This window comes from Lissotriton helveticus, chromosome 12 (genome assembly GCF_964261635.1).
Source record: "Lissotriton helveticus chromosome 12, aLisHel1.1, whole genome shotgun sequence".
NCBI classification, from domain to species: domain Eukaryota; kingdom Metazoa; phylum Chordata; class Amphibia; order Caudata; family Salamandridae; genus Lissotriton; species Lissotriton helveticus.
Window position 1 is genome coordinate 298,936,321 of NC_136073.1, and position 72,089 is coordinate 299,008,409.

The window sequence follows — 72,089 nt, forward strand, 5'->3', positions numbered from 1 at the left end:
AGGACTTGGTTCAGAATGGGGGTGGGATTTTCGCAGATCTTATATGCTGCTTGATGCATAATGAAGAGGGGGCAGGGATCAGTAGGTGCACCAGATTTTATGAAAAGTAAAAGTTTTTTAACCTCTCCATTATTCATTGGCTGAAAACAAGTTAGCTTGGATTGTAGACTGGTTCTGGACACTGTCATGTCCTGATATCTAGAAGGGCTTGGGAAATTATTAATACATTTCTCGCCCCATCTCTTGAAAGTAACCTGCCAATTTATTACATAGATCTTGGTCTGGCTTGAACTCTCGGTCTTGCTGAGGCTTAGCCAGCAGATTGACGGGTTTGAACAATTCCCTGGTGGAATTGCCTGCCTCTTTTATTTTCATGGTAAAAAATTGTTTTTTGCAGCAATAATTGCTTCTTTGTATAATAAATTAGTGCAATTAAAGGTAGCTTTTTTTACAATTGTCATAGTTTAGCTGCCAGTGGCGCTCCCCTCTTCTGCAGTTAATTATTAGGGTTTTAAGTTCTGGGGTATACCATGGCGATGAAGTTTTAACTCTTTTTGCCGTCACTAACTTCTTGGGCTCGACTTTATCCGCTGCTGATATTAGCCTGTCATTGAGCTGCTGAGCTGCCTTGTTATCAGATTCTAGGATCGTCGGAAAATAGTTAAGTGCCGACTCAAAGTCACTGTCTTTGGTTTTGTCCCATCGCCTGATTAATGCCTTAGACACTTTGGCTTGTGCTCTGGATTGTATCTGGGTGGTTTTAAGTTTAAAATGAATGGCCTTATGGTCTGTCCATGGTAGAGCTTGTAGGTTGGAGACAGATGTCAGAATCACTAGCAAAAATCCCATCCAGCTTGTGGCCTGCTAGATGGGTAGGACCGATTACCAGTTGTCTGAGGTTAAAAGTCTCAAGATTGTCTAGCAACCTAGCAGTGTCTACATTGTTATTTGCTTCTAGGTGATAATTAAAATCTCCTAGAATAGCAAGGGAGAGCGGATCAGTGTAAGATTCCAGGAGCATCAGACGGGCTTGGGAAAAAACCCCTCTGGGTCCCGGTGTGTGATAAATCAGTATCCCTTGAAAGATCTGAAAGTTATTTAATTTAATGCGAAAGTGCAGTGCTTCCGCCGGGAGGGAAGAGATCATCTCTAGCTGTATTTTGAAATGATCACGATAAATGATCGCTATCCCTCCCCCTTTACCCGTCATTCTGTCTTTAGAGAGGTACACGTAGCCTTCTGGAATAGCAATGTTCCAGTCGGGCACTGAAGTGCTATCTGTCCAAGTTTCAGTTAAAAAGACTAAGGGGCCAATTATGATGGCGGACGGACCTGAGTCTGTCTGCCACCATAGAGTAGGAGGGACCGTCCGCAGGGGCAGCGACGGTCCCTCTGTGCAAATTAGGATGTGACCGCCACCAGGGCGGTCACATCCTGTATTTTTAACATTGCGGCGGGTGCTGCTTGAAGCAGCACCCGCCGCAATGTTAAAAATGAATGTTGTGCATTTGCATGCACAAAGCGGCAGGCACCGCGCGGTGCCTGCCACTTAGTGCACGCAAATTCAGGGGGGTACCATAGGTACCCCCCATGTGCACCCCCCACCCCCCTTCACCCCTGGGAGCCCGCAACAGGCCCCCAAAGAAAAATCCGTATGCCTTTGCACGGCGGAAATGCCGCTGTGTAAAGGCATGTTACTCCAGACATCCTAATATGGCTGGCGGTGTCTGATAGACACCGCCAGCCAAGTTAGTGCTTTTCCGCCACGGACCGGAGGCGACCGCTGTGGAAAAGCTGCGGACTGAAAAACGATCCCCCAGCCATCCTAATCTGGCTGGGGGGTCTTTTTCAGTCCGCAGCAATTTTCCCGCATCCGCCGGCCCGGAGGATGTGGGAAAACCGCCATCATAATCTGCCCCTAAGTCTGGTAGGGAGTGTTGGATAAGGTCTTCCAACTCATATTTGTGTTTAGCTAACGAGCGAACATTGATTAGCAGGCATTTAGGGTATTCTGTTGCTGTTACCTTAAGCCTGTTAATTTTCTACTCCGTATGCACCCTTAGCCTTTCTCTTTCCTTAGTGCCCCAGCTTCTATCATTAAAGGGCTCTTTTTCCTCCCCCCTTTCCCTGAATTACCTGTGGCCATGGAACCTACCCCAGTGTTAATAGAAAGTCTGAAAGCGCAGTTGGTGCAGTGAGCCCCTGTGGAAGCATATTTTGGGGAGCACATGTATTTACTCTCAAATCCAATAGAGATTGCCTACCATATGTTCCTGGTGCAATTTGGAAAGGGGTTCTGGCGCTGGTCGCGTTCCAGGCGCTGACGGGCACAGACGGGCTTGCCTTTGGTGCACCTTCGGTGTGCCAGCGGTGCGCCCGCTGCGCGGACGCTCCAGCGCGTGTAATACAGTGGTTGGGCCGGTGCAGTGAGGTCCCGACTAAATTCCGGGTACCGCAGGGACCGAATGCTGAAAGTGATTGTAAGCTCAGGTAAAGATTAAAGTTTGACAAACATGCCCCCAGTGCAGCATTAGAACATGGCGTGCCTAGTGCAGGTAGCGCCTAATAATTAAAACAGTTTTAAGATTAAAAACAGTTCCACAAAACTGCAATGCTAAAAATAGCAGCAATGGCTGTGCGAGCTATGCGAGCACACTGAAATGAACAGAATCTCCAGCAAGGGTAGCCCAGACTAAGGTCCTACCACCCACACGCTGCTGTAGTGTAGTTCCTATATTCCCAATAGGCCCTGCGCATTGGAATAACATAAACAATAGTTTAGACGTAGGACTTAAGTCGACTAGGTCTCTATTGAATATGTTAGACCTAATTATGAATGCCAGCTAGCTCAGAGGTCACTAGAAACGTTCTCGAATTCACAAGAAGGGATTAGTTTCTGACAACCGCATAAACATGACAACTTTGCTCCCCCAAGAATAAGGAGTATATCTCCAGAGTCGCTGAAACAATAGATAGCTATTTTACTCAGTCAATCGTGCATGCTTACTTTCACCAGAAGAGCAGAGAAATAAAGAGAGGGGCGTTTTCAATAAAAGTGGTTATTTATTGAGCAGTCTTCTTTCTCATGCAAGAGAAGTGAATTATTATAATTGCAATACTTGTCATAAAGTAAAGTGCGTACAGTAAAAAGAGTATTGTGAAATAATACTGTAAAAACATTTATAAGGTTTCTAATCCAGAAGATACTTAAAATGGATAAAATACTTACAATGATAAAATAATGATTAAACGTACTCAACTGGTGCTTCTAAGATACGCCTACCCCGGTGTACCTAACCTAAGCCTAGTACATGGGAAGGAGTAAGTGAGATGTAGTTCGAGTTAAGATAGTTTCTGCCAAGAATCTAAATCAAGAATTCTCTAAGGGTCTAATCAGCTCCGTACCTTGGTTATAGAATGAAGGAGGTCTTGTATCTCTCTCTCAGGACTCGATCTCCCAGCAACCCGCAAGGGTGACAGGGAAACACTGGAGCTGGATTTCTCGGCAGGAGAAAAGACAGCGTCTCTCCCAGTGCGTCAGCAGGACGGTCGGTTTCCTTCGGCACTTGCTACAGCAGGGCGTCGGGCAAGTAGATAGCTCCAAACCACTGTGTGTTTTGCTAGGGCAGATGCTGGTATATTTATACCTGGAAGATGCCGAGTTTGACGTAAGGTTGGACATAAGACGTCACTAAGAACTCGCAGTTCTTCCAGGACTCCAGGAGTTCTAGGACAAATCAATACAGAAGCAGGGGGAATTCCCAGGCTGCTAGAGGCTTGGTTTATCTAAGAACACGTTGTGCTTTCTAGGAGTCTATGGGAGTAGCCTTGCCGTATTTGGACTGCATTGGCTATGTCTTAAGATGGGTATGATTCTTATGCCTATATAAGGATATGATTTGATATAACCACATAGGGGCATAAATCGGGTATATTTAACTAGAGTCCTAGATTCGTCTACAACACTGCGTGGTCGCTCCAGCGCGTGTAATATAGTGGTGGGGCCGGAAGACTAGAGCGTCAACCCCGGTGCAGTGCGGTTTCGACTAACTTCCGGGTACCGCAGGGGTCGAATGCTAAAAGTGATCGTAAGCTCAGGTAAAGATTAAAGTTTTACTAACATGCCCCCAGTGCAGCATAAGAACATAGTGCGCCTAGTGCTGGTAGCATGTAATAATTAAAACAGTTTTAAGATTAAAAACAGTTCCTGATGCAATTTGGCCTGGGGTTCTGGCGCTGGTCGTGTTCCAGGAGCTGATGGGCGCAGACAGGCTTGCCTTTGGTGCACCTTCGGTGTGCCAGCGGTGCGCCCGCTGTGCGGATGCTCCAGCTCGTGTAATACTGTGCAATGCCTGTGCGAGCTATGCGAGCACACTGAAATTAACAGAATCTCCAGCAAGGGTAGCCCAGACTAAGGTCCTACCACTCACACGCTGCGTGGTCTCTCCAGCACGTGTAATATAGTGGTGGGGCCTGAAGACTAGAGCATCAGCCCCAGTGCAGTGCGGTCCCGACTAACTTCCGGGTACCGCAGGGGCCGAATGTTGAAAGTGATCGTAAGCTCAGGTAAAGATTAAAGTTTTGCAAACATGCCTCAAGTGCAGCATTAGAACATAGCGCGCCTAGTGCAGGTAGAGCGTAATAATTAAAACAGTTTTAAGATTAAAAACAGTTCCACAAAAGTGTAATACTAAAAATAGCAGCAATGGTTGTGCGAGCTATGCGAGCACACTGAAATGAACAGAATCTCCAGCAAGGGTAGCCCAGACTAAGGTCCTACGACCCACACGCTGCGCGGTCACTCCAGTGCGTGTAATATAGTGGTGGGGCCGGAATACTAGAGACTCAACCGCGGTGAAGTGCGGTCCCGACTAACCTCCGGGTACCGCAGGGGCCGAATGCTGAAAGTGATCATAAGCTCAGGTAAAGATTAAAGTTTTTACAAACATGCCCCCAGTGCAGCATTAGAACATAGCGTGCCTAGTTCAGGTAGCGTGTAATCATTAAAACAGACTTAAGATTAAAAACAATTCCACAAAAGTGCAATACTAAAAATGGCAGCAATGGCTGTGTGAGCTATGCGAGCACACTAAAATGAACGGAATCTCCAGCAAGGGTAGCCCAGACTAAGGTCCTACAATATATATATATATATATATATATATTACGCTCCATGGGGTTGTCCAAGTAGCGGGTAGCACCCGAGCCTGCGTGCGCCTTCCCCAAAGCGTTAGTTGGTATGGGCAGTTGCGTGTTTGAAATAGGCCCGACGCGTTTCGGAAATTTATTTTCCTCATCAGGGGCCAGCAGTAAAGTGCATGACGTCTACCATCTCCCTGTATGAAAACACATATTGTGCTTGTGGGAGATGTAGTCCATATATCCTGGATGGATGCACTCTCAAATTACTGCTCGTTCCAAGGCTCTACCATGAGCCCCAAACATCACTCCTGTCCTCATCCATCACGCAGCTCCACATACGAGACTCCTTGGATAGCGAGTCTCGTGGCCCCCGTTTCTTCGGGGTGGTGCAACCCAGCGGCAGGACCGCCGCTAATGTATTACGCTCCATGGGGTTGTCCAAGTAGCGGGTAGCACCCGAGCCTGCGTGCGCCTTCCCCAAAGCGTTAGTTGGTATGGGCAGTTGCGTGTTTGAAATAGGCCCGACGCGTTTCGGAAATTTATTTTCCTCATCAGGGGCCAGCAGTAAAGTGCATGACGTCTACCATCTCCCTGTATGAAAACACATATTGTGCTTGTGGGAGATGTAGTCCATATATCCTGGATGGATGCACTCTCAAATTACTGCTCGTTCCAAGGCTCTACCATGAGCCCCAAACATCACTCCTGTCCTCATCCATCACGCTGCTCCACATACGAGACTCCTTGGATAGCGAGTCTCGTGGCCCCCGTTTCTTCGGGGTGGTGCAACCCAGCGGCAGGACCGCCGCTAATGTATTACGCTCCATGGGGTTGTCCAAGTAGCGGGTAGCACCCGAGCCTGCGTGCGCCTTCCCCAAAGCGTTAGTTGGTATGGGCAGTTGCGTGTTTGAAATAGGTCCGACGCGTTTCGGAAATTTATTTTCCTCATCAGGGGCCAGCAGTAAAGTGCATGACGTCTACCATCTCCCTGTATGAAAACACATATTGTGCTTGTGGGAGATGTAGTTCATATATCCTGGATGGATGCACTCTCAAATTACTGCTCGTTCCAAGGCTCTACCATGAGCCCCAAACATCACTCCTGTCCTCATCCATCACGCAGCTCCACATACGAGACTCCTTGGATAGCGAGTCTCGTGGCCCCCGTTTCTTCGGGGTGGTGCAACCCAGCGGCAGGACCGCCACTAATGTATTACGCTCCATGGGGTTGTCCAAGTAGCGGGTAGCACCCAAGCCTGCGTGCGCCTTCCCCAAAGCGTTAGTTGGTATGGGCAGTTGCATGTTTGAAATAGGCCCGACGCGTTTCGGAAATTTATTTTCCTCATCAGGGGCCAGCAGCAAAGTGCATGACGTCTACCATCTCCCTGTATGAAAACACATATTGTGCTTGTGGGAGATGTAGTCCATATATCCTGGATGGATGCACTCTCAAATTACTGCTCGTTCCAAGGCTCTACCATGAGCCCCAAACATCACTCCTGTCCTCATCCATCACGCAGCTCCACATACGAGACTCCTTGGATAGCGAGTCTCGTGGCCCCCGTTTCTTTGGGGTGGTGCAACCCAGCGGCATACCGCCGCTAATGTATTATGCTCCATGGGGTTGTCCAAGTAGCGGGTAGCACCCGAGCCTGCGTGCGCCTTCCCCAAAGCGTTAGTTGGTATGGGCAGTTGCGTGTTTGAAATAGGCCCGACGCGTTTCGGAAACGCTACTTGGACAACCCCATGGAGCGTAATACATTAGCGGCGGTCCTGCCGCTGGGTTGCACCACCCCGAAGAAACGGGGGCCACGAGACTCGCTATCCAAGGAGTCTCGTATGTGGAGCTGCGTGATGGATGAGGACAGGAGTGATGTTTGGGGCTCATGGTAGAGCCTTGGAACGAGCAGTGATTTGAGAGTGCATCCATCCAGGATATATGGACTACATCTCCCACAAGCACAATATGTGTTTTCATACAGGGAGATGGTAGACGTCATGCACTTTACTGCTGGCCCCTGATGAGGAAAATAAATTTCCGAAACGCGTCGGGCCTATTTCAAACACGCAACTGCCCATACCAACTAACGCTTTGGGGAAGGCGCACGCAGGCTCGGGTGCTACCCGCTACTTGGACAACCCCATGGAGCGTAATACATTAGCGGCGGTCCTGCCGCTGGGTTGCACCACCCCGAAGAAACGGGGGCCACGAGACTCGCTATCCAAGGAGTCTCGTATGTGGAGCTGCGTGATGGATGAGGACAGGAGTGATGTTTGGGGCTCATGGTAGAGCCTTGGAACGAGCATTAATTTGAGAGTGCATCCATCCAGGATATATGGACTACATCTCCCACAAGCACAATATGTGTTTTCATACAGGGAGATGGTAGACGTCATGCACTTTACTGCTGGCCCCTGATGAGGAAAATAAATTTCCGAAAGGCGTTGGGCCTATTTCAAACACGCAACTGCCCATACCAACTAACGCTTTGGGGAAGGCGCACGCTGGCTCGGGTGCTACCCGCTACTTGGACAACCCCATGGAGCGTAATACATTAGCGGCGGTCCTGCCGCTGGGTTGCACCACCCCGAAGAAACGGGGGCCACGAGACTCGCTATCCAAGGAGTCTCATATGTGGAGCTGCGTGATGGATGAGGACAGGAGTGATGTTTGGGGCTCATGGTAGAGCCTTGGAACGAGCAGTAATTTGAGAGTGCATCCATCCAGGATATATGGACTACATCTCCCACAAGCACAATATGTGTTTTCATACAGGGAGATGGTAGACGTCATGCACTTTACTGCTGGCCCCTGATGAGGAAAATAAATTTCCGAAACGCGTCGGGCCTATTTCAAACACGCAACTGCCCATACCAACTAACGCTTTGGGGAAGGCGCACGCAGGCTCGGGTGCTACCCGCTACTTGGACAACCCCATGGAGCGTAATACATTAGCGGCGGTCCTGCCGCTGGGTTGCACCACCCCGAAGAAACGGGGGCCACGAGACTCGCTATCCAAGGAGTCTCGTATGTGGAGCTGCGTGATGGATGAGGACAGGAGTGATGTTTGAAGGCTCATGGTAGAGCCTTGGAACGAGCAGTAATTTGAGAGTGCATCCATCCAGGATATATGGACTACATCTCCCACAAGCACAATATGTGTTTTCATACAGGGAGATGGTAGACGTCATGCACTTTACTGCTGGCCCCTGATGAGGAAAATAAATTTCCGAAACGCGTCGGGCCTATTTCAAACACGCAACTGCCCATACCAACTAACGCTTTGGGGATGGCGCACGCAGGCTCGGGTGCTACCCGCTACTTGGACAACCCCATGGAGCGTAATACATTAGCGGCGGTCCTGCCGCTGGGTTGCACCACCCCGAAGAAACGGGGGCCACGAGACTCGCTATCCAAGGAGTCTCGTATGTGGAGCTGCGTGATGGATGAGGACAGGAGTGATGTTTGGGGCTCATGGTAGAGCCTTGGAACGAGCAGTAATTTGAGAGTGCATCCATCCAGGATATATGGACTACATCTCCCACAAGCACAATATGTGTTTTCATACATGGAGATGGTAGACGTCATGCACTTTACTGCTGGCCCCTGATGAGGAAAATAAATTTCCGAAACGCGTCGGGCCTATTTCAAACACGCAACTGCCCATACCAACTAACGCTTTGGGGAAGGCGCACGCAGGCTCGGGTGCTACCCGCTACTTGGACAACCCCATGGAGCGTAATACATTAGCGGCGGTCCTGCCGCTGGGTTGCACCACCCCGAAGAAACGGGGGCCACGAGACTCGCTATCCAAGGAGTCTCGTATGTGGAGCTGCGTGATGGATGAGGACAGGAGTGATGTTTGGGGCTCATGGTAGAGCCTTGGAACGAGCAGTAATTTGAGAGTGCATCCATCCAGGATATATGGACTACATCTCCCACAAGCACAATATGTGTTTTCATACAGGGAGATGGTAGACGTCATGCACTTTACTGCTGGCCCCTGATGAGAAAAATAGATTTCCGAAACGCGTCGGGCCTATTTCAAACACGCAACTGCCCATACCAACTAACGCTTTGGGGAAAGTGCACGCAGGCTCGGGTGCTACCCGCTACTTGGACAACCTCATGGAGCGTAATACATAAGCGGCGGTCCTGCCGCTGGGTTGCACCACCCCGAAGAAACGGGGGCCACGAGACTCGCTATCCAAGGAGTCTCGTATGTGGAGCTGCGTGATGGATGAGGACAGGAGTGATGTTTGGGGCTCATGGTAGAGCCTTGGAACGAGCAGTAATTTGAGAGTGCATCCATCCAGGATATATGGACTACATCTCCCACAAGCACAATATGTGTTTTCATACAGGGAGATGGTAGATGTCATGCACTTTACTGCTGGCCCCTGATGAGGAAAATAAATTTCCGAAACGCGTCGGGCCTATTTCAAACACGCAACTGCCCATACCAACTAACGCTTTGGGGAAGGCGCACGCAGGCTCGGGTGCGACCCGCTACTTGGACAACCCTATGGAGCGTAATACATTAGCGGCGGTCCTGCCGCTGGGTTGCACCACCCCGAAGAAACGGGGGCCACGAGACTCGCTATCCAAGGAGTCTCGTATGTGGAGCTGCGTGATGGATGAGGACAGGAGTGATGTTTGGGGCTCATGGTAGAGCCTTGGAACGAGCAGTAATTTGAGAGTGCATCCATCCAGGATATATGGACTACATCTCCCACAAGCACAATATGTGTTTTCATACAGGGAGATGGTAGACGTCATGCACTTTACTGCTGGACCCTGATGAGGAAAATAAATTTCCGAAACGCGTCGGGCCTATTTCAAACACGCAACTGCCCATACCAACTAACGCTTTGGGGAAGGCGCACGCAGGCTCGGGTGCTACCCGCTACTTGGACAACCCCATGGAGCGTAATACATTAGCGGCGGTCCTGCCGCTGGGTTGCACCACCCCGAAGAAACGGGGGCCACGAGACTCGCTATCCAAGGAGTCTCGTATGTGGAGCTGCGTGATGGATGAGGACAGCAGTGATGTTTGGGGCTCATGGTAGAGCCTTGGAACGAGCAGTAATTTGAGAGTGCATCCATCCAGGATATATGGACTACATCTCCCACAAGCACAATATGTGTTTTCATACAGGGAGATGGTAGACGTCATGCACTTTACTGCTGGCCCCTGAAGAGGAAAATAAATTTCCGAAACGCGTCGGGCCTATTTCAAACACGCAACTGCCCATACCAACTAACGCTTTGGGGAAGGCGCACGCAGGCTCGGGTGCTACCCGCTACTTGGACAACCCCATGGAGCGTAATACATTAGCGGCGGTCCTGCCGCTGGGTTGCACCACCCCGAAGCAACGGGGGCCACGAGACTCGCTATCCAAGGAGTCTCATATGTGGAGCTGCGTGACGGATGAGGACAGGAGTGATGTTTGGGGCTCATGGTAGAGCCTTGGAACGAGCAGTAATTTGAGAGTGCATCCATCCAGGATATATGTACTACATCTCCCACAAGCACAATATGTGTTTTCATACAGGGAGATGGTAGACGTCATGCACTTTACTGCTGGCCCCTGATGAGGAAAATACATTTCCAAAACGCGTCGGGCCTATTTCAAACACGCAACTGCCCATACCAACTAACGCTTTGGGGAAGGCGCACGCAGGCTCGGGTGCTACCCGCTACTTGGACAACCCCATGGAGCGTAATACATTAGCGGCAGTCCTGCCGCTGGGTTGCACCACCCCGAAGAAACGGGGGCCACGAGACTCGCTATCCAAGGAGTCTCGTATGTGGAGCTGCGTGATGGATGAGGACAGGAGTGATGTTTGGGGCTCATGGTAGAGCCTTGGAACGAGCAGTAATTTGAGAGTGCATCCATCCAGGATATATGGACTACATCTCCCACAAGCACAATATGTGTTTTCATACAGGGAGATGGTAGACGTCATTCACTTTACTGCTGGCCCCTGATGAGGAAAATAAATTTCCGAAACGCGTCGGGCCTATTTCAAACACGCAACTGCCCATACCAACTAACGCTTTGGGGAAGGCGCACGCAGGCTCGGGTGCTACCCGCTACTTGGACAACCCCATGGAGCGTAATATATATATATATATATATATAATATATATATATATATATATATATATATATATATATATATATATATATATATATATCCAAACACAGTTTCTCCATTAATACAGCCTTTGACCACAGCAGGGCGGCTTCGTCAGACAGGAACGGAGAATCCTGTCAAAAGTATCCACACACCATTTCTAAACAGAAATTTGACGACTCCAGGTAGGTTGGATTAAAAGCATTTATTTTCACTTCGAGGCAGGCTGACAGTCCATTTCGAACACTTTGCCCTTTACTCCTTACGCGTTTCAGCTTCCCTTTCAGCCTTGGTCACAGGAGGGCAGTTGCATTTAAACTAATTCCTGGGTCACGTGCTTATGTAACTTCTTCAGACCATTCTATTGGCGAAGGTCTGGCCATTAAAGTGTCTATGTTTAAATGCACGAGTAAAACATAAAAAGTGCACTGGACTTGCCTTTCGCATTTCAGTCTCGAGGGTTTGTTTAAAATCCTTCCAAAGCTGCAAGCAGAGCAGAATACTCTTCTTGCATCCCTTGCCCGACTTTCCTTGACAATTTCATCTGGGCACAGTCCCGTTTTGTATTGTGGAAGAGGTTGGGCGGGTCAGGCTCCACATCCATAAATCCAAACACAGTTTCTCCATTAATACAGCCTTTGACCACAGCAGGGCGGCTTCGTCAGACAGGAACGGAGAATCCTGTCAAAAGTATCCACACACCATTTCTAAACAGAAATGTGACGACTCCAGGTAGGTTGGATTAAAAGCATTTATTTTCACTTCGAGGCAGGCTGACAGTCCATTTCGAACACTTTGCCCTTTACTCCTTACGCGTTTCAGCTTCCCTTTCAGCCTTGGTCACAGGAGGGCAGTTGCATTTAAACTAATTCCTGGGTCACGTGCTTATGTAACTTCTTCAGACCATTCTATTGGCGAAGGTCTGGCCATTAAAGTGTCCATGTTTAAATGCACGAGTAAAACATAAAAAGTGCACTGGACTTGCCTTTCGCATTTCAGTCTCGAGGGTTTGTTTAAAATCCTTCCAAACCTGCAAGCAGAGCAGAATACTCTGCTTGCATCCCTTGCCCGACTTTCCTTGACAATTTCATCTGGGCACAGTCCCGTTTTGTATTGTGGAAGAGGTTGGGCGGGTCAGGCTCCACATCCATAAATCCAAACACAGTTTCTCCATTAATACAGCCTTTGACCACAGCAGGGCGGCTTCGTCAGACAGGAACGGAGAATCCTGTCAAAAGTATCCACACACCATTTCTAAACAGAAATGTGACGACTCCAGGTAGGTTGGATTAAAAGCATTTATTTTCACTTCGAGGCAGGCTGACAGTCCATTTCGAACATTTTGCCCTTTACTCCTTAGGCGTTTCAGCTTCCCTTTCAGCCTTGGTCACAGGAGGGCAGTTGCATTTAAACTAATTCCTGGGTCACGTGCTTATGTAACTTCTTCAGACCATTCTATTGGCGAAGGTCTAGCCATTAAAGTGTCCATGTTTAAATGCACGAGTAAAACATAAAAAGTGCACTGGACTTGCCTTTCGCATTTCAGTCTCGAGGGTTTGTTTAAAATCCTTCCAAACCTGCAAGCAGAGCAGAATACTCTGCTTGCATCCCTTGCCCGACTTTCCTTGACAATTTCATCTAGGCACAGTCCCGTTTTGTATTGTGGAAGAGGTTGGGCGGGTCAGGCTCCACATCCATAAATCCAAACACAGTTTCTCCATTAATACAGCCTTTGACCACAGCAGGGCGGCTTCGTCAGACAGGAACGGAGAATCCTGTCAAAAGTATCCACACACCATTTCTAAACAGAAATGTGACGACTCCAGGTAGGTTGGATTAAAAGCATTTATTTTCACTTCGAGGCAGGCTGACAGTCCATTTCGAACACTTTGCCCTTTACTCCTTACGCGTTTCAGCTTCCCTTTCAGCCTTGGTCACAGGAGGGCAGTTGCATTTAAACTAATTCCTGGGTCACGTGCTTATGTAACTTCTTCAGACCATTCTATTGGCGAAGGTCTGGCCATTAAAGTGTCCATGTTTAAATGCACGAGTAAAACATAAAAAGTGCACTGGACTTGCCTTTCGCATTTCAGTCTCGAGGGTTTGTTTAAAATCCTTCCAAACCTGCAAGCAGAGCACAATACTCTGCTTGCATCCCTTGCCCGACTTTCCTTGACAATTTCATCTGGGCACAGTCCCGTTTTGTATTGTGGAAGAGGTTGGGCGGGTCAGGCTCCACATCCATAAATCCAAACACAGTTTCTCCATTAATACAGCCTTTGACCACAGCAGGGCGGCTTCGTCAGACAGGAACGGAGAATCCTGTCAAAAGTATCCACACACCATTTCTAAACAGAAATGTGACGACTCCAGGTAGGTTGGATTAAAAGCATTTATTTTCACTTCGAGGTAGGCTGACAGTCCATTTCGAACACTTTGCCCTTTACTCCTTACGCGTTTCAGCTTCCCTTTCAGCCTTGGTCACAGGAGGGCAGTTGCATTTAAACTAATTCCTGGGTCACGTGCTTATGTAACTTCTTCAGACCATTCTATTGGCGAAGGTCTGGCCATTAAAGTGTCCATGTTTAAATGCACGAGTAAAACATAAAAAGTGCACTGGACTTGCCTTTCGCATTTCAGTCTCGAGGGTTTGTTTAAAATCCTTCCAAACCTGCAAGCAGAGCAGAATACTCTGCTTGCATCCCTTGCCCGACTTTCCTTGACAATTTCATCTGGGCACAGTCCCGTTTTGTATTGTGGAAGAGGTTCGGCGGGTCAGGCTCCACATCCATAAATCTAAACACAGTTTCTCCATTAATACAGCCTTTGACCACAGCAGGGCGGCTTCGTCAGACAGGAACGGAGAATCCTGTCAAAAGTATCCACACACCATTTCTAAACAGAAATGTGACGACTCCAGGTAGGTTGGATTAAAAGCATTTATTTTCACTTCGAGGCAGGCTGACAGTCCATTTCGAACACTTTGCCCTTTACTCCTTACGCGTTTCAGCTTCCCTTTCAGCCTTGGTCACAGGAGGGCAGTTGCATTTAAACTAATTCCTGGGTCACGTGCTTATGTAACTTCTTCAGACCATTCTATTGGCGAAGGTCTGGCCATTAAAGTGTCCATGTTTAAATGCACGAGTAAAACATAAAAAGTGCACTGGACTTGCCTTTCGCATTTCAGTCTCGAGGGTTTGTTTAAAACCCTTCCAAACCTGCAAGCAGAGCAGAATACTCTGCTTGCATCCCTTGCCCGACTTTCCTTGACAATTTCATCTGGGCACAGTCCCGTTTTGTATTGTGGAAGAGGTTGGGCGGGTCAGGCTCCACATCCATAAATCCAAACACAGTTTCTCCATTAATACAGCCTTTGACCACAGCAGGGCGGCTTCGTCAGACAGGAACGGAGAATCCTGTCAAAAGTATCCACACACCATTTCTAAACAGAAATGTGACGACTCCAGGTAGGTTGGATTAAAAGCATTTATTTTCACTTCGAGGCAGGCTGACAGTCCATTTTGAACACTTTGCCCTTTACTCCTTACGCGTTTCAGCTTCCCTTTCAGCCTTGGTCACAGGAGGGCAGTTGCATTTAAACTAATTCCTGGGTCACGTGCTTATGTAACTTCTTCAGACCATTCTATTGGCGAAGGTCTGGCCATTAAAGTGTCCATGTTTAAATGCACGAGTAAAACATAAAAAGTGCACTGGACTTGCCTTTCGCATTTCAGTCTCGAGGGTTTGTTTAAAATCCTTCCAAACCTGCAAGCAGAGCAGAATACTCTGCTTGCATCCCTTGCCCGACTTTCCTTGACAATTTCATCTGGGCACAGTCCCGTTTTGTATTGTGGAAGAGGTTGGGCGGGTCAGGCTCCACATCCATAAATCCAAACACAGTTTCTCCATTAATACAGCCTTTGACCACAGCAGGGCGGCTTCGTCAGACAGGAACGGAGAATCCTGTCAAAAGTATCCACACACCATTTCTAAACAGAAATGTGACGACTCCAGGTAGGTTGGATTAAAAGCATTTATTTTCACTTCGAGGCAGGCTGACAGTCCATTTCGAACACTTTGCCCTTTACTCCTTACGCGTTTCAGCTTCCCTTTCAGCCTTGGTCACAGGAGGGCAGTTGCATTTAAACTAATTCCTGGGTCACGTGCTTATGTAACTTCTTCAGACCATTCTATTGGCGAAGGTCTGGCCATTAAAGTGTCCATGTTTAAATGCACGAGTAAAACATAAAAAGTGCACTGGACTTGCCTTTCGCATTTCAGTCTCGAGGGTTTGTTTAAAATACTTCCAAACCTGCAAGCAGAGCAGAATACTCTGCTTGCATCCCTTGCCCGACTTTCCTTGACAATTTCATCTGGGCACAGTCCCGTTTTGTATTGTGGAAGAGGTTCGGCGGGTCAGGCTCCACATCCATAAATCCAAACACAGTTTCTCCATTAATACAGCCTTTGACCACAGCAGGGCGGCTTCGTCAGACAGGAACGGAGAATCCTGTCAAAAGTATCCACACACCATTTCTAAACAGAAATGTGACGACTCCAGGTAGGTTGGATTAAAAGCATTTATTTTCACTTCGAGGCAGGCTGACAGTCCATTTCGAACACTTTGCCCTTTACTCCTTACGCGTTTCAGCTTCCCTTTCAGCCTTGGTCACAGGAGGGCAGTTGCATTTAAACTAATTCCTGGGTCACGTGCTTATGTAACTTCTTCAGACCATTCTATTGGTGAAGGTCTGGCCATTAAAGTGTCCATGTTTAAATGCACGAGTAAAACATAAAAAGTGCACTGGACTTGCCTTTCGCATTTCAGTCTCGAGGGTTTGTTTAAAATCCTTCCAAACCTGCAAGCAGAGCAGAATACTCTGCTTGCATCCCTTGCCCGACTTTCCTTGACAATTTCATCTGGGCACAGTCCCGTTTTGTATTGTGGAAGAGGTTGGGCGGGTCAGGCTCCACATCCATAAATCCAAACACAGTTTCTCCATTAATACAGCCTTTGACCACAGCAGGGCGGCTTCGTCAGACAGGAACGGAGAATCCTGTCAAAAGTATCCACACACCATTTCTAAACAGAAATGTGACGACTCCAGGTAGGTTGGATTAAAAGCATTTATTTTCACTTCGAGGCAGGCTGACAGTCCATTTCGAACACTTTGCCCTTTACTCCTTACGCGTTTCAGCTTCCCTTTCAGCCTTGGTCACAGGAGGGCAGTTGCATTTAAACTAATTCCTGGGTCACGTGCTTATGTAACTTCTTCAGACCATTCTATTGGCGAAGGTCTGGCCATTAAAGTGTCCATGTTTAAATGCACGAGTAAAACATAAAAAGTGCACTGGACTTGCCTTTCGCATTTCAGTCTCGAGGGTTTGTTTAAAATCCTTCCAAACCTGCAAGCAGAGCAGAATACTCTGCTTGCATCCCTTGCCCGACTTTCCTTGACAATATCATCTGGGCACAGTCCCGTTTTGTATTGTGGAAGAGGTTGGGCGGATCAGGCTCCACATCCATAAATCCAAACACAGTTTCTCCATTAATACAGCCTTTGACCACAGCAGGGCGGCTTCTTCAGACAGGAACGGAGAATCCTGTCAAAAGTATCCACACACCATTTCTAAACAGAAATGTGACGACTCCAGGTAGGTTATGTATATATATATATATATATAGTAGGACCTGCAGCCAAGTGATGACATAGGCACCCTTGCACCATGGTGCAAGGATGTCCGTGTCATGTGCTGATTGTTTTTGTACAGGACGGGACACCTTCCTGCACAAAAACAATCAGTAAAGGCATTTTTCTCCTTCATAATATGCAGTGCATTGTAGCATATATTGAAAGTGAAAACATTAGGAAAAGTGAAAAATAAGTCCTCGCTGTGCTTTGCTACACCAATACGAGGATGGTGCAGCATTCACAAACATGTCCAGATTTATGATTTCTGATAAATCTAGAGGTGTCTTGTTCTATGAGTGTTCTGTGCAAACACGCACAGCAAAACATATAGAACGCCTTTTCAACGCAAAGTGCTGTGTATGTTGAGATTATATTTACATGGAAAAGAAAAGGTATACAAAATGTCTTTTCCTCACCTCGTAAATAAGAAAGAGAGTTAATGGCTAGGCCAATTGTTATTATAGGAGTCAATTTCTGTACTGGTAACAGAGAACAAGATACATTTACAACTACTTAGGTTTAAGGATACTGACAGGACATGTTTATATATTACTGAAGGGAAGGAATGGGGCCCAATATGACATGTGAAAAAACACACAGTGATGCGGTTTAAGTTAAAGAGATTCATTTCTTTTAATTCTGAAATTACCAAGAACTGCAAAACAACCATATCAGTCTATTCTGTACTATACCATATATCTTGCAGACAGGTGTTCTGAAACTGTCCCCTAATTCATACCGGTTTGCATTGGAATTTTGTGGCACAAATCTAGTCCATCCATCTTTCTTTTCTTCAACTGTGTGGAAACACAGTCCATTGTGCATTTTAAGACTTACTAAAACTTACCTCAACAGTAATACACCTAAAAAACGCGAAACATTTTATTCACTTTTTTTAATAATCTAAATCATGGTAAATTCCATATCTTAAAATTAAGATCTGTAAAAGAAAAGAAAAAATAGTTATAACATGTAATAATACATTTTTAATAGCACAGCATAATTTTAACATTTTACAAAGAAATGTCTTTGCCTTTTTTGCTGTTCTCAGAATATATTGAATTTCACTAGAAATAGTGATTTCAATGGTACTCATAACATAACAGCGGGCAAAAAAAAAAGAATCAATTACATTGTTTAAAAAAAACAGCAATCTATCTATAGTAAAACACCAGATAATACAAATCACACATATATAACATGATTACTGCTAAGAAAATGTTATAACTTAAATTTATAAACACTATAAAAGATGCCAGTTAAAATTATACACCGATACAATGTGCAAGAAAAAGTCCATAATTCAAAGAAATACCTTTCCTTGAGGCCAAATTGTATTTTTGCAGTAATTTTTATGTAAATTGTCCAATGGTAATCCTATTAAATGATAATTATAAATTCCTCAGAGGCTGAATTATCTTCCTAAAACTTTGGCTTTAAAAATATTAGGTAGGAATTTGGTCATTCGAAAGGCAAACGTTGTTTGAAAACCAACTCAACATCATGACAAAGACTCCAGCCTCTCTCACTTTTTAGGTAGGCAGTGTAATGTCCAGATGTTGTTGAAGGACCATCATGGAAAATTATTGCTACTGCTACAAAAGTCCTTCCTCATATTGATAGTTGTGTAGCTACAAAATGTTTTATTAAAGTGTCCAATTGAGCTGTACAACGTTGCATCATTCAAATGATATATTTTCCATATCTTTGTATAGATAATGTTGATAACATTTCTGATTTGCATTGGCTACACTCCATGTTTTGATTTGTTGCTTTAACTAATTTACTGAAAGACACTGATTTACAGTCTGGCAATTTCAAATATAGAAATCTTTCACTATCTACATTAGTGCTACATGTATACATACAATTTTCACATAGATGTTTCGATTTATAACAAAAGCCAAAAATATTCTCTATGTCTACACCTTCATTTACCAATACAGTGAGCATATACATTCGAAATTCTTGAGCATCTTCTTGGATATTTTGTGTAAATTGTGTAGAAACAGAACATACATCCAAAAGATTACGAACATCAGAAACGCTTTGTATTTTACTTTTATCTGTTCTCAATTTTTCATGAACAGAATGCAACAAGGAACAAAATCTTTTTTCACGATTCTCCATTGTAGGAGGGTGGATATCTGACTATATGGTTACCCCAACTTTTTGCCTAGTGTTTAGCTGGTTTTTGACTTAGTTGGTCTGGGATCCTGCTATTCAGGGCCCAAGGCTATCTGCTCTCTCTGTAAAATGGACTCCATGCACTTTAGGTACATACCTAATTGGATATTGGGTCACCTTTGTGAGCCCCTGTATAGTGTACCATAGGTACCCAGGGCCTAGGTATATCAAAGGCCTACCAGGGGCTGCAGCATGAATTATGCCACCCCTGGCTGGCCATCCAAATTGACACAACTGGCTAATCACTCAGCTGGGACAATGTCATATAATCACCCCATGCTTAGGTATAGTTTTACTATACCTACCATTATATATAGACACATATATACCTATAAGCCACTCCAATGGCAGGCCTTAACAATCCTGGGGGCAGAGTGCTTGGTTTTATGTGAGATGGTGCTCTAGCATGAGCTGAGCCTGTCTGCAGCTTTCGGAACCATGTCCTTATGACTGTTCTATAATATAGTCATACCATATACTCTTAAGTGCATTATAATACTCGCGGTTATAGCTAACTTTAGTTTGGCTTTATCAAAACATGTCGTGTAAGGTGTCATACTCTTTGGAATACTACCCCCTCGCCAGTTCTGGCGACTGAGGTAGCATTCAACCCTTCTAGAGGGGGAAGACATGTAGTTGTAGCTTTACCCGGTTAAAGTTAAACAGAGCCTCAGCATCACAAAATGGATGCTGCTGCCACAGACACAAGTCTGACCTCCTGCAGCTGGGAGACCTTCCAGTGAGGGAGGCCTGGAGAATAGGTTCCTGCCTTGGGAGGTGCTAGCACCTCCCCAGACAGGCTATAGTGTATTGGGGCAGGGTGGGTTGAAATGAATGAGACACTGCCTGGGGCACCCAAGGTGTTCCATGCATAGTCCAGTTCAAGCCAGTTGCTGGGGCACTCCAGCCCCAGCTCTGGCATGAAACTGGACAAAGGGAAAGGGGTGTAACCACCCCCTTCCCTGGTCCCACCCATAGGAGGGACCTAGCAGGTAATCAAGCCCCTTTAATTCGTATAAAGCTAGGAGCTGAGTCTAGAGACTTGAGATTATCCTGAACTGAAACTCTGACACGAAACTCTGGACCTTTGACAGTCTACTGCAGCTATAAGACTGAAGAATCTCCCTTGTGGTCAAGGAGTGACCACCCTGTGCAGACAGGCACCAACTAGTGAATTGCCGGTTTGCTTTGTCACCACTCCTGAAGGATCCCGAGGACCCTGCTTCACAGGACGTGGGCCCGGACCCCTGGCCATTCTGCTCTTTGCTAAACTGTGCAGCTTCTGAGGCATCCTCGAAGTTTTGCATTGGGGATTGAGAAGCCCCAACACCGAGTCATAAGTGCACCGAAGCTCAGCCCTCCACACTCCACGAGTGCCGCGTGGTGCCTGCTCCTGCATTTTCTCTTGATGCGTCTTCGCGGTTGCAAGCCCGTTGGCTAGTGGCCATCTTGAAGACTCCATTTTGAAACAACGCTGCTTGCCTGGTTGCTCTGGGCTTGCTCCTGCTTTCCTGCAAAAGGGAAGCTCCACAGACCTTGCTGGGGAAACATCCTTTTCAACGCAACTTTTACCACGCAGTGCCTTTACGATGCAACTATTACAACGCATGTCATTACAATGCATTGCGCCGGGGGGCGCTCTAGGATAGGGAATGGATTTAATTTACTATCCAACACCTTCCCTACAATCCACGGGGATTGGAGTTGGAATAGTAAATTAAACTATTCACTATCCAGCACCCCTTAACGCTATGCGTTGTAACAGCATGCGTTGTAAAAACTGCGATGTAAAGGCATGCGTGGTAAAAGCATGCGTTGTAATGTCATACATCCACCTTGCTGGTCTGTACCAGAAGCTGATCTTCGTATCCTGCGTGGGTTGCCTTTGCCAAGGCTTGTTGACTCCGATCCGGAAGCCGACACCACCAACAGCGAGAGCCTTTGTGGGACAGTCCGTGTCCAGCTCCTGGTCATCGTCAATGCCTCCTGGTCCACGTGGCTGCAGGGACAAGCTTCACTTCATCACCTGATCGAAGCTCGACATCATCTGGTTCCGTCCTGGTTCCACCCTGGTAACTGATGACGAAACCCGAAACAACTTCGCACCTATGCACCCGGCTTCCCTGGCTGAGGTAACTCGAGTACTCCAGTGCTCCCGTGGGTAATTACTATCCAATTGTCCTAATTTAACTGGGTTTCCTCAAAATCCACTCGGGCTGTCCGAAATCAACTAGTTTCTAAACTCTACGTTCCCATTCTAAGTCTATGAGAACCCGCGTGTGTGTTTAGACACTGCACACGCATCCTGTGGGACTCCTGCTTCCTAACCTGTGGTTATTCAGTGTAGCCCCACCGATTTCCTAGGCCCTAGGCCTATTCACTATTCCTGCAGTGGTACTTATACCACTTCTTTAGTATATGGTTTACGAGGCCCATAGGGCAGAATTGTAATTGTGCAACTTAACGTATGCTTATTAAGTTACTTGTGCTGTATCTCGAACTCTGACCTCATAAAGAGTGCAGAGGGGTTGTGTTAGAAATAAATACATGTATATTTTATATATACCTTGTGTGGTCTCCTTTCATCTGGTATTCAAGGGGTTATTATTGGTAAAACAATTGGCTTCACATGCTCTCTGAAGTGTTAGCCTAAGACTGCTTTGTCCATGCTACCACTAGGATAGCTGGTCTATAAGGTTGACTTTACAACCATCACCATAAGGGTTGTTTGGACTAAAATAGTGGACATCACATATCAGGCCAACTTCTCACATCCATAATTTGCTGTTGCAAACCTTCAAGAAAAAAAACAACATTGACCACTACATTAGCTTAGCAGTTAACACCAGAACTATTTTCAAACTGATAACCAACAATCTCTTCAACAGTTTCCTTTTTCTTTTGCTTGCAACATTACAACATTATCTTTTTTTCCCTTCTCTACACCTTCAGTACAGATATTCTCATACCTTCTTGATTGACCAACCACACGCTTTTCAAATACAGAATATTGACCTAAATTAGGAGCATATGTTCTTCTTAATCTATTGCACTCTTTGACACAGTTGGCATCTGCAGTAATCTTAGTATCATCAAAATCAATCAAAAACAAACCAGATAATGTTCTGACTCGCGACAAAGCAACATATCCCATACCCTCTTTAAATACAGTATTTCCAATGTTCACCAAAGCACTGTCAACACTTAAACCTTGAGATTTATGAATTGTCACTGCATATGCCAGAGAAAGTGGAAACTGTTTTCTACGGACATATAAATCTTTAACAAGCAAAAAAATGAACAGAACAACGACCAATTTGTTTCACTTCTTCAATCTGATCAAATTTAATCTTTAAGAATTCAATACCATATTTATTTTGATAATTAACGAAATCCACAACTTTGACCATTGCTCCATTAAATAAACCTTTTTCTACATCCAAATTACGCCTTAAAATTATCCGATAGTTTCTACATGCATATAGATTCTTTTCTAAACCAGCAGTTTTAGATAATGATTTTTCTAAAGAATCCAATTTTGTCTTCAATTTTTAGGTCAAAATAATAGTAATTCCTTCATGCTCTATTTTATCGATGGCTTCCATTTTTATTATTTCTTTTATTATTTCTTTTTTTTCCAGTTTCAAAAGTTGTTCATTGAATATAGAACACTCACGCAGTGTTCGCATTAAGCAGATTACACATTTGTTTTCTGCAATTTTCATGTATATTTTCTCAGGAACTACATTTTCATTTGGAAACAAATTGGAAAGTAATCGAGTCTGCAAAGCTTGTTTGCCATGTTCAGTCAGTAGTCCAATTCTTATATCTTGAAGAATAGTTCCATTATCAACATCATTTGCCTGTCGCATATTTATAATGAGTTCTTTGTATTCAAAATATGACCAAATGTTCACGTTTCCCACACTACCAAGAGACTTTCTGGTGTCGTCATGCGCAAGTGTTTTAAATACTGGTTGTCCTTTTACAGGAGTCAGTTGCAGTAGATCTCCAAAAACTATGACATGTTTTCCTCCAAATAACACGTCGTACTCTGTTTTAAGAATTTTCTGCATTCTTAAATGCACAAACGCAAGCATTAAGTTTGATACCATTCTTACCTCATCAATAATGAGAAGTTTCATTTTCTTCAAGACTCTCGAAACTTCACACCAATTTTTTCCAGATAGCTTGTGGTATTCCAATTTGTTTTCATGCTCTACAGGTAGCATTAATAAACGATTTAAAGTATTTCTTTAATGTTGTGTGCTGCCAACCCAGTTGGAGCAGTGACAACACAAGACAAATGAGACTCAGTTATTTTCTGTAGATAACTGGTGAATACTTTAATTAAGAAACTTTTTCCTGTTCCAGCTTGTCCACTCACGTACATTCGGATAGGTTGAAATGACGTGCATGAGCACCCTTTCTTTTTATGAAGTAATCCATGGTCAATCTGTTGTCTCACTTGCTCATATATTTGTTTTTGCTCAACATTTAGTTGTTCTTCCAAGTTTGCTAAGTTAGTTACATCTTCTTATTTATTTTATTTCGAAGGTTTTATATAGCGCTACTGGACCCAGGAGTATCAGAGCGCTTTACAGGCAGATAAACATCAAGAAGCAAGTAAAATTTACACAGCATTGCAAGGCGAGTAACAATTCACAATGGGAAAAATTGTCTGTAAGTTAGACGAGGGAATTGAGGAAAGAGAGTCATTAGGTATGAGTGAGGGAGAAGGGGGAAGGAAGAAAGAAGGGATAGAGAGGGGTAGAAGGAGAGGGGGAGAAAAGGAAAGTGAAAAAGAAAGGGTGTGCTGATGAGAATAAAACATCATAATAGAGATGTTAGGTACCCCAATACTTGTTGAGAGGAAGCACCTTGAGTATTTTTTTGAAGAGAGGGAAGGATGGGTTACAGCGAAGATCTTTGGGGAGAGAAATCCAGATCGTCGGGGCATTACCAGAGAAAGCAAGTGATTGAGTCTTGAGCTTGATGCATTGCTGTTTTCACCACATTCATAGTGATTGCTGCTTCATTTTCAACAATTGGTTGTCCTAGTGGATCTTGACTCAGCGCAGCAGAACTTTGACTGTCTTGAGAACTCTCTCTAGCAATCTCAGCTGCAATTGTAGTTCTTGATCAATTTCATTCAACATTTTCACATCATTTGCAAAAGCACTGCATTGTATGCTATCTTTACAAGCATTAAAGGAATCTTCATAGCTCTGGAAATCTCCAAGTAATTCCAGTTCTGAACGCCATGGTTTGAATAGTTGTAAAAGGGCTAAATAGTAAAATTCCCTTTTATCAGCAGTGTCGCAACTCAGCTTCCAGTGATTAATCAAATTTCCTTTTGTTTGTTTCGCAAACAATCCCTCAGAACCAATGACTCCATATTTTCCATCATTGATGTTCTCTGTAGTATTCCGTTTGGAAGTGTAGTTTTGCAGCACTTCATAGAGACACATGTTCTCAAGATGACTTCTGTTTGGGTAATATGTGTCCAACATATTCGTTTTCAAAATATCTGTACTTTTGCTGCTAAATATTCAATTTCGTGTACAGATTTCAGTACTCGATTTCGCATTGCTGCAAGACCTAGACTCACATAAAGGATTCTTATAGATTTGGAGTATAGACTTGCAGATGATAACTGATCTGAGCATTCATATGCTCCAATTTCTCAATGGGATAACCTCTTCAAACTGAAACTGTATAATTTCTTACTGAGAGTCTTCTCGTGAGAAATTCCTTCCCACATTTCTTTCAATTACGTCTTTTCTGATTTTGTAATATAGGACGTTACATATCGAGCAACAGCAATGGAATTGTTCGCAACATATTGAATATCCATGTTAGCATTCCACATGGACAAAATGACTGGGTTGTAGTCATTTATATATTTTGACTCTTCATTTCCTCTTAAGTTGTAGGTATTTTTTTTAGACTTTCTTGTGATAATATGTCGCAAAGATGACATAAAACTGTTCACTCTTCCTTTGGACAGTACAGGACGTGGAAAGGCAAAACGACATTTGGTGTAGAACTTGTCCTTAGATTTGTACTTTCATCAGCAGTATTTTGCACATCGGTGGCGTTGGAATCGTAACACTTGTGCTCTTAAGTTGTTTTCTTCTGTGCTTTTGGGTAACTCACATGTTGCATATTGTTCAATAAAACTCAAAACGGTATCATCTGCATCTGTTCCAAATTTGGGAGCGTCCTTAATCCATAACAGCATATGTATATGAGGAGCACCTCTTGCTTGATACTCCTTTCTCCAAAAGAAATCCACAACTTCGCCAAGAGGAGGATTTTTTTTATTGCAGATAAAAGACATCATAGCCTCAATCTATGATTGAAATACTTGCATACATTAACAGGATCCAAAGAGCACAATTCTTCAGGTGTCTTGTATTCAATATGTTTTATATTGGAATTTGCCTCTCGAAGAAACTCTAGCAAATCATCCCAAGCGTACTCAGCACAGCTTAGGGTAAGAAACCATGTTGGAGTTCCTACGTTTCGTAGCATACATTTCAGTTCCCCATGACGACGGTACCAATATTCATTAGTCCCACGCTGACATGCCATCAGATTAATGAGCTGAGATTCTAGATGATCATCTCTCTGGTGCACTTTATACATAAAATCTTTTGCAGATACATTTTGCCGATGTATTCCAGTTTATAGAATATAATTGACTGCATATACAAGTCACTTTCACTTTATACATAAAATCTTTTGCAGATACATTTTGCTGATGTAATCCAGTTTATAGAATATAATTGACTGCATATACAAGTCACTTTCAAACAAAAGATGAAATATATAAGGGATACATTGTCGAAATCTTGGATCTTCTGCATAAAATCTTGTTGTCCGATATTCAGATGCAGGAATCTGCACAGGACGTTCATCATATCGTCCTCCTTTTCCTGTTGGAAAAAACTGCGGAAAACAACAAGCTTCCAAGCTCTCTTCCAAAACACTCATGGGAGTTCCTTTTGCTTTTTTCATTTGGAACAAATCAATAGCGTTTCCCATCACTTCTTTTGAATGAAGTGGATGCACACTGTAGTGTTCATAGATTTCTTCACATCTTAACATATCCACTTTTTCAATTTGCCCACTTGACGTTTCAGTATCTTCTGCTAAAACTATTTCTTCTTCTCCCATATAAACATTCTTATAGTATGTGTTGCTCTTTATCAAATACAATGTTGCCTTTTGCATTTTCCTAACATCCACTAACTCCTGCCAGATTTTCTTATTCTTAGTCGGCACACTAGTAACAAGAATAACTAGAGGTTCACTTGTTACACTCTCTACAACAATATAGTTTCAATATTTTTCTTTAAATCTAACAGTAAATACACAACTCTTCCTTTTAATCCACATTGTAAATCTGAAGGAGGCAATTTACCTGTTTTAGGCTCCATACGAACAATAGCCTGAAACGGGTGCACACATTGAATGAGAATAGACTCATACGTGTTTAAATCTATCAGTTCTGGAGGAATAGCAACCAACTCTAGATCATTATGAACAGCTCTAGCGGGCATTTTATTCTCATCTAATTTGTTATAACAATATTAACAAATACGCTGATCAGAACCCAAATACAAACAATTCTCTACCAACAAATAAATTCTTTCCACGTATCATTATTTTCTTTTTCACTTTTTAAATAGATCAACACTCCTAGTATGATTTTGGTAGTGAGTTTGGCGACAACAAATACAAGAAAAATGTGGCCTTTCACCTGAAATCACCTTAAACTTTATAATTTCACTTTCAACACTTTTTGTACAACTATGTTCAACATTCTCTAATATATTTCTTCTATTAATGTCTGAGTTTCTTCACTCTCTTCTTCAGGACCAAAGTAACAAAACTCAATATCATCACAAACCTTTTTCACATCTGATACTGACCCATGCAAAAGACCACTGTTCAACTCAATTAACTTCAGTGCTGGACTTTTTGCATAATACAATCTTCTCACTAACTTCCGCATTTGAGTATAATGTACTGTCAACATCCTGAAATGGTGAAAAACACTTTGAAATACTTTCCTAGAAAGACAAGCCAGTATGTTTTCTCACTCTGCAAGGGTCTAGTCCTTGCAAAACCGTAATCTTTTGTTTAACACTTTTTTTACAATATGCTTTTAAGAAATTGCTTAATTTATCAATAGATTCTTGTCGTACACCACAAATACTACTACAATCCCAAGTGTACACTGGGGCTTTAGGACGTCTGCCTAGAACTTCATCAGCTATCATAACATACCATAACATAACATGTACTTTTGTAAAGTGCACATATCACCCAAAGGTCTCAAGGCGCTGAATAACAGATGTATATTGTTACCCAACTCAATGGTACTCATTTTATCGACCTCAGATGGATGAAAGGCTGAGTGGACCCACAAGGATTAGAACCTTTGACCATGAGGTCAAACACAGGTCCCTACAGTGGATGCATTTGTCCACTGCTCCACCAGACCCAGCTATCAATTCTTCTACATTTCTAGGAACCTCTTACTTTTGGCCTTCATTAAATGGATTAGTTTATCTAGTGATCGAATTCTCTTTAATACTAAAATGAATAATTTCCTCTTTACTTCAAAAGCCTTTTCAATAATGTATTCGATATGCTTCTTCTTTTTATAAAATAGTGTTCTCTTTCTACATTTCTTTGTATGTTTCAGTAAATTATGGACTACTCTGTTGTAAAATATTTTTAAACATTTCCATTTTTTTTCTGAATCTAGTAATATTTTTAATGAAATCCTTTGTGGTCTTACCAGAAATGTTTCTCTTTTTAGACACATTATGTTGATCTTCCAATATTTGTGGTTGACTCTTTTTCAAGTAAGTATCCTTCTTCTGAGCTTTTCTTCTTTTTTTCTCCTCTGGCAGGATAACTTTTTTTAATGATGATAAACAGTATCTGTAAAAAATATACATAAATAAATATTTATTAATAACTTTAAAATTATACTTTTTTATTACTATACAAACACATTCCATATAAATTCTAACTAAGACATTTTAGGCGTGAAACACAACTGTTAAGTTGGTAACAGCAGTACATACATAGTACATACCACTTTAAGCACTCCATAAAACTAAAACCTGAAGCACTTTATGAGTACACGCATATTAAGAAAATGATCACAATACTATGAGGAGAGACACTGAGTGAATTCATAATTGGTTCACTTTTACTTTAGTAAATAGATTTCTACATGGTACATAAACAGTCGCTATCATTTACCAACAGTACAGATTTAGAGTTTACAGTACTGCAGTGGTGTTTGTGTGGTGTAGGGGGTCATTGTGGAGTACTGTTCTAGGGTAGTACAGTGGTGTTTGAATAGTGTAGGAGGTCAGTCAGTCAGTCAGTCAAACCACTTTATTCGGTTAAGTTAAAACCATAAAAGTACAGACACAAAATACACACATACATATATGTGCAAAAATACAACATAAAGTGTCCACAGTGTGATACAATCCGGCAGTGGGCAGACTATGTGCAAAGAACGCAATACAGTACTGGCCAGGTAAAGTGCATTTACAGGACAAAAGTAACAATACATCCAAGATATTTGATATAAAACTCATTAAAAAATACCAGTCATAAAAACCAAATTTAAAAGGATAAAATCAGAATAAAAACCTCATTAATTATGGGCTCTTCTCACGGCTATTTCTCAACCGGACAGCTGCCGTAAGAAAACTGGCTATATAAAAGATCTCGTTGGGAACACTTAGTAGCTGTAAGTACAATAAGGCTGGCTTAACTTGGATAAAACCCTTTCTTTTTAGTAAGGGAAAAAGAAACCTCTTCCTGATGTCAATATACAAATCACAGAAGATTATTAAATGCATTGTGACCTGGGCTGAGAATTTATCACAAGTGCATGGCCCTAGTTCATCCAGCGTGCGCCACCCCTTGGAATTTCCCAGTGAGAGGTGAATTAAATTAAAACAGAAGCGTGTAAGGAGTATACGATGGAAAGGCCTAGTCACAGTTTTCAGGTAAGGTTCCATCGACGGCGTAGTTTTGAAAAGATAATGGGCTCTTACCGTTACTTTTTTCAACTCCAATTCCTCCCGTTGTACTGCCCACAAATTTAAAAGCTGTTTCTTTACCCCGCTGGGATCCATTTTCGTGATCAACCCAGGTTCATCATAAAGGTCCTGTCGACCAACAGTTACCAATGTTTCCCTTACATAAACAAGCCACCTAACCTTATGTACACCATCCAGAGTGAGACAATCCCTGATCGGTCTGTGATTAAGGTCTAATTCGGGATTAAGCCACAATTTAAGCCAAAAAATAACTGGCGCCAACCTGAGAGTATCGGTTATATAACCCACCCCCAGTTGCTGATGTACAGCATAGGTGGGTGTTGATTGGGGAACCGATAATATACCCCGTAAAAATGTATTTTCATCTAGCTGTATCCCCTCCATGGCTCTATACCCCCAGATAGAGGAGCCATATGTGGCAATTGCGATACATTTTGCTTTGTAGATGTTCACAATTGACTCAGCAGGTTTGGTTCCTAACCGTTTGGCAAATCCATTTACGGCCGCAATTGCCCTAGCCATGCCATTGACCTTAAGTTTATATTGAGCAGCCCATGTACCTTTCTCATCAAAGAGAACCCCCGAATACATAAAAGAAGTTACCCTGGTAACTTCGGAGCCTTCACAATAAAAAGCCCGGCAATTTCGTTTACTCTGGCGACCAACACTCATTACGTGTGACTTGGCTATATTTACCTTTAAATTCAGGGATTTCATAAAATTACCAAATCCCACCAGCAGCTTCTGTAGCCCGACTGCTGTGCGGGATAACAAAACAGCATTGTCGGCATACAGAAGCAACAGGCAACGCTCCTGACCAATTTTGGGGACATCTAGACTGGCTATATTTAAAAACTTGCTTAAATTTTTAATATAAAGAGTAAAAAGCAAAGGTGCTAAAATACAACCCTGTCGTACTCCACGCCCAGAGCTAAAGTGCCTAGTGCAGTTCCCATCTTGGTCGATCCTCACCCGCGCAGTAAGGTTCTGATGCAGGTCAGCTAAGAAGTGAATGAGACTTTTTTCCATCCCCATCTCTAGGAGGATCGTCCAGAGCTTTGACCTCTTTACCATGTCGAAAGCTGATGATAAGTCCATAAATGCCAGCTGGAGTACTCCCCCTTTGGCTAAGGTATATTTGCCAATTAACAGGGATAAATTAAGGCACTGATCTTGAGTCCCCCTGCCACTTCTAAAACCATATTGAGAATTTGATATTACATTATTCTCATCTAGCCATCCTTTCATTTTACCTAAGACCTCCCTCCCCAGGACCTTTACGGCCGAATCAATTAGGGAGATTGGTCGATAACATCGGGCATCTCCTCTGTTGCCTTTTTTAAATATAGGAACTATAATAGACATGGCCCAGGATGGTGGATGATTCCCCTTTGCTGCAGTATTAAAGGTTTTGTCAAAACTTGTGCCCAGAAGACTGGATGTGTTTTATATAAATCTGCTGGGACACCGTCTGGGCCAGGGGCCTTGTTACTAGACATGGCCTGAATGGCCAAAACTACTTCATCCTCTTTAAAATTCAAAGGCTGGTTTGAATCTCTTGGAACAGCCCAAGGGGTTGGATCAGAAGATGTAGGGGTATCATATAGAGCCTCAAAATGTTCTAACCATTGTGCCTCAGTGATATTACATTCTGCCACATTGTTGCCGTTTTCGGAAAAAAATTGTTTATTTACAATTTCCCAAAAACTGAGGCTATTCTTTAAGACATTAAACCGACATCAAGGCCTCCCAAGCTTCCCTTCTAATGTCCTTTTTCCTGGCCCTTACAGCTAACTTATAATTCTTTCTAAGTATAGCCACATTAGTCCTATTTTGTGGGGTCTGTTTAATGGCTTTCATTAAGAGGCTTTGTGCCCTCGAACAGGTGGTATCAAACCATTTCTCGGCTATTTGTTGCCCATTTTTTACCAGGGCCATTAAGTTCACAGATATTTGTTTACAAATGGCAGTGAAGGCCTCAATGACCATCATGTCCCCAGATATAAAATCCATACATATATTCAACATGGCCGTTATTGACAAAAAAGGGTATCTAAAAAAATCTCCGGGATGATCTTTGTCCATTTTAGCCTTCTTCCCTGGTCAGTTGGTTTAAGATTAATCTCTACCCTCATGTGTCTCCTGGATTGCACCAGACCACATTCATTTTTTAATTCCAAAATGACCGGATTGTGATCACTAAAATGTGAGTGTCTTGCCCCATAAAAAATAACACTAGACAACAGTAAGGACGACAAAAAAATATAATCAATAACAGTGCTACTACCCCTACCAATAAACGTTGGGGTCCTGTTAATTTGTTCCGATATATTGGGTTTATAGAGTTCCACTGCCGCTAGGACTTCCTACAAGCATTCCCCCTGTCTATTATGCTCAAAATGGGGTGTAGGATAGGCTGTGGACTCCCCGGTATCCAGATCCCCCTGACAATCCTGCTCACACGGGTGTGTATTAAAATCCCCTAAAAGAATAATCGGGTAATACGTGGTTTGCTTTTCTCTATAGTCCTCTAAAAATAATTTTAAGATCAACAAATGTTCATTTCCATTTGCCCAATCTGGTGAGTTATAGAAATTTACTACCAGAAGTTTTGTAGTATTACACTCCCTCAGTTCCACTGCCAAACAATGGGGTGTACCCCCTTTAGCTCTACCAGAAGGGACCAATTCCACTGGGTTGGAGAAAGATGTATATCCATCCAACCACCAATCTCCCTCCGGCTAGTGTAGGAGGTCATGCTGGGGTAGTGTTTTAGGGTGTAGGGTACTGCAGTACTGAATGGGATGTGCAGGTGTTCGTACTGGAGGTAGATTAAGGGTTTAGGGTAGTGCACTGCTATTTGTGTAGTATAGAGAATCGTGCTAGGGATAGTGTCACTGCAAGAGTACATGTATTTCTATGTTTGCAAACACATAAAGCAACCAAATCATTGTCTCTCAATTTCCCCAAATGGACCCTGACTCACAGTGTGATTCTAGACAAATAACAATATTTCTTGTAAATACAGTAGTAGGATAGTATAGTGCTGTTTGGGTAGTGTAAGGAATCCTGCTGTGATAGATGTAAGCTTTAGGGTAGTGAAAGGGTGTTTAGATAGTATAGGGAGTCATGCTGGGGTAGTGTTCTAGCATAGTGCAGTGGTGTTTATGTACTGTAGAGGATCATGCTCTAGTGTTTTAGAGTTTAAGGTAGTGCAGTGGTGTTTGTGTAGTGTAGGAGGTCGAGGTAGGGTAGTGTTGTAGGAAATAAAGTGGTATTTGGTTAGTGTAGGAAGTTGTGCTGGGGTATATTTAAGGTTTAGGGTTGTAAAGTGGTGAATGGGTAGTGTAGGTGGCCGTGCTGGAGATAGATTAAGGGTTTACAGTAGTGCAGTGGTGTTTGGGTAGTGTAGGAAACCATACTCGGAGTAGTGTCACTGCAAGACTACATGTACTTATTTGTCTGCAAAAACATCAAGCATGCATTCCATATATTTCAGAACTGCATTTTACTATTAATACTAAACTCATTTTGGAAACACATAACCAATGACTATTTTCTAATTCTACCAAAATGTGAGAACACAATACGTTTTTTTAACCAATTACATGTCGGGAAACACATGAACTACCAAAATGCTTATCTCAGAGTGATTCCTAAATGTACAGACTCACTGTGTGATTCTACTCAAGCAACTCTATCCCTTGCATTTTACCAAAATACATTTACCACTCAACAAGATTTTAGGTGGCTCTGCACATTGCACACAATTGTCTACTAGACATTGGTATACAGTGCTTCTATCAGAATGATTCCTAAATGTACACAAAACTCCCTGTGAGACTCTAGACAACCAACACTATCTATTGCATTTTACCAAAACACATTTCATAGTCTAGAATGAGTACTGCATTTTAATGTAGAGACTTCAGTCATTTTTGCAAATAAATAAAAAATAACTGGTTTCTAATTCTACCAAAACATGAGAACAGCATAGTTATCTGTCTGCAAGCACATAAAATACACAAATGCTTATCTCAGAATGCTTTTTAAATACACACACACTCACAATAAAATTCTAAAGAAAAACAAAGTATTCCCTGCACTTTAGCAGGACAGACACATTAGTCTGATTAAAATGAAGATTAACCTCATACATTCCCTCACAAATTAATAACTCACCTTTCAAATCGTTTTGTAGAATAAGATGTATATCAGTCAAACAGCAGATTTTCTTATACAGTATTGCTCTTTTTAACACCTCTTACCAGAACCAAAGAATGGCACAGTTTCCCTCTCATTTTCAACACATATACACCTTCACATCAAATCACATTGCTTCCCTCATTAATTCAAAAGCAAACACACATTTCTATTGGTTACATATGTAAATCCTTTCCAAATGACATCAATTTCAACCCTACTCCCATTCTGCCTTCTGCCTGTTACTATAGAAACACTTCATAAAACACTTAACTGAGCACACAGGTCCAAAGTTCATCACACAATGTTGCTAATCAAAACAGCAAGTGTGCTTGACTTCTTAATATACCAGCTTATCCTATGTAGAGTTCTTTTAATCACTTTTTGTTAGCCAGTAAGAATCATGCTTTTAAAAATACGGAAACATGCACCCTAGTTTTCAGTGTAGAATGTTGTCAAACAACCAATGGTTTATTTTCTTTTTTCAACACTGCATGTTAGCCACCATTTTAGAAAAATCTTAGTTTTCAAATGGCCACTTCATTTACAGAGACCATCTGAGTGCATCCAGACTTCCCTTTAAGATGCTTAGAGTGTGGATTGTGGGACACAGCTATATTTTCTGGAGCCAAAGGTATGCAGAACACAAAGGAATTAACAAAGACCTAGGTTTACCAAATGTAGACATTAAATGGATTGGACAGAGAGGGTTAAAGTGGCACCAATTGATGCCATTGGTTAAATCCTTTTTGCATCTCCAACACCCTGACCTCATAATTGTGCACCGTGGTGGCAATGACCTAGGCACTTTGACTTGGGAGGGTCTGGAAATGCTTATGAAGGACACCTTTGGAGAACTGATGTCACTTTTCCCCCAAACTGCCTTTGTCTATTCTAACATATGCCAAAGGCAGAAATGGAACTGGTCCAATCAATTTTGTCCACTGATTGAGAAAGCTAGGAAACATGTGAATAAATCTGTTTCTGCTTTTCTCCCAGACTATAGAATGGGGTCCATTTACCACAACAATCTGCGTTTCAATATGCATGGCATCTATAGGAGAGATGGTGTACATTTTACAGATGAGGGGAACAGAGTCTTCCTCTTGAACTTTAGACTCTGCATCGGTACTTACTTGTAGGTCCTAAAATCTCTCAATAAAAACAAGGGCTCTTTTTAGACCCACCTAACAACTAAACACATAAGCTTGATGTATATTTGAAAAATATTATCTGTTTTTTGGCTAGGAGTCGCGCACCTAACGCGTCAAAGTCGTACATCCAACGCGTGCACACCAGGCGCCGCGCTGGGTGCGCAGCTCCTAATTTACCGTAAAAAAAATAAAATTTGCCCCTATCACTAATTTTAATTATACCCGGAGACTTGGGGCTTATAAAATACGTTGGGGACCTTGGGGGGAGCCCCAATGCACCCACAGTCCCAGCCGACTCCCCGCGTCCTTCGGGAGCCAGCATTGCTTTTCCTCAAGGAGAGCAGCTAACATGTTGCTCCCCCTGAGGAAAAGCAATCTGCTTTCCTATTTAGAAAAGAGAGGAGGTTTCGTAGTCTCTCTTCCAAATAGAAAAGCAGTTTGCAATGACAGGGTGAGAGCCGCGAGGCTCCCGCCCTGCCATTGCAAACAGGAGTGGGCACCCCGGGATACTGCAGGAGCTGGCCCTGGGGGGTGGCAGTACACACGGCCATCTTGGGCTCCAGGAGGGGGCCACGTGGACCCCCTCCCACACTTTCAAAAAGCCCTGGGGGTGGCAGTCCCCAGGTCTAGGGGCCTCAGAGCCCCCCTCAATTAATGTTTTGAAGCCCAAGGGGTGGCGGTCCCTGGGACTAGGGGGCCTAAGAGCCCCCTACACTTTTTAAACAAGCCCCGGGGGTGGCGGTCCCCAGGGCTGTGGGGGGGTGCCCGTGAATTGCATATTTTAAGTTACAGCCCCGGGGGTGGAGGTCCCTGGGGCAGTGTGGGGGGGATTGGGACCCCCACACTATTTTATTAATAATGCCCTTGGGATTTTGCCCCCGGGGGCTAGAAACCTTTAAAGCTCAGGAACCTGCGCTTCGTTTTTTTTTTCAGCAGTGAAATGCGTGGATCCTACACACATCCCGCAATTTAAAAAAAAATGTTTTGGAGGGGCTTTGGGGGTCCTTCTGGGACTCCCTGGGCAGGCCTAGGATGTCACTCTGTATCTACCCTGCACCCTTTTCGCGTTTTGCACACATATTTCAAAGACTTCTTCAGTCTTGCTTCTACCGAGGCATAAAACGGCTGCAAACAGTTTCTAGTTTCGAATGTTGACAACCACTTGACAGCCAATTAGTATTCAGCACGTGATCAGGAGTGTGCGCTTATGGTGCACCACGCCCATAGATATATAAATGGTTTTAATTTTCTCAGGAACTATGAACGGATTTACACCAAATAATCAAAAGGCACGAGTCTGAACCAAGGACTACCTCTTTGACAAATTTGGTGTAATTCCGTTCAGCAGTTCAGGCTGTAGTTGCGGCTAAAGTTCCTATGGGAAATTGTGTTTTGGGAACCCCCTTTTTTCTCGGCCCCCGCTTGATAAATCACCCCCAAACTTTTAGGATAGGAGCGGACCGGAGCTGGCCAAATGTTTGAAAGAATTCTTGTAACTTTGGAACAAGAACGCGCCCACTGAGGTAACAATGACAGCACTACAGATCCCAAGATGCCTTAGAGCCACGCCCAAGAGGGCAGGAACTGTTTGAATAAATTGGTGCATCACGAACTAAGCGTACTTACCATTTGAAAAACGCCGTTGAAGAAGGGATAAAGACTGCCCGAAACGCGTCTGGCGTAGAATTTCACGAAGTGTGCCCCAGCTTTGATGTCTGCGTGCAAGATGTCAACAGAATAAAAGAAGCTAAAATTTTCCTCGTGTGGCCTCCTTTCCAAATGGGTTCCCCAAACGAATTGATTTTTAAAACGGCTATTCCGGTCGGGGAAAGGAGACCCACCGAACAAAGCGGGTCCGCGCTGACGCCAGGCGGCTGTCATCATGGGAGCGAGATTGCAGTGACTCACCGGGGGAGTGCCTGCAATGCTGTGGTTGGCTTCTACAAAGCAGCGCAGATGCAAGTCTGAAGGTGCTCTTCAACCCATTGGGGTAAAAGAATTATTTAACTTTGGAACAAGAACGCGCCCACTGAGGTAACAATGACAGCACTACAGATCTCAAGATGCCTTAGAGCCACGCCCAAGAGGGCAGGAACTGTTTGAATAAATTGGTGCTTCACAAACTAAGCGTACTTACCATTTGAAAAACGCCGTTGAAGAAGCGATAAAGACTGCCCAAAACGCGTCTGGCGTAGAATTTCACGAAGTGTGCCCCAGCTTTGATGTCTGCGTGCAAGATGTCAACAGAATAAAAGAAGCTAAGAATTTCCTCGTGTGGCCTCCTTTCCAAATGGGTTCCCCAAACGAATTGATATATATATATATATATATATATATATATTTTTTAATTATTTTTTTTAACACCAGGAAGGAAGATGCAAACTCAAACTTGTGTGAATGCCAAAACTTTACTTCCAAACACGATGCGTTTTGGCCACACTAGTGGCCTTGATCACTCACATGTACATAATGGTCAAACCACCGTGCTTACATTATCCATGGAAATAAACAACAGACGGTGCAATAATAAAGATAAACAAGTGCTGTTGGTACTTCTCACACAAAACTAACATGGCTCAGAATATCATAAAAAAATGTAGCAACAAAGCATAAGAATTATAGATTAATCTTGCATATTTCACAAGACCTCAAAATAAATACTAGTACAAATAGTCAACCTATTAACCATAAGTACAGTTGGCTGTCAGCTGCTGCGTGCCACCTAATTAAAGAAATGTCCGATCTCGGTGATACGCTGTTAATGCAGCATGAACAAAGGAAACAAAATTACGACATTGTACACTAATAATATAACTTGAATTCAGTTCCTTTCACATATAATACATATCATCTTATGGAAAATAATCTGAGTGGTTACTACAGACACTTTGCATGCTAGATACGGTAGTTCGCAGGACAGGGTAAAGTATCAGAAAACACTGGAATGGTGCATCTGTTGGATAGTGCAGAAAGATATTACACTGAGTGAATGGTATATCTACATTTGTCATCCAACAATGTTCAGTGAGCAGACAGTATATCGTGATGCTGTACCTGAGTTCCTAATGTTGGACCATGTGTTTTTTGAAACAGGAGCCAAAATCCTGTGTGTCTGAACACCACAGGTTAACATGGTCACCCTAATGAAACCAAATCACACCTTGAATGTGCAAGCTACCAATGGCAGGTGTAAAACACAGAGGTGTTGGGATATGGATGTATGTACACACATATACAATAATGCTCAATTGAACTAGTCCTAATGATGTGCTGATTATGTATAGCCCTATAAAAGTAGGTATCCGATTGTCCTCTTCTAACGCGATGTGAGGAGTCGACATCAGGCTAGGTGAGCCATGTAATTCTGATGCTCAAGACAATAGCTATAAATACTCCAAGTAGCTTCATACCACTGGTAATCAAAAGTGTAATTGAGAAAAGCTATATTTTGAAAAATTATGTTGAAAAAATGGCAAGTCTTATCTGAGTTGTCAAACTACACCATGCAGAGAGTCGAAGAAAAGTGTAGCGGTCTTGTTCAAAAAGTGGACAAGCACATCCTGGAGTACCCCTCCTCCTGTAAGAGACACACACAATGTCAGATATTAGTACAGATAGCAAATAATACAAAACATTTAAAGGCAGTTAAAATTTTCAAGCAATTAAAATGTACTGGTCAGAAACATGCTATGGCTCCCATACCCACTCACTGACCCATACAGCCCCTCACACACCCACTCACAGACCCATACATCCACTCACATACACACTCACCGACCTATACAGCCACTCACAGACACACTGATACATATCCACAAAAACACTCATACACTCGCTCACAGACCCGTACAGCCACTCACACACCTACTCTGAAAGGTGACAGGTTATATTTAGGAAATACAATTTAAAAAACTTTTAAATTCACTGAAAACAAAGGTTAGAGGAACGTTATAGTTAGGCTCATATTTCACACTTACAAAACCATAGGAATTCAGCAGTTAGAGTTACAGTCTAAGGCTGTCAGCTGGACTTTGTTGGTCTGCTGTGCTCTGCTGGGGTGGGACTTCGCCCCCCAGCATTATCCGTGGCACAGAGTGGAGCAGGCCACAAGCACCTGTAATGCCACGGCACAATCCAAGGCACCATTTAAAATACATGTTCTTCTTATTTTGTTGATAATTCTGTGACATGGGTAAGTGCAGGACCCTGGTGGTCTACTCTGGGGCCATGGGTACCTCTTTGGATGGGTTCTTAAAATGAGCGGTTGATGTAATTTGTAAAGGAATTATGCTTACGGATTGTTAGCCACCACCTGCTCTTCTAAGTCCTGCACTGTCTTTGATGTAAGTTCAAGGATTCAATAATAGTGTTGAAATAATAACGAGTGGCACCACAACTAGGGGTCAGAGAGGAAAAAGAAGAAGAGTTGCAGCAAGTTCTAATTCAAAGAGGCCATGCATTTCAAATCTAGCACCGAAGTATGATAAGGGAATAATAGAAGATGACACTCCCCTTGTTCAAAGGAAAGACTTTTGTAGCGATCTGAAGGAATCTATACTGAGTAAATTGTAATCTATCTATGCTTGCCTGGGGACTATTGAAGCCCAATTAAGCACATTGAACTGCCTTCTTGCTGCCCATCAACCAACTGTGCTGCCTCTAGATGCCTCATATTCTGACAAGAGGATCAGAACGACTCTACCTTTGGCTCCGAGGTCCTCTAGTATGGCACAGGGTGGTCCTCCACCACCACCACCGCCAACAAATGCTGTGGGTATTCACCCAAAGGTGCACAGGGGTGACCAAACGAGAGCTGATTCATCAGTAAAGAATGGTCAGAGGGAAATTTAAAGGGGAAATGCAAATGGGGGAGCCATGAAAGTAATGGGACAAATCTGACTTGTCCCTAATTTTCCCTTGAATGCAACTGGTACTTTTGGTGTTGAAAGATGTCCCAACTATTTCCCCATCCACACAAGAGGATTACTTTGGCCTGAAGAATGAAACAATATATTGGCTAAAAATTAAAGCCGGCTGGTTCTCAAACCTGTCATCTGAAGAACCACTTGTATAGGCCCGGTCAAAAAGTAAACAAACCGAGACTGTGTGTGTATCAACTTTAGATCTCCAGTGCTGTGTAAATCCCTTTAAAACTTTTTGGGTAGACAACTACAACTCCCAGGATCTATACAAGTGTGGCCTTTGGGTTACTTCTACGGGGCTTCTATGCTTCCAAGTGCAAATGTTATAGTGAGCACTGACTGTATTATTCCCTCCAGACAATGTTTTTGAATCATTGGCCTCTTTGGAAGATTAAGACTGATGCCATATTAATTTGGTTTCTGTTGCTGGGGTAGCTGACCATGACCCTCCAAATCAGGAAGTGCTCCCACTTCTAGGTAAAGGGCATTTGTTTACTACCCAGGACGTCTATCCTGAAACAGTATCTCATAGAACACAGCAGCCACATTACCCATAATTCAAATATCACGCCCCAGTGGAAATGTCCTTATTACCTTTTCAGGGTGTATTCCGAGGGTCATACAAACGTTTTACATTTGGACTGGTACTATTTGATGAACATCTTTTAGACTGTATGCTGCCAAGAAACCTGGCTGACAGAAGTATTTCACATTGATGGGTATTACTCTTGTTTCCAGCCAGCAACACTTTCCAAGGTCGGAAGACCTTAAGGAGGACTTGCTACTTTCTTTTCCTTCAAAATTACTGACTTTAAATTTTCGGAATGTTGGTCCTCCCCTTATTTTCTGGCCACCCTTCCCGATTGAACCCGAAATCTTGCTTATCAATTTTATTATACTATATTAAATCAACCATCAGGGATGTAATTAATCAATTGTATGAACTTATAGAGGGTTTTCTTAAAATATCCAAATGTATTGTTTATCTAATTTGGGCTGGGGAACGTTTTGAAACACATGTATATGGGTTTAGTAATCCAAATAATGATGATGTCAATCATTTTAAGCATTCAGTTTATGGTGAGGCATCACATGAATTAATGTTAAAGTATAATTTATATTTCTCAAGTGATATTTGTCAGTTGGAGAATGCTTGTGTTCCAACCTTTTTTAGGTAATCATGTTAAGAGCACCATTGATTGTATTCCTCAATCAGCTGGGTTATTACCCCACCTCATAGAATTTGTTGTGTCTAGTAATTGCGCTAGTGACATAATCATCTTTTCATTAAATAAAACTCTTTTATTCAACTCACTAAATCAAAAAGGAAGGATAGAACTGAGGTCTCCAAGAATAAAGGTCTAAAGATAAAATGGGACATCATAGACCCAGAGGTTTTTAACAAAGACATTGTAAAGAAGACCTTGGGATCTATTTAAATTTGCTTAACGGATGAATCCAGGGAAGCTAAAACACAATCTGAGTATTAAAATGTTTTGCAGGTCCATTTCTGATAAACTCTCTTCCACCAGATCCCTCTGTGAGACACCACTTTGTCGGTGGCTTAATGTGGCATATTCTGCTGCCCATAAACAACTGTTGGCAGTTTTGAAAAACCACTTGCTTGTAGCTCAAGATGTTAAGGAGGCAAGAAGAATACATGAACTGGCACACGAAGAAAGGAAAACTGAGATTAGGAATAAAGCCTGGGAAGATCTTATAGTGGTAGGGAAGTTAAGGGATATTTCCAAGATATAGGAAGTCATTAATCGGCATTTCGTTTTCCGAGTGAGATGCATCTAAAAAAGTTATTTTAATCACTTTGGATGCATGGGTGACCCATTTTACAAACATTTTTCACATGAAAAGGTGCCCACTAATATAGCTTAGACTGTAGTCCAAATATTGGCCACTCCTATTGCTTCCCAAGCCCATGTGACCTTAGTAATACTCAAATGTATCTCTGGAATGCCCCAGGCCCAGACTGCATTCCAGGTGACATTTTTAGAACTGATTTTAAACCTGTGGGACCCTTTACTGACCAATGTTTTTAGATCAGCAGTGTCAAGCTCTATCCCTGACTCTTGGAGGATGGCATTTATCATCCCAATTTTGCACAAGCATTTGCAATGCAATAGGTCTCTCATTACTGAAAGTTTGAGCTATTGGCGTCGCATTATTGTTTGCAACAGCAATAGCTCAAACTTTCAGTAATGCGAGACCTATTGCATTGCAAATGCTTGTTTAAATTTGAAGAGACCTTATTATATTTATGTGATGCTTGTTTTAAAATGTTCATGTGAAACATTTTCATATCTAGTCTCTTGCACGGGCTCTCAGAGCCAAGCCAGACCCTTGGCTCAACGCTCAATGTTAATTTGTTGGCTTGACCACCTGTATTTGGATGTATGACACTACAACGCATGCGTTTACCACGCATGCTGTTACGACGCAGTTTTTACAACGCATGCTGTTACAACGCATAGCGCTTTGGGGTGCTGGATAGTGAATAGTTTAATTTACTATTCCAACTCCAGTCCCCGTGGATAGTAGGGAAGGTGTTGGATAGTAAATTAAATCTATTCCCTATCCTAGAGCGCCCCCAGCGCAATGCGTTGTAATGACATGCGTTGTAATGGTTGCATCGTAAAGGCACTGCGTAGTAAAAGTTGCGTTGTAAAGGATGTTTCCCCCTGTATTTATAAAGTGCTTAAAGTGCCTTTTCCCAACGGCTTTATAGAATAAATGTATCGCTCCACAATAGCTTACAGCTTCTAAGCTTATATGCTCAATATGGCATTTTGAATCTAGGTTTTGAGAGAGAATCCTACCTAAATATGAATACATTTTCTCACAATTCATTGTATTCTCTCCCAGTTTCCACCACAACCTGCTCTCTTTTTGCACAAAAATTTAAAGAAAGTTTTTCACAGTATAGTCATGTAAAACTATTTTGTTATTAAGAGCCATGTTATTATAGTAGGAATATTGACTTCCCGCTCTCTTTACCACAAGGCCCCTTGGAAGGCGGGACCCTGGGCAACTAGCCACACCTTAAAGTGTTGCTGCAATAATATAAACTTGTTTAGATTGCAACATGTTTTTCAACAGGGTACTCGTGACTTAAAATGTGTTCATGTTCGTCTCGCCTTTCATTTTCCAATATTTATTTTAAATTTTCCTCCCAGCTAGGGTCAATAAAGTAAGGAGGAGCCGCAGCTCTGTTAAAGTCATCTGAGACCCTAAATAAGCAGGGGCCCCAAATTCTTAAAAAAGAGCCTTCACACCACCTAGAAGGACTCAGGACTCACCAGCTTTTTCCAAGAAAAGCTGCCTTTCAGATGTGGTGATAAAAGGGTGTTCCTAGTGGAAGAGACACAGCTCAGGGCTGAAATGTAAAAGAGATTAACTCAAGGTACGGCGTCGGGTCTTGTGCTTGACATGCACCGATGCACATTGGTGGTAAGCGAATGTTATGAACATATGGAAAGCAGTAAAGACTGCATCTCAGGCACACTCAGCAGCTGGAGGTTAGAACCTTCTGCTATAACGCAGATCTGTGCCAGAGCTCATGCTGGGTACATAATGAACTTACAAGCATTCCACAAGTGTGCAAAACATCGCCCACCTATGGTGATCTCAGCCTTTCATCATTTAAAGCATTGTCCCGCCAAGACCACGGGGGACTAAACCTAGCAAAGAGTCTTTGAAGCGATACATATTTATTTAACATTTCATAGTTTTTGACTATTGCCATTTGAAACATAAGCGTTTATGGAATAGAAAAGACTGCAATATGTAAGTTTCCCCGGGGCTCAAGCAGGCATCCACTTCTGTCATTACAGCTGATCGCAGCAAAAAGACAGAAGTGTATGCCTGCTTGTGCCCCAGGGGGACTGAAATAAAAAACAAGCGCACTGGGCCTCGCGCTGGCAGCAGGGGGGAGAGAGAGAGGAGGGGGTCTGCGCTTCCTTCCCTTACGGGAACGAGCGCTGACACCATATGTGTGCATTTTAATTACAAACATATGGTGCCAGCGCTCGACCCCACAAGGGAATAGCCACACGTGCACACGTTGCCATTGAAGGCAATAGAACGCCTGCACTGTTGTGGCTTAAAAAGGGGACCAATGGCTAAAGGTCTCCTCCTATTCAGCGCATGCGCGCTGCATAAGCGAGACCTATAAAGGGGGAACAGATCTCAGCCTGTCTCCCATAGGATGATCTCTTTACTGGACTCCAGTGCCAAGATCCTGGGCCGATTATTACTGACCCATCTAGAAGATTGGGTCTTGAAAAAAAATATTTCGACAGAAGTCCAATATGGCTTCAGGCCTGGCATTGGCACTGTCGAACAGTGTTTAAATATTGGCCTTATAAGGGGAAAGTATGTTAAGGCAAAAAGGGGCTTGTTACATATGGCCTTCATTGATTTATCGAGTGCCTATGACCTAGTTAATTTCTGCAAATTATGCGATTTGATGGGCAGGATGGAAATTGAGAAAGAACTTCTCATCCTTATTAGACGCCTACATCAGGATCTCACAGTAAGGGTGCTCCACAGTCCCTCTGGAGAATGTTCCCCCATATTAGCTCCACTGGGGTATCAGGCAAGGGTGAATTTTGGCCACTTTCCTCTTTCTGCTTCATATAAATTTTATGAACATTTAATGAAAAATGGAAAGAATTTGCCATGAATGGGTCATAAATTTATACCCATTCTGTTATAGGCCGATGACACTGTGTTTGTTGACCACATGGCAAATGGCCGCCAGACTCTTTTAGATCTATTTTTAGCCCATATGAATATCTTGGACTTCGCCCGAGCATGAAGTTGAAGCTTTTTGTTATGAGGGATTTTCACTTGGCAAAAGTAAAACTATCTAGGGATTCTTTTTAGCAATTTTTTTTGTTGACCTGCTCTTTTAACTTTGAGAATATAGCATTTTTACAGAAATCTTGAATCTCTACAATAGCGAATGTTCCTCTGTTGCAGTATATTGTGCTGGGTTATGGGGCTATTGTAAAGCAGGGATCCTCCAACGAGCTGAAAATTGTTTTATCTGCAGACTCTTGACAGTTCCTTGGAGCACTGCTACACTCATATGCCACAAGGAGCTTAGGATGCCATCCTGGAGGACCTGATTGAGCTTGCCCCACTCTAATTGTGGGTAAAAGTTTGGGGAACTCCCGAGGCAGGCCTTGACAGAACTTGTACTTGAGGGAACTTTTAAGACCATATGCCTTCAAGAGTTATAGAAGAATCATCTTAAAATTGTGTTAGAAGATACAGCACTGGTTAGGCAACATTACTTGGATCAATGTACAAACTCACGTTTAGAGAAGGTCCATGCCTTGGAATCGATAGTTAAATACTCATCATTGTCAACAACAAGAAGCATAGAGCCCTTCATAGGATGGATTACAAATCCTACCTATCACCATTATCCTATACTTCTTAGGCTTTGTTTATTGCTTTTTAAATTTGCTTTTCCCGTCAGAGCCTGGCAACATGATTCACCCCATGCTGTTGCGATAATGTTTCTGTTCAAAGTACTAACCACTTTATTTTGTTTTACACTTTGTATTCTGCTCTGAGGCTCTCCTCTCTGCTCCCCTTTCTGAGAAAGACAAATTTGAGACATAATAAGGCTGTGCTGGTTTTTTGTACTGTTTAGGATCACCAGACAACTGCTTCATAAGTTTACATTTCATAAGAGTGGCTTTTAATATTAGGAAACAATATGTTTTTAAAATAATGTTGTGACACCTTTGCCCTTTGAATTGTACTGGAGCACTTTAGGAAATTACATGAACTTTTTAACTTTTTGTGATGCATATGTATTATGAATCTCACACTGGCTCTCTATCCTTCTTTGAATTAAATTTATGTCTTTGCTGAAACGTTTATTTTTCGTATCTTTATATGTTGATGCCTTGATGTTATGGCTTCAGTCAAATAAAGTTATTTGAATTGAATTGAAAAGTTACAAATAAAAATGTAGACACAAATGGCTATTTATTTTAACTTAATTTCAATATTTCTTTTACAGGAAAACCTTCAAGGGTCTACACGGATGACGCATGGTTGTATTCAGAATATTGTCTACTTTTCAGACATGTATAGCTTACCAGGATCCACCATGGATTTCCCACCCATTTCCACCACAAACTGGAAGGAGGTTGAAAGCTCAAAAAATAAGAACAATGGGCTATCTCTCAGTAAAACCTTTTTAACTTAATTTCAATATTTATTTAGAGGAAAACCTTGAAGGATCTAGACAGATGACCCCTTGCTGAATTCAGAATTGTGTCTACTTTTCCGACATATATAGCTTACCAGGATCCACAATTGATTTCACACTCGTTTCCACCACAAACTGGAAAGAGGTTGAAAGCACAAAAATTAGGAAAAATGGGCTAACTCCCAGTAAAATGCCAAAACTGTGTTAATACATCTGGTTTTCTAATTCAAGCTGAGAATATGATTCTTTTAGCAGCACAAACCCTTCGTTGATACCATTTGCATGTCAAAAAAACAGACTCTTTCTTATGTAGCATTATTTTCCATCTTTCCTAAAAAAAAAACAATATTTAGCTACATTTTGGCTAATTTCTTAGTCGCCTGTATCGGAATCCACAAACCCTTTAGTCTCCCCAGGTTGTTGGAAAAACGGCCACAAATATGGCATGGATACCTTTTGTGGAAAATAGGTTATGGGACCCTAATCACAAACTACCCCAAATAGCCAAATGAAGGCTAAACACTTGGAGCAAAAGGCCCATCCGCTAAGGGGTTAATACTTTATATAATTACACTATTTTTAGGCAAAATCATAGACCAAGACACATCATCCAAGAAAAATGAAAGCAATTATTCTCTCTCATGGGCTATACTTACAGTGAAGAAAGTACATGCATGGAAACAGTCAACTGGAAATGTACTAAATATGTCTTTAATGCATGCTGTTAGAAAGTCATCATTTTGCCATAATCACCCGAATTTATGGGCTGATGCTGATGGTTAGCAACTCAGAAAGTGCCCTGGGTTTTGCCAACCAAGCACAGGGCCAGTGCTTTCCCCTCTAAAGGTAATTGTTGATTGGTATAATTCTAATTGGTAAGGACAGTCTACCCTTCAGTCCCTAGTACATGATAGAGTGTGTAAGTGTAGAGAACCCAGTGGCCTTAATGCACTTGCAGGTGCACTGCTGTCTTGTCCGATGTCATTTTAAAACCAGGCCTGCCTTGCAGGCTGGTTTTATAATAAAACTATGTCCAAATTTGACTTTGAAATTAAAAACACCTGAGTTGACAGGAAGCCTTGCAAAGCTTCACCACACAGCGTTGTTGGATTTGACACAGGACCTCGCAACACTGTCCATGAAGCTCCTCAGAACCGATGACAGATGATGCAAAACATAGCATAGCAAGCTGTGCAGGCCGTCCACCAAAGTCATATGGTACAATACTCAGTGGGCTTAACTTTGTCCTGTGCCTGGCCTTTGCTCCATTGTGGTCGGTCTTAACTTTTGACTTTGTATCAGTCCAGCGCAACAAGATAACCTCAGATGATGCTTTGATCTTTTTGGCGCTACTATTATCCTAATCTTTAGAAATTCATATCTCTGGTTCTCTATATTGGATTATTTTTTTTGTGTTATTTTAAAGAATAAAATGTTTCCTATTTCTCTTAATTAGTGTTTGATTTTTATTGTGCTGTGTCGTTTACTTATTTACTGTTCTGGTGGTAAGAAATGCTTTACACATGCTGATCTCCTAAGTGAAGCTGACAAATCACTTGCCAAGCTACCAAGGGTTGAGCAAGGATTAATTTACTGAGACTTGACTGGATCTTTTAGTGTTTGAGGTATTATTACTAGCTGAGGGTGAATACCTCAATCTACTAATAAACTATTTTCATACACATGCTATGAAAGGGCCACTACAAAAGATGATGCTGTTATTAGTGTAAAGGAACATAACCATCCCGCAAATGCCACAGAGATCGAGGCAGGACATGTGCTACAGGATTTAAGAGAAGCAAGCACTAGTTCCCAAAAGCCCACAACTAAGGGCCCAATTATGGTGCGGGCAGAAAGGACTCTGACAGCCGGTTAGAACCCTCACGCCCGCATCGTAATCAATGATTCCGATTCCCTTCCGACCAAGCCATTTCGATGGGCTCGGTCGGAAGGGAATCCAAATCAGTCTTCTGAATGGCTTACGATGAGCTCAGAGAGCCCGTCTGCCATTCAGTAGGCCCACATTAATCCCCTTTTTTACGATTGCAATTTCCCACTGCCTTTTTGTGCCGGCCTTTCCGGCACAAAAAGACATTGGGAAACAGCTTTGGGGGACCCCAGCAGGGTCCCCATGGGTGCAAGACCTCCAAATGGCATCCTCGAGGGCATCTATATTGCCCCTTGAGGTGCCTGCCACCGGGTGCAAGGATGAACTGCACCTCTGCTCTGTGCTATGAGAGCGTGCATTCCATTTGGAATGCATGCTCTCATAGAAAAGTATAGGATTGTGACCAATCAGGGTTCAGTCGCATCCTAATTCCTGGGCTGGAACTGATGACTGGAGGTTGTCTGGTTCCAGTTCCAGAACAATGCCAGATGGATTTGGTCCGACTGGCACTGTAATCAGCCAGATAAATGTTAAAAAGATGTACTTCGCAAAGTCCCTGACCACATCAGAGGACAGCTACCACCTTTACCCCCCATAAAACGGTTAGTAGCATGAACTACAAACGCCTGCACTGACATCCTTCCTGCCCCTAGAAGATACCTGGATATGCAAATTTGGAACTCTTCACCATCACACATAATGAAGAACACTTCCTCTTATATGATAACCTAAACAATGATAAACATATCGTAATATATTTTCTACCACAGAGAATGTTCTGAAACTAACAAAATGTCAAACATGGATGATAGATGGCACATTAAAAATGTGCCCGAAACTGTCCACTCATATGAGATGAATACCAACACACTAATATACCATTTGTACATGCCCTTCTATCTAATAAACAAAGTAGTACATACTATGACCTGCTAAACCACATTAAAAAAACAACACTGCACATTAAATAATAATAGAACATGCAATAATTCAAACTATCTTGAACCGTTACTCACACACAGCTGTACACAATTGTTACTACCATTTCAATCAAGTGCAGAGTATGCTACAAACAGCCAATTTACTTTTAAAATCAAAAAAACATGATAGCAGTAGCCCATCAATGAACACAAACTAAGGGGATGATTAGGATGGCGGGGAGGCCGCCACCAACAGTCTGTTGGTGGCGGTCTCTACGCCATGCTAATCAGCTTATCCGCCTGCCAGATATTGATATGAGTTTTAAAGGGGTGGGCCCTTAGAACTCCTAGACCTGGGTCAATAGTTAAGTACAAAAAGGGGAATGGTCCGAGTTCGAGAATATTCAATTTACAGGTTATTCTGTATTACTCCATACAGACAAATGCCACACATTTATATTTCATCAATGTGACTCAACAATTTAAATGATAAAGAATACAATGTTCAAATTCAAATTGCATTTATTTCTGCAATTGATTGTTTCTGTAATTTGATCGAGATATTGGATCTCATATGATTCAACAATATTCAACGTAATTGTAAATTCATTACATTATAGGTGCTCTCAGTGAGAAGGAAAAGGGAGTACAAGATGGTTGTGAGGGACTAGGTAAAGGTGGTGTGAAATTGGCAACATCACGTTAAAATCAAAAACGCCTTTACAAAAACACGGTATTTTCAATGTTCCCAAATTACATCACTCATAGGCTAGGTACAGTCATTTCATTACATCCTATGGTGTGCTTCATTCGGCGTAGTCTACGTTTCGACCCCCATGTGCTGTTAAGGGTTATTCATGCCTCATGTTGGGGTCTTCATCAGGACAACGGATAGAGAGCATCAAAGGGCGGTCAGCGTCTGTACCGTCGTGTCTTGGGCCTGAATGTGCTCCTCGTAATTTTTAAGGATCTTCCTCGTCAATGTGTAAGGTACAGCATATCACGTGTGGTATCTTTGGCCATTCCTCAGGTTCTGTGCACCTTGCGCACCATTCTTCTTTGTGGATTTGCACCGAGGCCACTGCGCGCGCTTTCTCTCCTCAGGAGAGAAAGCGCGCGCAGTGGCCTCGGGACTGGGTAAAGGTGGTGTGAAATTGGCAACATCACGTTAAAATCGAAAACGCCTTTACGAAAACACGGTATTTTCAATGTTCCCAAATTACATCACTCATAGGCTAGTTACAGTCATTTCTTTACATCCTATGGTGTGCTTCATTCGGCGTAGTCTATGTTTCGACCCCCATGTGCTGTTAAGGGTTATTCATGCCTCATGTTGGGGTCTTCATCAGGACAACGGATAGAGAGCATCAAAGGACGGTCAGCGTCTGTACCGTCGTGTCTTGGGCCTGAATGTGCTCCTCGTAATTTTTAAGGATCTTCCTCGTCAATGTGTAAGGTACAGCATATCACGTGTGGTATCTTTGGCCATTCCTCAGGTTCTGTGCACCTTGCGCACCATTCTTCTCAGATGGATAGGGACAGAAAAGGCGCAGGCCCTGCCTCCGTACCTCCAGATAGAAGTCTGGACAAGCCAGGAATAGGGCCAGTCACAGGGCTCGTTATTCCTAACTGGAACATAAGCAATTGGTGAGCCATTGAGGAAACTGTGGACGGACCGAGGGCTCGAGGCGCAATCTTAGATTCTGTCAAGGACTGGAACATACCACCGGTGACACGAGAAGAGACAGAATCTCAGACAGAACAAATAACCGGGCCAGCGAAAGGACCAGCGATAGGCTCAAGGCCAGGGACTGTGTGAGGTCAGAAACCAAACAAGCATTGGCATAGCCAATAGGTCTCGCTTTTGGGACCTTAAAAGTTTTTAGCATGCATCATATTATCCTGGGTGCTGTGCCAACCTAACAAAATACAAATGTAGTTAAAATGTAAATCAACCACGGACATTTTATTGCTTTACCACACATTTAGTATGTATTCCGCATAGTTGATAAGGGAAACTTTAGAACATAATTCCAATAAATCATAAAGCCACATAAACCACGCTTAGCCCATTGCAACTGCAAACCAAAGACTTCAATTTGCCCAGCACATTACCATTCCATTTGTGTGGCACAAGTGCTTTATAGGCAAGTATCAAGGTATGCAGTTCTTGTCGCCGCTTTACACAACCATGCTCACACAATTACAACAAGCATTTGCAATGCAATAGGTCTCACATTTAAGCGAGTTTGAGCTATTGCCAACCCTAATTCCAAATACCAAGGTGGAATGTCTTTGACAGCGCCATGACACAGTAAGTCAAACCAAATAATGCAGTCGAAGAATGGCACAATGCCTTCCAACCTACGCTATACAAATTCATTGAAAACCTAAAAAAAGAACAAAGCTACCAAGAATCACGAATGGAACAATCACTAACCCAAGTTAAACCTAAAGTAACCAAACAAACCAATAGAATTTATGACATGCTACAATATAAAATAAAACTCTATGTAGAATCAGTAGCCAAAAGACTATTATAAAAAAATGAAGGGCCATATAATCAAGAAAGGGTGATACATTATATTTACATATAATGCCCTTGTGAATTCCCATAGAAGCCCAGGTTAACACCAGAACCTGGCCTTCTATGGGAATTTACAAGGGCATATTATCAAGCCCTTTATCGCTGCTTTAGCGGCAGTTTCCTGCCGATAAAGCGCCGATAATGTATCGCCCTTTCTTGATAATATGGCCCTAATTACTTACACAACACCCAAGAAACCAAACCAGTAAAATATGTTTATCTAATTATTTGACAAATTATTTTTACGAATCAGTTAAAAAAATATAAAACACAAATTACAAATTAAGCTAATGAGTAAAATTATGTACATTAATATGTTAAAAACAAAAAAGTCACTAACTAATAAAATGTATAATATAGGAAAAATATATAAAAACAATTAAATAAAGCACATGAAATATAATATATTAAACAACAATCACATCAAATAGAAAAATTTCCCCACAACAATATATAGCTTAAATATAACTTACAGTTTGTGGCTGCAGATCTTTCTCTGGTGGATATAGTCAAAAGTATAATTCACCAAAAAGGGAAATTAAAATACATTGAAGCCCCAGAAAATGCAAAAATAATTCCAGTCCACAAAAAACCAATCAAAGCAATACGAATTCTTTAGGAATGATAAACACCTAAACAATTATTCAAAGGAAAAGGAAAACTGAAAAATCTGAGGAAAGCAAAATTAGAATTTTGGTTTGCTAGAAACCAAAATGATTTCCTTTATTAAAAGGAAAGCAAACTCCATATGTCCACACAACACCTTCAAATCCATAAACTTGTAAAAAAGAGACAATACCCACCCACCAAAAACAATACGTTCAAACATAATAGTAACATAACAATGAAGGCATAAAAAGCTGATAATATAACAAAATATATCATATAGGAATGATTTCTTACTAACAAATGCAACCTATTCCTAATGGAAATGAATAGTCAGCAATAGAACAAAAACAATTATTAAACGTTCCAAAATCCACAAAACAACACTAACTACCAATTACTACTACTCCCTACGTTCTTCCTTTCCCCCAAACCCAATAAAAAAACATAAAAAATGAACCACAAATGAGACAAATAGACAACAAAACATAGATTAGTAGTACAAAATGTTCATTAAATGAAAAGAAAAGACTATTTTCCTAAATTAAACAATTGGGATTAAACATAAAAATGCTGAAAAAATGTTAACATTTGTAAAAAAATGTAAACATGTCAAAACTGTTACAGGAATGTTAACCATTCATGTAAAGTGTAAAACAAATACTACTATCAAAACAATAGTGTTATATAAAACACAGATTTTTAAAATTAATGTGAGACAATTCTATTAATGTACTAAAAGACAAAGTAACACAAATAAAAAAATAAAAAAAATAAAACTGGACAACACTGTCTATAAATTATTTATATGATTTATTCATTTGGAAACCAATATTACTGTGTCCATATACAATAAAAAAAGTTTGCTATACACTTTTTTATAATAAAAATGCAATAAAATTATCTGAAATACTCCAATGCACACTATTTTGGATAATGGGTTACATTTACTATCCAAACGCCAAGCTATATCATTTGTGGAAGGTGTTGGATATTAACGGGGTTACATTTAGTATTCCCACTCCAGTCTATACCACTTCAGGGAAGGTGTTGGACATTAAAGGGGTTACTTTTATTTTTCCCACTCCAATCTATACCACTTCAGGGAAGATGTTGGACACTAAAGGGGTTAACATTTACTATTGCCAATCCAATCTATACTAGAGAAGGTGTTGGGTAATAAAGGGACTAAATGTACTATTTCAACTTCAATGGAAACCCCTTCATTGAAGGTGTTAGAAATTAAAGGGATTATATGTATTATTCCCACTCCAATCTACATTTTTTTGGGTAAGGTGCTGGACACTGAAGGGGTTAAACTTACTATTCCAACTTCATTCCAAACCATTTTGTGGAACTTATTTGAGGAAGTTGTTGGATTCTACAGGGTTACAATATATTATTCCCACTCCAATCTAAACTATTTTGGAGAAAGTGTTAGTCAGTTAAAGAATGACATTTTTTCTACACATTCCCAAAAAACTATATGTAAAATATACAAAACTGCACTAAAAAATAAATCATACCTACACCACAAAATAAACATTTCTAAATGTTGTACAAATATTAAATATTATATTAATTAATATATGTACCAAATGTTTTAAAACACATAACTATTAATTAATAAATAACAACATGAAAATATGATTGATTATATGTGATATTCTGCATGTGATCATTCTAAAATATATAATATATAAACATTTTGTAAAATCATAAATATATAAAATAAGTTCACAAATACAGACTTTTTACAAAGTAAAAACGTGTTTATATAATTAAAAAGAAATTATTATAATTAAAAAAATATCTAGCAACATTGAATATTATTATAACTTGGTAATTTGCAAATTCTTTTAATACACATTAATTAAATGTGCTAATAAATGATTCAACATATAAAGATACAAAGGGCCTAATTACGATGTCGGGTGGACTTATGTCTGCCTGACAACGTAGCAGTCTGAATCCGCCCAACCTTAGGTTGGCAGTTCAGTCCACAAAATTATGATGCACCCACCCATAGGGCCGTCACAAACATCCATTTGTCAATAGCAGCTTGTGCGGCAGGCGGAAAAGGCCCAGAGCGCAAGCTTCCAATGACAAATAGATGTTCGTAAACACTCCTGCACTATTGGCAGGCATCTCACAGTGCCTGCCACATGGTGCAGGGATATTAATGGGGGGCACCATAGCAGACGGGGGGGGCCTGCTAGGAGTCCCCTAATACACTTTCCAACAGCCTTTTCAAATCGGAAAGGCCAGCATGAAAAGGCTGTTGGAAAGTGTCATCATAATCCCGATGGCAGAGCCAAGCCGGGCTCAGCTGTCATTAGGGGATTATAGTGGGTTCTGACGCACCCGCAGGCTTCTTTAGCCCATTGGAAGCACTGCGGATGGTCCATCTATCTGATGCCTCCTCCTGCCGCATCATAATGCGGTGGGCAGACAGCAATGTCAGATGTCAGAGGGTCCCACACAGACGTGCCTGCGGTGTCAGACCCAACAGCATTGTAATAAGCCCCATATTATTATTTTACCCCCCTCTGTTCTCTCACTCGTTCCTCATAACAGACCTCCTTCCGCAGATCACTCCCTATCCCCCTCCCCTCCCCAACAATGTCCCCCCTCACTCTAATAACCTAGACTCTACACAACATAGAATGCAATCTCTCCACATTGACAAGAGATCTCACTCGTATTAGAAAAGATTTTAATTCCCACAGCTCCAGGACCCTCCTCAACCGGGTTAATTCCCTCTACGCTGGCCAAAAAAAACCCACTCTCTACAATCTTTGGAGAACTGCTACTCTCCGCTGCCATATGCATAGACCTCTCTGCACCTCTTGCCACCTCTCCCCATCTGACCTAACTGACCTATGCAACTCTTCCCATCCTAGTTCAGCAATCAGTAATCCTCCACTCCCCTACTCTAACATCCCCGTTATTCTGGGGACTAACAGAATCCCCTCCTCTCCCATCTCCCCCAGACCTCCTCCTCAACTCACCATCATCCACTCCTGCCCACCCCCCAAAAGCAACCCCAAACCACTTACCTGCATGCTTGTGAACTGTCGATCTGCTGTCCGACATGCCACTGAAATTTCCAAAACTATCCTTAGTGAATCCAATGACATTGCGTTCCTCATGGAAATCTGGCTCAATGACCACTCGACAAGCATACTTGACCTACTCCTCCCTCCAGAATATTCTATCCTTAGAAAAGACAGACCCGACAGAATAGGTGGGGGTTTAGCCATAATCTTCAAAAACTAACTTCAGCTCTTCCTTGTTAACAATTCTGACCACTCTCCCTTCGAATACCTTAAAGCTGAACTAAAAGTACAAGTTTCCGACCCAATTTGTCTACATAATATCTACCACCCTCCTGGAGATCTTCATCCCTTCGTTGATGAATTATCTGACCTACTGACACAACCCTCAATATCCAACTCTAAAAATGTCTTCCTTGGAGATCTCAACCTCCATTGGAACGATACTGATGATCCAACAATCACCCTTCTCACCAATTTTCTTGAGACTATTGACCTCAAACAACTATGTCAGTCCCCAACCCACACAAACGGAGCCATCCTGGACGCTATTATTACCAATTAGGATCTGGCCTTCCTGTCCAAAATCGTCCCCATCGACTGGTCCCACCACCACCTCATACTGTTCACCATTGTTACCACAGCACCACCCCCCACTAAAATCATTAAACCTAGGAAATGGACCAGAAATATAAATCTGATCCTCCCTGCTGAACTCGAGCCTAAACTTCATGCTCAACTTCACCTCTTCCCTCCCTCACAAAACGCAAATGAGCTTACTGAACTCTTTAATAAAGCTGTCACCGATACCTTAGACCAAATGGCCCCACCTCAACTAAACAATCTAAGAAATATCCCTTCCAAATTATGGTTTAACTCAGAGCTCAACAAAGAAAGACGCACACTCAGATTGATCGAAAGAACATGGAGACATCATCCCTCTCCCTCACATCTGGCACTCCTCAGATTAACTAGATCGACATACAAGAAACAATTTTTTTACAAAAAGGCATCTTTCTTCCCTACACAACTCGATCGGGCCAGAAATGGACCCAGAGAACTGTTCAACATAGTTCGTAACCAAACATCCTCTGCACCTCCAATTCCGTTGGCCTCAACAGCCAGATGTGAAGAAATTGCTCACTTCTCCTTGGAAAAAATCGCAAAGATAGAGCAATCCTTCCTTTCAACTCTGATCCCAACCACCTCCCAACAATCTCCTGACATCACCTCTAAAACTCATACCGCATTCCCCACACCTCCTGACTCCACCTCAAACTTGCCTACTACTTCACCTCACCCTAACTACTCCTCACACACACCCACTTTGATACCTCTCCTAAACTACTCCCTACACTTACCCACAATGACACCTCTTGAAACCAATCTCCCTAATTCACAAGTAAAAAACAATGCCTCCTGGCATAATTTCCACCCTGTAACTTAGCATGAAGTTTTTACCATCATTGCTAAACTAAAACCGCCCTCCCATACTAAAGACCCCCTCCATCTTAACCTTGTCCAAGACCTAAAGCACATCATTGCCCCATCTTAGACCTCTAACATCAACACCTCCCGTGCCAGAGGTTGTGTTCATATTTCCCTTTAACTTGGACAAATCACTCCCATTCTTAAAAACCCTATGGCCGACCCCAATGACCTAAACAATCTCCGCCCCATCCTTAACCTCCCCCGTCTTTCCAAAGCCCTCTAAAAATGTGTCCTGCTCTATTAGATAAACACTTTTAAAATTTCAACTTACTGGGCCCCCAACAGTCAGGCTGCAGGAAAGGTTGTCGCACCGAAACTGCCATGCTTAACATTGTTGATGACATCCACCACTCCCTCGACAATGGCAAGACCTGACTACATATCCTCCTCAACCTCTCCACAGCATTCGATACAGTTAACCACTCAGCCCTACTTAGTGTTCTCAGAGATCACTTCAGCTCAATGGCACTGCCCATAAATGGTTTGTCTCCTATCTCCAACACCGAAAACAGCAATTCAAAATTCACGACTGCTTATCAAACCCACTCTGGTCTCCCTAGGAGTTCCCCAGGGATCTATTATCTCTCCCTCTCTCTTTAACCTCTTTATGGAACCCCTCTTCCTCATTCTTTAACAAGCTGGAATCAACTACCACCTCTATGCCGATGATACCCAATTCTACTATAAGATCAAAACCCACGCGGACATCCTACACCTTCACAACACCCTCACTAAGATTTAATCCTGGTTCCAATTAAATCATCTCAAACCCAAATAAACTGAAATCATTCTCTTTTCCCCTAAAAACAAGATTCTCCCCGTTCAAACCTGGATCTCCGACCTTAATGCGCTCAACTGCTCACTTTCCTTATCCAACTCAGTAAAATCTGTTGGAATCTCCATCGATAATAGCCTAACTCTCAATGTACACATCAAAAACTCGGCTAAAAGAGCCCTCTCCACTCTCCGTCCTCTCAAGAAAATTAAGCCCTTTATTCCTACTGATGACTTTAAATTAGTAGTCCAATTTCTGGTCCTTTCTCGTATTGATTACGGCAACGCCATCCTCACCGGAATCACCAAGGTCCACCTTGCTCCACTCATATCTGTGCTCAACCTTGCAGCCAGGCTCATCACCGACTGCAAACGCTTCAACCACATTTCCCCAGCCCTCAAAACCCTTAAATGGCTCCCCATCGAAGGTAGCTCAACCTACAAAACTGCTTGCATTACACACAAAGTTCTCCATCATAATACACCGCCATATTTTGCCAACAAACTCTGCAAAGTGGGCAGCACACGACATCTGAGAAGCACCAATGCTCTCCTCCTAATTCCACCCTGCTAAAAAAGAAATCCAGACAATACGTCTTCTTCTCTGGTAATGCCCCAAACACCTGGAATGCCCTCCCCAAAGACCTGTGATGCAACCCTTTCTACACCAGCTTTAAAAAAGACCTGAAAATGCACCTCCTCAGTAAATATTGGGGGTCTTAACCAGTGCCCTGAATTCGCCCTCGCCCCTTCCACTTCTCTGGTCCCCCTTACTTTCCTACTGTCTCCCTCCTCCCCCCTTCCCTCCCTCTACATCCTGTTGGCTCACCTTTCTCCCTTTCCCACTGCTCTCATCCGCTCCCTCTCATAGTCCTTCCCACCCCCTCCTACTCCCCCTCTCCTACCACATTTCCCCCTCTGCTTCCCACCCCCTTTTTCACGTCTAACTTCCTACTACCTGCTGCCCTTAATGCCTTCCTCCATCCCTTACCATTCTACAAAATCTGATCTTCCATTTCTATCATATACATCTATATAGCCCTCGCTCTATTTATCTGTTTATGTGATATGTGTAATTCTATTACATACACACAAATATTCCAATATTTTTAAATACACTTCATACCAAATTCTTTTATAGTTGGTATATGAAAATGAAAAAATAAAAAAAATAATGTTGTACTATATTTTTGTTTTTAAACAATTTAATAAACATCTCATTCATAACATTTATAAAATGTAAATCACAAATTTTAAAAAATGTGCAACCTTTTCCCTTCAAAAACTCAACATCTGCTCCTGTAACTTGCATACATACATAGTAATAAAATAACTTATTAAAATCGAAAATAAATCATTATAAAACTTTGTAAAAATTACTATATAGATTGACCTTACATATTATGCAAAAGGAATATACAATTAAAATAAATCACATTTAAAAAACGCATCTGTTGATGACATTTTGTCAACACGATATTTTTGACACAATATTTATTTATCAGAATATTTTTATTTGATATTTTGTCCAAACACCTTACTTAATGAGAGAACAAATAATCAACATATTAGAAATCAAGAAGTCTGGGTCTTTGCCACTGTTCCTTACATTAGGTTGCCATGCATTCATATGAAGGAACTATAAATGTCCTATTTAAATTAGGAACAGCATAGCACCACAAGTTAAGGACAATAATGATCTTTATTCAAGAACCAAAGATAAGAAAACGTAATCCTAAATAACATGGCGTAATTGGAACACTCAGAGGCATCTATCAGTAAAAGAAAAGTTTCCAGATAGCAAAAACATTTATTGATTCTTAAAAGTTAACATATATGCAAGGAATTGGAGGACTTTCCATCTCACTTCAGCTTAAATTTAGGCTTGTGACTTAGGGCCTCTTTACGATGGCAGCTGGGTGAGCGTCCGGCCACCATTGCAGCGGGAATGAGACTGCCTGACAAGGAGTCTGTGGTCCCACCCACCAAATTTTGATAAGATCGCCGCGTAGGCGTTCGGACACAACTTTTTTCTACTGCGGCTTGTGATGCGACCCAGGAAAAGGCTGCAGCACAAGCCACAATAGTAAAAGGCTTTTCAAAACATCCATGCACTGTGTGCCATTCACCATATGGCGCCTGGCACACAGTGCATGGATGTTTAGGGGCACCACATGTGCCCCCCTGGCCACTTAGCTGTGGCAGACAGGCAACGAGGGCCCAGCTTGGGACCCCCTGAAGACCCTTTGTGGCTGCCTTTCCATGGTAGTGAGACTGCCATGAAAAGGCAGTTGGAAAGGTACATCCTAATCCCTATGGCGGTGAGTGCGCAGGCACCGCCCTCATGGTAGGGACAGGAGTCTGACCGCCACCCCGATGTGCTCCTTGAGCCTGTCAGAGGCAGCGGTCCTTTCACCTGACATCATCGCTGCGACCACCAGCATTTGGTTAGTCTGACAGATACCCTGGATGTCGGGCGGACAGCCACCGAGCGCCTGTTGGTGGCGGTCTGTCCAATATCAAAATGAGGGCCTTAGTTTTGATGAGCTAATTGTGGATTGGTTGTAATGTAATTCTTCTGGAAAGCATGTTAAAAAAGGTACACTGTACACACAGCTTAGTGTCTCAAACTCTTTCAGATTCCCACAAATCCTGTACGCTGTTTTGTCTTTTATAGCTTTCAATTGACACCATTACGGTAGTTACAATTTCATTGCCTGTGGCTGAAACTGAATATTAACAATAGTTTGCATTACATGCTACAATCACACTCTTTTGAATTGCTCTAGAATGTTTATTAAATACACTTTTGATTAATGAAATGAAGTAGTATGAATCACTTTACCTCATACCTATAGTTTTTTATGTATGTTATGTTTACTACCATTTGTCTGGTCCTTTATCACTTTTGGAATCTGTGTATCCTTTAATATTCTGGTAAAGTCATTGAACAGCAACAGAGTGGTAAGTTAATCCATATTTAGTTAAGTTTTGTGTAATTTATAAGTGAATCCTATGAACATCTATGATTCAGTCACCAGCTAAATTAGAACAGACTGCTTGATTGATCAGCTATATATTATAACTGATAGCGGCTATCCAGATTCTGTTATGGATCTGAGTGGAACATTATGTACATTGATGTCGTTTTACTGGAGTACATTGGCGTTTGATTCATTCTAACGGGATGTATGTTTCTCCATTGTCTCACTTGAGGAGGCAGTTAAGTTGTGAAACATCTTTGCCTGTAATTTGGTTTTGATGCAATGCTATGTGCATGTGAGTGTGGCAAATTTAAAGTTCTTCAGTATGGTTGATATACATTTTGGTAATAGGATATTGTTATGCTGCCATACTAATATGGCATTCATTTTGATTGGCCCCTTAAAACCACAATGAGGGGAGACAGCAGCTTCCACCCAGATAAGCAGTACTTGGCACACTGTATTACTGAAAACAATACTACCCGATACCCTAATATTGTGGGAAAGTGTTGGGACAAAACCAATATGTGGTTTCAAAGTTGTGTGCCTTCACAAAGCGCTACTTTCCCTAAGTTGTAAGATCCTGATCTGACCAGGCTTAGGAGAGGCTATTAATGTGAAAATGATTTCTATAAAAACATAAATGGTCAACATATAAAGTTGTTTCCCAATGAGAGTGCATGCTGGGCTGATGCTGCATGCCTACACATTTCCTTTGTAGTGCCTGCCAGAATGGAAAGAATCGATGATGACACTTTTCGCACTGCACCTGCAAAGCCTCATGGGTAACGTATTTTTCACGTGACACACCAGAATCACATTTTGTTGTCTCTTCTGTCAGTGATCCTGAACAGTACGACTCGCACTTCTTGCGGGAAAGATGAGGCTGTAGGGCAAAGAGATTTTTAGGGGTAAGAGATTTTTTTTCTCCAAAAAACCTGCAGTGACTAAATTATAACATATGTATCCCTGCAAGGGTGTTGACTTGCATTTCAGGTGATATGGACCTCGCCTGCTGCTTGTGGAGCGCTGTGGACATCACCAGCTCGGGGATCTCTCCAGGACCAAGATCACCGCCTATGAGTGTCACAGCACCCTGAAGGCCTGGCTGAAAGCAAGAACCCAAACAATAGCGAGAAGATCATGCTGTGTAAATAATGTTTTAGATTTGGCCAACCGTAACTGCTTCAACCTTAATTAAAATGTAATCTTGAATGAATTTGCAACTTGTATATATGCAACTCTAACCACTAGTATCTGTAGTAGACTTATGTACTTACTACCATTCTTATGTGAACTTAGATTTTTTCTGTTTGTATCTTTTATGTAACTCGTGTACTCTGAAGTCGTTATGTAATGTAACTGATCCTTTTGTAAAGCACTCTCATACCTTCAGGGTAAAGTTCGCGCTATATAAAATCGCATTAAATAAGCACAAGTCATAGGAAAAAGTTCTTTATGACTTGCCCATTTGATTCATTAGCAAAAGAGTAATTCATTTTACCAAATACATTTAACTCCCTGGCATTTCTAAAACATGCCCGGGTTATCGATTTGAACAAATGCTAATCCGTGAAAGTATTCCTTTGGAAAGGAAACATCAAAAACGAAACCAAGACACAAAGCGAGCAGGTGGGTGCGGCTCAGCTGGATGCGTGACAGTATCCTGCTCTGAAAACATACAGCTGTGCTGCTGCGTTGTGTAAACAGGTTTACGAATTCCTTCCTCCAATCGATAGACCTCCATCACAGCTCCAGGCACTGCAGAGGCCTACCGAGCATTAATGATTCACCAGACACTTCCCTCGCGCTTGTCGTCAGGTCCCTCTCCTCCCCCACTGGCAGCAGCAGTCTGGCCCTCCGGGTTTCAGCCATCAAAAAGGAGAAAAGACAAGTCTGTGATTCAACTTTGTTTCAGTTCAAGGCCCTTACTGTTAAAAAATGGTAGTTTTACAGCTGCTTATCATAACGCTGAAGTTAAGCCTAAATAACATTCCTATCTGGACTCCATAAAAACCCTAAATAGATATAGGGCCGGACGTACGATTTCCTTATTAGGACTGGTATAACTCGTGTATTTCCGTAAATCTAATCACACAGAATTGTTTAATAATCCCGCATAATTATGCTTTAGGTATAGGGCAAAAGTTATTCTGTGTAGGTCAATTCTCTTAGCTTAAAAATACCAGCTTGCATCTAAAAGGGACACGAGAATGCAACCAAAGAACACGAACACGAGCACGAGCGGCCACTCACGATCTATAAATGTGCTTTTGCGGTAGTATTTTATCTCCAATTTACAACCAGTATTTAGTGTTATATTCAAAAATACACGTGAGAATGCATTTTGCACAAAGAAACAGCGCTAAATGCAGGAGAACACAAATAACAAGCACAATCGGCCACACGCGCCCACTCAGAGCCTGATGTCCGAAGCTTTTTTCAGCTTGCAAATTGCCCAATTAAGAGAATCAAGCTGTTTGTGAGCTGAAAAAATCATTTGTACATGTACAAAACTCTATTTGGGTTTGCGTGTCACTATTAGGAAGTGGCTTTCCAAGTGCGTCCTTTCATAATAACGAATCGCAGGGGCATGTATGAATGTTTTGCGACCGTAATGCATTTGCAAAATATTCATACTTTACATACTCGGTGAAGAAGGAGGGAACCAATTTGCAAACGGAAAGGGATTCCCAAGAGACCCCTTTCCCTTTGTGAATGTGGCGCCAACATTTTTAGGTCTTGGTCTAGGCAGCGCATGCGCTGTCTTCTCGAGAGATGCTGTATACAGTATTGTGGGGGAAGCTCCACCCACTTTCTGCCCATGCTTTTGATTGGCTTAAAACTCAAATGCTGCATTCTGATTGGTTGCTGGCATATTAGTCCCGCCTCCTTACTGCCGTGACATTATATTTTTTAAGAGCATGCAGTGGTCCCACGGACCACTGCCTACTCTTCAAAAGTAAAAAAGAAACGTTTCATTTGGTTCTCGCCTATCCAGCGCGCTGCATAGGCAAAAAGACCTTTACCAATCGCTTTAGCTTTTCATCCAAAAACGTGCAAGCGTTCCATTGCCTTCAATGGCAACACGTGCACATGTGACTCACTTGCGAGAGCGCACGGTGCCATATGGTAGTAATTATCGCTCCTTGGCGCTGCTCGCTCTCGCAAGTGAAACGCTTTCACTTTTGCCGACACACATTCCCTCTCTCTAGTCCACCTGCAAGGTTTCTCTGTCAGTCCCTCTGGTCAGTCCTCGTCCGTCTGTCACTCCATTTGCCATGTTTCCCTGTCAGTCCCTCTTTACTGTGCCTCTGTTCTGTGCCTGTCAGTCCGTCTCTCCTGTCTGCCTGATTTGCTTCTCTGTCGGACCCTCTGTCGTGCCCCTGTCATTCAATCCCGTCCACCTGTCATATTTCTCTGTCTGTCCCTCTGGCTAGTCCCCGTCAGTGCATGTCTTCAGTCCGCCTGTCTTGTTTATTTCTGCGGCTGTTAGACGGAAACGAATATTTGTTGTGTGGCCAATAGACTGGCACTCAGGTGCGCTTATTAACTGCTTTAAGGCTATAAACATCAGATCCAGGGGAGGCTATATAATCATGGTTAAGAAACAAACAGTTCTTAACTCCTTATTGAACTGCAGTGGGTAAATGTATTGTTAAGAGTAACTGAAAATATAGGAAAAACAAATATTTTAATAACTCCGATGGCCATTTCTTAAAAAGGTCACAGGAGACCTTTATAAAAATCAAAAGTCAGCCAACGCACACTTTAAGGACTCTTTTTTGGGAGCCGCTAGATAAGAGTCTCCCGGTGACTACTGTCAAAATAATGTTTGTTCTGCACCTGTATCACATTTAAATGTTCACGTCTATTTCAGGAGTGTCTGTGGTCATTCGTATGCCATCAAGTGAGGTTTTGTCAAATTCAGTTCTTTCTGGGAAGATTTGTCATCTTGAAGATCATTGCCCAACGAGGACTTTTTGGGAGACTTGCGTTTGTTTTGATTTGACAACAGTAGCCAGCTGTACACTTTCCTCACAATCCCTGAATTGACAACGACACTGCTCTACGACAGTGCACTGCTCCTTAAGTGATCAGCGTATTGCACTGAAGTAAAAATGGCTGCTTCTGACCTCTTTGTCCACCCCTGCAGCGCCCCTTCACTCAACAGTCGGTCCCAGCGGCAGTGGTGGCAGGTGATATTTGATTGTGCGTAATACCTGCCAGGAGTTCACCCCATTTTGTAAAAGAAATAGTCTCACTCATACTCTCTCTCACATTTACTCTCTCCCCCTCACTCACTGTAACTCACATTGTCTCACTTACTCATTCTCATGTACTCACTTCCACTTATTGTTACACACATACAAATGTACTTGTACTCCCCTGTTCTCAATTTCACTGAGAAACACTTACACACACTCGCCCTTTCTCACTCACTGACTCCGGGCCCTGGTGCAACTGCACGCCCTGTACCATTGATAGCTACACTCTGGACTCCCTTTCACTGCCTCTCACACTCTCCAACCACTCACTCCAAATGCACTCCACTCCTTCACTTACTCCCTCATACTCACTGACTTATTCATATACACTCTCAAACTCATATTCTCAGGTACTTTTACTCTGAGTCATGCACACTCTTTCACTCAATCCCTTTCATTTTCAATCAATCACAACCATATAAATATATACATGCATACATAATCAGAGAAACATGTTATTTCTACTTAACTTGCTGCTTTTGCTAGCAACTCATAGGCTCCATGGCAGCAGCAGAACAGGAATCTGGCGCTGGACATTGGAATCAGCAACCACAGATTCCAGATGAGAGCAGCAAGGGTATGTTTAAGAAGAGAAAGACCCACCGCAATCCCTTCCCCAGCTTCTTGATAGGACTGGAACCATAAACGTATAAGGAGCTGGGAGAGAGCTGTGGATCCTGTCTCTGCTGCTTTGTGTGGCTGCTCATTGGCCTCTGGGATGCACTGACTGAAAGGTGCCCAGACAGCCACTTTTTAGCAGATATACTGTGCTACCTGAGTCATACGCAGTATGTCTGCTAAATAAAATTAATTGTGCCTTTGTTAGGAGACCGTAGTTGAACTATACCCCTCAGACATGTGAAATCCAGACATCCAGCTACAGAGTGCTGTGTTTACAAAGTACTCTGCAGCTGGATCATCCCTCAATCCCGTCCTTCTTCTGTAATCAGGAGCCTTGAGAGGAGACAGAGAGGGCAGTCTTGTGCAGTGGCAGTGTTGATGAAAACATGAAAGTAATGTTTTTTATGAACTCTGCTAAACCAAATGATGCTCAGGGTCTCAGAAAGACAAAGTTCAGAACTTGGGGCTCAAGAGGAGGCAGGGGGGCTGGACTCAGGACATGACGGGGTCAGGACAGTGTTATCTAATGCCCGCTTTAAATTGATTCAATTTAATGCAATATACCAGGTGTATTTATCCCCAAAACCTTGCACGCTATCTACCCAATGCGATCCTCCTCCTGCCCCAGGTGCAATCGTATGACGCAGACTTCATCGATATTGTATGGAGCTGCCAGACATAGTCGGATATTGGGCCGAGGTCTTGGCCTCTCTGTGTGGGGCCACAGTATAGGCCACTTTCAGGGATTATAGGGCAATGCCTCAGAGGACAGGTATCATCAAAAAAGAAATTAAGTAGGACTTTTTTGATGTTGGAGTTCATATTAGCCAAACAACGGTTGGCTATATGATGGTTGTCTCCGAGAGCCCCCACATTTGCTGAGTGGAACAAGGATATGGCTGAATGGGGAAATGCAAAGGAATATCATATGCGGAATACCCATAGAGATGGCAAATGTGGATGATTTGCACGAATGGGCTAGGATACATACTGAGCTGTTGGACCCCCCGGACACTCATCCTCCTTGAACTAAGCTGGGCGTGAGGTTGGGCCCATGAGTGGAGGAGGTGTTCAAGGATCACCAATACTTGGGATGAGAGGGCGAGTATGGGCCCTGTTTTCAATATCTGATCTGTCTGTTGGTTTACTATGCTGTTCTGGGACTGGAATGTGGGGTTCTGTGTGGTCAGAGATTCTGTTTGCTACTCCATTCTGTCATTATGCTGACCTGAGATATTATATGGACTTGCTGATGTAAAACCCAATAAAACCTACACATTAAAAAATAATAACCATTGAGCTCAACACCAAGGCCCAGGGGACCTCAACAAAGAAGATCTGCAAGTATACTTGGAGGTTCTCCATGTTTACTTTCCCTTAATATTTGGAGGCTTTTTTAGTTGGGTACATAATAGGTGAGATTCAGCTCATTATGGCTTGATACATTTTGTATGACACGGCATACCACAGTAACCCTGGTGGAGTGATAACTTAAGGACACTTTCCTATAATATTAGATACATTGCATCAGAAGAGCTTTACTATATTCATGTGAAATTTTGCCCTGCCTTGTTAGAAATCAACACTTGAGAGGCATTTCGGTGAGGTGATGATACTGATGTAGTTAACAAGGTATGGATACGCACTAGTTATTTCAGATCTTGCCTATACAGCATATGCGTAGTGCTGCAAGACTTACTGTTTACAACTTAGTGGGCTTACAGCTTGCCCACAGCATGCCATTAGTTTTTAGGTCTCGCCTGAGTCAGCGCATGCGCTGATCTGGCGAGACATTTAGTGAGTGGGGGCTTTAGAAATGTGACCACAAGCTTTTGCTTGTGGCCTAAGGCTTACTGTTACGCATGCGTGCACGCAAAGATCCTTTCCTCTTTCGTCATGGGTCATCAGCTTTCAAGGTAGGAGAACTTACTTTCACATTCCTGAAGTTGATATCTTCCTTTTCATTTGCATTACTAAGCAATCCTGGGCAGAGCCAACTGTTAAATTAAATGAATCAGGTTATTCATGTTTACAAGCATCTCCTGAGAAACACGGCAAAACCTTCAAATGACGACATTGTTTCTGTGGTTTGAAAGTTTTACCACGTTTCTCAGGAGATGCTTGCAATCAGCTTTCAAGATACGAGAGCTTTCTTTCACATTCCTGAAGTCGGTAGCTTCCTTTTCATTTGCCTATATATATCCCTACCTCTCTTCTACCCCTCTACCTCTACTCTACCTCTCTTCTACCACTCTACCTCTACTCTATCTCTCTTCTACCCCTCTACCTCTCTTCTACCCCTCTACCCCTCGTCTACCCCTCTACTACCCCTCTACTACCCTTCTACCCCTCTACCCCCTCTTCTACCCCTCTACCCTCTTCTACCCCTCTACCCCTCCTCTACCCCTCTTCTATCCCTCTTCTATCCCTCCACTATCCCTCTACTTCCCCTCTACCCCTCTTCTACCCTTCTTCTACCCCGCTACCCCTCTTCTACCCCTCTACCCCACCACTCTACCCCTCTTTTACCCCTCTACCACTCTACTACCCCTCTACCCCTCTACTACCCCTCTACTCGTCTACTACCCCTCTAACCCTCTTCCACCCCTCTACCCTCCTCTACCCTTCTACCCCTCAACCCCTCTTCTGCCCTTCTACCCCTCTTCCTCTCTTCTACCTCTTTTCTACCCCTCTACCCCTCTACTAACCCTCTACTCGTCTACTACCCCTCTAACCCTCTTCCACCCCTCTACCCTCCTCTACCCTTCTACCCCTCAACCCCTCTTCTGCCCTTCTACCCCTCTTCCTCTCTTCCACCTCTTTTCTACCCCTCTACCACTCTTCTACCGCTCTACCTCTCTTTTACCCCTCTACCTCTACCCCTCTTCTACCCCTCTACCCCTCTTCTCCCCTAACCCTCTTCTACCCCTCTACCCCTCTATTATCCCTCTATTACCCCTCTACTACCCCTCTTCTACCTCTCTACCCCTCTTTTATCCATCCACCCCTCTTCTAACCTTCTACCCCTCTTCTACCCCTCTACCCCTCTTCTACCCTTCTACCCCTCTACCTCTCTTCTACCTCTTTTCTACCCCTCTACCTCTCTTCTAACCCTCTACCTTTCTACCACCCCTCTACTTCTCTACCCTTCTATTACCTCTCTACCCCTCTTCTACCCCTCTACCCCTCTTCTACCCTTCTACCCCTCTACTACACCTCAACCCCTCTTCTACCCCTCCACCCCTCTACTACCCCTCTACCCCTCTTCTACCCCTCTACTACCCCTCTACCCATCTTCTACCCCTCTACCCCCTCTATCCCTCTTCTACCACTGTAACTAGCAAATAAACTGTGTCACAGCAGCATCACTCTGTACCACCACAGCATTACTCAGCACCACCACAGCATCACTTAGCGCAACAGTAGCATCACTCAGCACAACAGCAGCATCACTCAACGCAACAGCAGCATCAATCAGCACCACCATAGCATCACTCAGCGCCACCACAGCATCATTCAGTGCCACCACAGCATCACTCGGCACCACCACAGCATCACTCAGGACCACCACAGCATCACTCAGGACCACCACAATATCACTCAACACCACCACAGCATCACTCAGGACCACAACAATATCACTCAACACCACCACAGCATCACTCAGCGCCACCACACCATCACTCAGCACCACCATAGCATCACTCAGCATCACCACAGCATCACTCAGCACCACCACAGCATCACTCAGCGCCACCACAGCATTACTCAGCACCACCACAGCATCACTCAGCACCACCACAGCATCACGCAGCACCACCACAGCATCACTCAGGGACACCACAGCATCACTCAGAGCCACCACAGCATCACTCAGCACCACCACAGCATCACTCAGCACTACCACAGGATCACTCAGCATAACCACAACATCACTCAGCACCACCACAGCATCACTCAGCACCACCACAACATCACTCAGCATAACCACGACATCACTCAGCACAACCACAACATCACTCAACAACACATCAGTATCACTAAGCATCACCTTTGCACTAGTATACCACCACATCATCATCACTCAGCAAGACCTAAGTATTATTCAGCATCACCTCAGCATCATCTCAGCACCAGTCACCACCACCACTACCACCTCAACATCACTCAACACCACCTCAGCCTGCTCTCGGAATCTGCCATCTGTTGATTCTCCCCTAGCATCTGGCCGCTGCTAGTGTTATAATACAGGTACTAGTTCACAACCTTCAACCTCCTCAAAAGAAACTTTAACAAACAACCATTGGAAAAGGCAAAAACAAGTTGCCAGCATTGCAAGAAAAAAAGAAAAATGAGGATTTGTTTTAATTGTACATACATTTTTTAATATGGTCTTTTGATGTATGTCAGAACAGCATCAAGTAACTACTAACGTCATAACTCTTAAATGTCCACAAAAAGATGACATGGTGAAGGTACCTAAAACAGACCAACGCAGAGAGATTAGCTAAGTAAACATGCATATAACACACATCACATTGTCATCTTCTGGAGAACACAGACCAAAACAGCATGTACAGCTGATCAAAACTATAACCTCCAAAACAAACTCCTTTGTCAAGATATTGCCAGACTCATATATTTGTAGTAAGTAGCATTAACATCCTCCTCAAAACGTCACTACAAAAGTTGTAATACTTGTCAAAGTCATAAAATCTCACACCAAACTTACACTGAGGAGAAGTAGTTCTGGATGAGATCCTGACGTAATTCAGCTACTTTCTCTTCACCACTATCATCATCTTCATCTGTCATTCCAGCATCCCCACACAGTGGGTCTTTATGGCCTGCATCCTCTGCGATATAAGGGATGTTCTGTCACAGGGCAATGTTGTGTAATATACACCAGGCCACAGTGATCTTACACACCTTCCCAGATGATTAGAGGAGGGCTCCTCCAGTCTGGCCCAGACATCTTAATCTAGCTTTCAGATGCCCAACCACCTGCTCCACTGGCTGCTGTGTCCTTTCATGGGCCTCATTGAAATGACCTTTCCTTGGTGTTGTAGGATTCTTCAGCGGTGCTAACAACCCGGGCTGGTTGGGATACGCTGGTTCTTCTAGATCGAAGATAGACAGATAGACAGCATTGAGTTATAAACCTTTAGATCATACTACCTAACATTTCCCAAACAAAGTTATGACAGATCATGCTTACCTACAAGCCAGGCCCTCTCCGGTAGTAGTTGCGATATCAGCTGGGGTATTTACTTATTTATTTATAAAGTTTTATATAGCGCGAACTAGATCCCATAGGATATCAGAGCGCTTTACATTAGGAAGGGAAGGAAGGACAATAATGCATGCTGCTGTTCCGTAGTATGTAGGCATCATGGGTAGATCCTGGGAACCAAGAACAGATATTTGACATTTACAAATCCTCTAAGCAGACAATTTTCATGTTGATAGAATGGTAGTGCTTCCTGTTCTGGTAGACTTCCTCTCTGTCGTATTGTGGTACTAAGCCAATATGGGTGCCATTGATAGAATCAATTACATGTGGGTTTTGTCCAAATCCATAGAAATCCACCTTCACAGTGGCTAAATCCTCACGTCTGGGGACTGGATTTAGCTGCCCAGTATCTCCACATTGCTGTGAGCACCTCTGTGAGGACCCGATTGAACATCAGTTGTGACATTCCACCATAAATAACAACAGTGAATTGAAATGAGCCTGTGGTCAACAAAATGCAAAACTGACATGAGTTTTACTAGTGGTGGTATTGATGTAGGATTATTTAGCTGAGGTAAGAGGTCAGGGTCCAACTGATGACACAGATCGACAACTGTTTGCCTATTTTAACAGAACTTTGTGATGATGTGGTGTTCTTCAATGGTGTGTAGGTGTGGAAATTGGCGGCACACAGGTGGCTGGCGTCTCCTCCCTCTCCCAGCATACCTATGTAAGGAGTAAGAAAAAAGATGTATGGTGGTCACAGTGTGCTGAGTGACATTAGTGAAGAGTAAGGCAAAAGTCATGTGTCTGACCATAAATGCTTCATGAAGCAGTACACATATCACACTTTCATTGTAAAATTCTTAAACATCCACCTGTCACCCCCAAGTGGCATTCACTGGTCTGTAACTGAACTGGGCACATGAACAACTGTCAAAAATGTACATTACCATTACAGTGAGGATAGCAGCACATGTAACATGAAAATACTGCCAAACACAGTGTACAGTGCACAGGGCACATTTGCCCTATGTACAGTTTTCCCAACCACTAACATGGTGGCTGCCTAACCTCGCTAATAGGACATGTCTAACGTTGTCCACTGGCAGTAGTCGGCCCCAGGGTACGCAATTGCATGCATGGCGCTCACAGCCATAGGCTAACGTTGGGGATAGTGGCAGGTGCTGCCCAATGGCTATGTGTGCCGATGCTGAGGACTACGTACTTGGCGAACATATACATTTCGGTTGGAATATAGTTCACTTGCCTCCTTGCTCTGTTGCTATCAAAACCTCCTCCATTTTCGCTGCTGTGTTTCACCTCTGGGAGCTCACATGGCACAAACTACAAGAGATAGGGCCCTTCCCTTCACACCAGAGGAGCTAGACACCCTGGTAGATGAGGTCCTTCCTCTGTAATCTAAGCTCTATGGCTCACCAGAGGAAAAGGTAACGATTTCAAAAACAGTAATTCACTCTGTTCAACTTCTTCCTTTCTGTTCCCCTGGGTAACAAGGTGGCTCTGATCACAGTACCTACAATGAGTTCTCAAGTTACAATATGGTATATGTGAATTTTTATGTATGGGTTCACACCATGAGCCATGTCTGTAAATTGTTAGAAGCATTGGAGGATGATGTTAGCCAAGTGTACCGTTCCCACTGGTCACTCAGCTCATGTCAGACTTTGAAAAACTGTTGTCAGGGAGGCAGCTATACCTCACACCCCCCTTCACAGTGCCAAAGAACCATATGATCACATATGGAATGGCCAGAAGTTTGACTTTTCTGTATTGATTTTGATGGAACTGTGATGTTCATGTGGTATAAGTAGCATCTGTCAGCATAGAGCAAGGCCTGACATTGA